We start from the raw sequence: 69,382 nt of genomic DNA on the forward strand, positions 1-69,382 counted from the left end.
CACAACTAAGTCAAAGCATATTATAGAGGGAGTAGTCAATCCTATTTATTATCTTTCACATCATCGTGACAGTTATTATATTTGTTCATTTCTCACACACTACTCATTAAAATCAATACTCGTTCATAATAAGATAATTCATCCATTTCTTTTAAGTTGCAACAATTTAACTTCTTACGCTAATTTAATGTCACGCACCTTTGTGGAACTCCCACCATGGCCGCCCATCGTGCACAATAAGCACAACCTGTGTAAGTGTCACATCTGCACCACTCAAAAGAGCCTCGGGAGTAGCTTTCTTTAGGCACGCCCAAGTGTAAAATACGAGTATAATATAGGAGTATTTAGGGATATCCCCACAGAAAAGAAAAAGAGGTAAAAGAAAATTGACAAAGAGCTGGTACCAAATAAACCAAACACTACTGGATAATTGTTCCATTTCAAGCCAAGAGCTGAAAGGAAAAAAAGAATAAAAAAAAGTTTTAAAAGCTTCTTCAACTCCCTAAAAAGTTTAACATTAACTCTGCTAAACCAACCTACTTATTTTCCTCTCTTAATCTCAAAGTATCCTATTCAACTATAGCAAACAGCATCTGGAACCCATCAAGCAGCCCACGATAATGAAGCAACTGTATCCTCGAACAAATCAGAGCAATCCAATATATGTCTTCTATACACAAACTGAAAACGCTGAATATTTTTAACCACCTGCATAACACAAAGGGCACATGATAAATAAAAGAAAATCCAGAAGCATGAAGGATTTAGAAGGATGAAGAGAGAATACAAATGTATTACCTTATTCTTTCTGACCTAACAATACCAAATATATATGTGCAGTCATTAGACATATAATATAACTCAAACAAACTTCTTTCACTCCCACCACTTTGTACAATTGTTGAAATAGGATGTTGTGACTTCTTTAACTCTAGCATTTTGTTTTTAGGAGCTTTTTATTCTAGTATCTGCTTTGATCACATTGTGAAGGTGAAGGCCTGCAAGGGCTTCGTTCTGCAGAACCAGCAGCTGCGGGAATATAAGGTTGTGTAGCCAGATATTCAAGCGCCACAAGGACATCCTTGATGAAGGGTCGGTGTAAGGGCATTTCCTGAAGACAAATGGCAATTATTGCAATGGCTTGATGGAAACATCGCACAGGATATTGACCCCTCAGTGCTGGGTCAGCCAGCTTGTAAAATTTCGTACGGTCCTTGAAGATACGGAGTGCCTGCAGAGGATAAAGGTATATAGAAGATGGGTTACTGTAACTGGATATGGAAATTTTCTACTTCTATATCTTTGCTGGATATGAATGAAAACTCTTAACATTCAGTTTTTGGCATCACTATTGCTTGAAAATAGCACAGAAAACATACGAAGTATTAGTTATGACTTGTTTCTTGAAGATAGATGAGAAAATGATGCACTGATGCCTTAGAGGCTTAGGATGTAATTATTGGATTCAACTTTTGGGTAAAAATCCCTGAAAGTTAAAAAAACCAAAGCTCATTCTGGGAAAACAAAATGGTTAATGAGATGCAAATTCACAAACAGATTTTCTTTGTTGACATATGAGGAAATAGGCGACAATGTAACTCCTATTAGCCTGAGAGGGGAAGGGGGTACAAATTAAATAAAATGGTGGATTTCTGGAAATATAACCAGTAGATGTATCAAATTTTAATGCTCTGCTATATACCATTAAAGCTGTAATATAGAAGTACGATTTATAAAAGCCAACTTACCCATTCAACTAAGTTTTGCTCTGCACGACCCCTACTTGGGTCAATTGCTTTGCGTCCAGTGATGATTTCTAATAAAACAACACCAAAGCTATAGATATCAGATCTTATGGTCAGTTTACCACTCATGGCATATTCTGGTGCACAATATCCATAAGTTCCCATCACGCGGGTAGAGACATGGGTCTTGTCACCAACAGGTCCCAACTTGGCCAGCCCAAAGTCAGAGAGTTTGGCATTGAAGTCATTGTCCAGTAGTATATTTGCAGGTTTCAAGTCCCGGAAGATAACTGGTGGATCAGCTCTGCAGTGGAGGTACTCCAAACCCTTTGCTGTATCAATAGCAATTTTTATGCGCGTGTTCCAGTCCAAGGGAACCCAATTAGGCATCAAACCTGAAATACACCCCAATAGAGAAACAATATCATAAATATACATACAATGCAAAAAAGAAAAGCATTTAGGTCTAACCAAATATCTTAATCAGGTAACGAAATGAAGGGGATAGGAAAAGGGTGAGAGCGAAATAGGGAAGAAAATTTAAGCATGATCCAAAATAAAATTAGAAGATTTATGTAACAGGCAATATATAGAAAAGCATATTTGTCAATTAACATTTCAAATTAAAAAAAGTGCAGACCAGACAAGATACATGAAACCCAAGCACTACATAGCTCTTTCTATGGCTACTTTTCTACCAAGTGAGAAAGATATACAAACTGAGCAAATAAAACCTATATGCTACAGAGAATTCCAAGGAATATAAGTACTAGGAATGGAATATTAAGTACATTTCTACCAAGTGCACCACAACACAAATAGAAATTCACGTTTCAAATGTCTATACCGTTCCTTGCACTTGCCTGGCTGTTAAATTACCCTAATTTTTTTTATATGTGAAAGAACAACGACTCCTTTGGTACCTCAAGATTGTAGAAATAACAATAATACGGAGCATAGAAAAGAACAGCATTCTTTCTATATCAAAAGAAGTAAAAATATAAAGAAAGATACGCCTGCAGTCAATTTAGATCCGCCTGCAAGCAACAAAATAATTTCCACATATCCTGTGAGGCTGTAAATACAAGGAATGTTCTTTAATATAGTTTAAAAGACACGGTGACTTTTTGTGTTGGTGCATTCTTAATTCAAATAATTAATTATACACTTCAGTTAATGTACTAGACAGTCGAGTTTCCAGTATGCTTACTCTCCCAGAATTACAGCCAATGAACCTATGTTGGCTTCATAACTAAAGCATCCCTTACACCCAAGTTATTGCTACAGAAAGAATTTGCGGTAAAAATGACTATATTAGGTGCATTCCTAAATTGAAGTACTTGGTTAATTCAGCACTTCATTTAATGTATTATATGGTCGCTTCCCATATGGTCATGGACGTGATATAAATTTCATTACTTAAGGTTTCTATCTTACATAAAAGGGATGCATGCCTACTTTTCTAACTTTACAGTCGTTGAACCTTAGTCCATGTAGTTAAGGCATCCCATATACTCACATTCATGCTACAAAGAATGTTCCAAGCAATACAAATTCAATAACTTGCTTCATTTAAACCTTGGGGCAAGGCCAGAATCAAATAAATTATATACTAAATTTTGCAAGGGACGATAGACAAACCATATATTTGTGTAATTGTTTGTGGACAAGTTTTTACTTGAGAGTCAAACTCAATATATTTCAGCCACCATGGATTATTCTAAGATTACCAGTAAACCATCATAATAGCAGAACCTCCTCAAACTAACAAAAACAATTTTCCAGCAACATACAGTACTACAGTGCGAATAATTCAGTAAATCCCTAGATTCATAGCCCTAGATATCATTTGAAAGACTTGCAACGCAAACTTTGAACTATTCAAACCAAATCCTTTCTTTTTACTCCAACATACCTCAATCAGTGGCATCCTATACCCTTTAATGGTGATTCTATAGAAATGACAGGAACACGAAAGTTGGAAGGAAACACAACAAACTGTTTAATACTTCAAAATAATTCTTACGAACATTTTAATTCCAGTGTTCTAGTCAACATACAGTAAGGGATTATTATTGGCAAACAACTCTAGTTTGGTAGTTCTACTTCCTAACACAGCATATATCAGACTTCAACTCTGCTTCAAAACTACAGATGAATACATCAATACCCATTCACGTTTATTTATGGTAAAATTCGATCTACAAATCACATCAATACTCATAGGGTACATTCTAATCACTCTATCTGATTTCATGAGCTATGTAGCCATATTAATAAGCAGACCATAATATAATTCAGCCAGTCATCAGACATCACCTTTTCGGTGCTGATAAGTTTAGCTGATCATAACTGACCGCATCCAATTTTTAAAATTAATTAGATCCCATCTAATAGAATACTACTTAAACACATATGCATAAATAAAAAGGGAAAACAGCCAACCTGACACCATTTTTAATGCTTACAACATGATTAAAAACAAATATGAGCATGATACACAAATAGTCAAAGTAAGCAGACACCAATACCTAGAAACCTTGAGAATTATAAACAGCATTATTATATTTCTACACGGCACTAGATTTGAGCAATATACCATAATTTGAAAACAAAGTACAGATTATCTCTAAATCGTAATGCGCTAAAGTGCTACCAAAACAAGATTAAACTCCAGAACATGATTATAAACTGGGGATCTTCAAACTAGTCATATACACAAGCATAAATCAGAGATCTTTCAGCTTATAGCACATTTATCTGAGTGATCAGAACATACTTGGGTTACCGAACAGGTGGTCCTCCAAGCTACCCTGAGGCATGTACTCATAAACTAAGAGTTTTTCGTCACCATCTGTACAGTAGCCTTTCAAGCCCATAAGATTAGGGTGGTGGAGAAGGCTAAGCATGAGAACTTCGATAATAAATTCCTGACTTCCTTGAATTCCTTCATGATTTAATTGTTTAATTGCTACAATCTACCAACAAATGCAGGATCTCACATTAATAGTAGTTTATAAGTACAAAAGATGTCATAATCCAATATAATAGGCCACAATTATATTCTAACATTTAAATTAAAACTATTCAGACGCAAATGTATGACAAGGTAACCACAGAACAAACAAAGTTGCAAGACTTTTAACCACTAACCTCCCCAGTGTCCAACCTCCCCTTGAAAACCTTCCCAAAACCACCTTCACCAATGATGTTAGCACCATTGAACATTCCAGTGGCGATACAAAGTTCACGATACGTGAAGGCTTTCGCCGGACTTCTCAACTGAGCAGCCGCATTAGCAATCCCTAAGTTTGCATCAACATTAACATTCTCTGCAAAATGATGCACAATTTCTCTGACAATCAAAAACTTTATTCTATGAAAATTCATACTAATATCATTAAAACAATGTCTCACTGTCACAACTCACCATTTTCGTGCACCCTATCTTTTCTCTGCCTACTCACTGCATAAATCAACCATTTTCAGCAGTTACATAAAAGAATCAAGCATAAAACAACAATGTACATCAATAAGGTTGCAAATTATACCTGAAGTACGAGAAGCAGATCGAGCTCGATCAGTATCCTCGACCTTCACAACCTTTTTCCGAAAAGCAAGGCAAGAAAAAAGCCCCATTTTTCTGCTAAAACACAGAATTGAAGTCACCAAATCCAAATTAAAAAGAGGGGGAAATCAAGAACCCTAAGTACCCATTTGCACTAATTCTCCAGCAAAATCAAATTAAACCCAACTCATCTCTTGAAAATTCAACTTAAACATAACCCAATTCTTAAATTTTGAAATTAAACACAGCCATTAACTAAAAACTTGAAATTAAACAAAACCCATTTCTTAAAACCTGAAATTGAACAAACCCCATTTCTTAAAAACTTCAAATTGAACTTATTGAACTTCAAACTCAGTAACCCAGTAAGTAAGACTTCAGAGAAAAAATTGAGGAATGGAAGAAATAAAAGACAACCAGAAAATGATGAACAATAAGCAAAAAAAGATAAGCAGAAGAGTACAAAAACCTTTGAAGCAGATCTTAACGAACTCAAGTAGAGTAGAGAGAATTACTGTATTTTAAAATCTGAATTTTTTTTACTTGCTACACAACAAATCAGCCTACATTTATATTAAAAAGGATGAACTTGGGGTTTTTTACACATTAAATTAAATTTCATCAAAACAATTGTTACAAATTCACTAAAAACCAATTTTTAAGAAAGGAAACAAAAATCAGTGTTGTAAAATAATGTGATATTCTGTGATTTCTTTAAGGGAAAAAGCATGATAATTGACCATTAATAAGGAAATAAATCCCCGAAAAATTTGAAATGCTGATAGTTTCTTAATTTGAAGAGCTGATTCACACTTTAGTAAAAAGTTACAATTAATTTTTTTTTATTTTTAGTACCTAAGTGATTAGTTGACAATTTGACTGTACAAAAATTTTGAGTTTCTAGTACGAGTAGAAATTTAAAAATTAAAATCATCTTTTTATTTTTATAAAATGGATAGATATAAAGAATGTGGGCCTATTGGGTTGAATTACTGCATAAATTGATGATTGTTGCAGGTCGTTCTCCATAATTTTCTCTCTCTTACATTTTCTCACTAAAAAATTGGGTCAATCTTATTTAAAGTTTGCTTACTTTCAACATTTAAACGTTGCGGTGGGGATTTGTCCAGTCTCCTCTATTTTTGGGTGGTTAGATTTTGCATCATGCATCAAATCATCCTAATGTAGTAAGTTTTTTAGGGTCCGATTTCTGAATGAATTTAGAGCGTTACAAAAGACTTCAACAATGAACTTATTATGACTTATTGACTTAGGACTTGTTTTGATTTACTGAATTGAACTGAACTGATTGGAGTTAAACTGAACTGAGCTGAACTGAACTGAACTGAACTGAACTGAACTGAACTAAAATTAAGCTGAAGAGAACATGCCCTTATTGTACATATGCCCTTATTGATAGGTTAATATTTCTTTGCTATTGTATTAGCTAGTACTCTGGCTACTAACGTTCAATTTATGTTTAACTGTCAACAATTGTTGAAACTATTCTCAATGTAATATGCCTCTCCTATGAAAAAAAATGTACTTAATCTGATTATGATCTGACCATACTAGCTAAGCTAGTTTGTTATTACATTTGGCAATACTAGTATATCACTATCAGGTTGTTTGGAAATGGAATCCAGTGTATGTTATTGTGGTTCAATTTATATATAACTTGATCAAACTCATAGTAGAACTAACTATCCTTATTCAGTTTTAATCGACAAACAAATCATCCATTAGTCTAAATATTTAGACAAATAAAGTAATGATTATGTAATGAATTTATGAACTTAATTAGTATATGCTTACCTCATAGAATCCGACTTTCATTAAGTTTATGCATTTACGTATAAAGTTTGATTGGTTTCTATTATTACAGCAAATAGAAAGATAAAATAATTGTAGAAAATAGAGGGCGTATATGTTTATAATCAACTATTTCTTTAAAAGATAAAGAAAAATAAAGATTGGGAGATTTATAATTAGCATTTTTTTGTATAAAATATAATAAGCTATTACTGGACTTATACTCTGTATTGTATGAGAGTTTGCACACCGGGTGCACGGTGAACCTAAATGTATTGTTTGCTCATTATAATGATTATTGCTCATTTAATCATCAAATGATCAAAAAATTCTCTTAGTTGCACCATGTATCTGGTTGTATATAATTATTTACAGTATTCTATTTATGGGTGAGATTGTGTAATATATTGTCTCCTTTTCTTGTAGTTGCACCCAAATTGAGAGTTGAGGTGAATGATGTTTGCACCATTATAGTTAATTTGTTAACATAGAAAACAACCCCTATAGGCAGGAAGTCAAAGGAACCCCCCTAAAATCTCTTTGTTCTCTCTCCTCCTCTCAGAACAAAAACCCATCTGCAACCCCAGAACTCACCGGAGTTCCGGCGCCGCGGCCAGTTCTCCGACGAGTTTCTCTCTCTTCTTTTCTCTATTTTCAAGTTTCTTAAGCCCGTGTTCCGGTGTGGTGAAGTTGAAGTGGAACCAAGCTCCCGAAAAGCTTTTAACTCTGTTTAGTGCTACCCTCTTCTCACCGGAAAGGTTTGTTTTTGTTGGTTTCTCAAGGAGACGAAGAAGCCAAGCGCCACCAAGGTTTTACGCCGCATAGAAGAAGGGTCTAGGTTCAGATCCGTGTGTTCAGGGGACGTAATTGACGTTTATTTTAGGGGTCTTGGGCTAACTCTAACGCCGCCGTCAGGGGGTTGCCGGAAAAAGGACATCGCGACGGTAAAGATGAAGTTAGGGTTAGGGTTTCGTAGATTTCTTGCGTTCGGTTTCGGAATTCTCTGTTTTGGTTTTCTTCTTTGGTTTGGCTAGTTTGATTCGGCTTTTGAAGGTTGGGTGCTTTATTTTGGCTCTGTAAGTCCTCGTTTCCTTAGTTCTTCTTTCTTTGAAGCAAGTATGTTAGTTTTGTGTTTGAGTTTCTGCTTTGTGTTTGGATGTCCTCCCTTTTGGGTTAGTTGGTTTGTTTTTTCCCTTGTATTGTGTTCCTGTTGGGATTCTGGATGGATGGTCATGATGGGCTTCTCCAATCTGGAAGAGTTAAGGGGAAGTATATATTTGGGTTTGACTCTAGGTTTTGGGTGGTCGGAGGAAGTTTTGCCTTGGCCTTAACCTATGTTTCATGTCTGGGATTTGGAGAAGTTGATCTCCTCGTTGTAGTCCTTGGCAGTGGGTTTGTCTTGAAGAACAATTTGGGTGAAAGTCATTTGTTAGTGGCTCTTCGTCTTTTAAGTTTGTGACTGAACGACGGGAAGGTTTGGTGTTTTGTTTCGTTGTCAGTTGGCTCTAATTTTCTTAATTGGAGTTCTTTTAGTTTTAGTTTTTTCAGGTTTGTGATGAGTTTTGTACTCATTATATTCAAAATTTTAAATCTGTGCGCTGCTCCCATATTATTTGGGGTTCATAGTATGCTATCATTTAAGAATTTCTTTCCTTTGAAGGAGAGAAATCAAGTTACTTGTTACCGTGATATTACCTTCCTTTCGTTTCTTGCTTTGGTGTCGTTGTTCAAGCTCCGTAGGTTAATAGATGTTTCTACCATGGTCAATTGCCCAAGTTTCACCCTTGGTGGAAAAAGGACACCGGAATTAACTTGTAATGTAGGCTACAGCTCGCTAGAATCAAAGCGGTGCTATCTACAAAGTGGTTTCAACACTCATGGGATGACTACGATGGCAGTTTCTTTTAAGTTTGTTTGTTTTCTTTTGTTCATAAGAGCAAGTGTTGCTCATAGATTTGTAAAGGTCTTAATAGGCCTATAAACTTTTCAATATTTACAATTGAATCCTTTGTAAAAAAAAAAGAAAGAAAGAAAAAAAGAAAACAACCCCTAATAAATCAATTAATTATTGTGCGAATAACGAATTTGTCAATTTATAGGAGGTGTATATACTAGTATATGTATATACGATGTAATATAATTTGGTAAATTGGTACAGATCCATGTGACGTAGAATTAATAAATATTTCACAAACTGACACATTATTTAAAAATTACAATATTAAAGTACGTAGTAATTCATAGGCTTTAGATATCTGATGAAATATAATTAGTCAACAATTAAATCAATAGATTAAAGTCCACTTAATTTGGAGATCTAGTTTAAAGGTTCTTCATGTGATTGTTAAAATTGGATTTGGTAAGTTTGTACGGATTATTTATAATTTAATACTTATTCCACTTAAACATTATACGGAAATCTAGTAACATTTTGATTTTTACACAATTCAGTATATAATTGTAATTTGTACGGAAATCTAGTAACATTTTGATTTTTACACAATTCAGTATATAATTGTAATTTGTAAACGTTAACATCATTGAAAAATATGTATTAAAACGGATCTAACAATATTTCATGCCATTATAATAAGTTTCCTTAATATATAATAATTCGTCAACTGCAATAAAAGTAGGGTGTTGTACTGGTTGTTAAGTGTAAATTCCTTCTAACTCTTTTTTTTTTTCCTAGTTAAAAAGGGTATTTTTGGTTTAATTAAATAGATTACATTTAATTTTGTTATGTTGTCATTTTATTACAAAAATACTCCAACTGTATGTGGCCCTGTTGGTGATATTTAGAGCAAGTTTCTCTTTTTTTACTGAATTTTGATCTATGTTAAAGCATAATAATAAAGTTAATTAGTTAAACATTTAAGTGTTAACTTGGAAAAAAAAAAATAGCTTAGTTGTTTTTTCTTCCATCTTTTTGTTTGTAATGTTCCACAATAAAATAAATAAATAAATAGAAAAAGCTTGATAGAAATGATGATGGATAAATTGTCAAGGAATTGAAATTTGTATCAATTATAAAAATGAATAAATAAAAAGACAAAAGAACGTACAAGTAGTGGAGATTGCGAGATGACAGTTTAACATTTACAAGGCTGAGATAAAGACTGAAAACCTACTTAATCTAATCTTATCATCATTTTATTAAGACAAAAGCGTATTATTTGAGTTGATATGAAATGGTGTCTCTCTTTTTTTAAACAAAAAGGCATAACTAATTAACGACTTATTAGTTGTACTTTATTGGCTTAATTTATGATTACTTCTTTTATTTTTTTATTTTATACTTGGTACTTGTTACATATTTTATTTTTTATTTTATATATTTTTTTGATTAATTATAACACTAATCATACTATAATATTGATTTATTTGTTATTTTAGCAACACTTTTTAAAGTGTATAGTTGATTGATTTCATACTAAAGGTAACGTTTGTCGCTCAATAAATTATACGAAGTAATAGGGTTTGGGTTAATACTTCGAAAAAATTATGTATGTTACTCTCTATGAAATACTATATTCATTTTTATTTTATTAATTATATTTTTCACTAATATAAAAAATAGTTGAAGTGTAAGCAAACCTCGATCACAAGTGACGTTATAAACACCTAACATGATAACATCTATAATAGCTAACCACTTATGCCAAACATGATTAATGTTCAATCAATGCAATTATAGAATTATTATAATAATCTAATATCACTTCTTCAGTCTGGCCCTTAGCTTGATAGTTGATACGTTGGCATTTCGATATCACTCATATTATTTTAAACCTATGCCGCATATAGCTCATAAAATGCTATAAAATCATGTAATCAAGTTGATATTATACCTAAAATTGTGGTTACATTTTGCATGCATATAAAAGTAGGTTGCAATAAGTCAAGTGATTTGAGCCTTTAATAAAATTGCTATAACCAAGCATTTCAAGTCAATTAAGGCTCAACTTTAGTATCTCGTCCTCATTTATAATTGTATCATTAATATTTCTGGCCTCATACAGTCATAACACATGTTCACACTTGTGGTTACTAATGAGTACCTAGAAATGATATACGACTTTAAATTAATTTAAGTATGTGAGAGCAATATATATATCCCACCAACAATCCTTATCATTAAACTGAGTTTAGATGGGTTAGTTGAAAATAATTGATACGTAACAATATATACTTTTATATAGAAAAATATGAAAAACCTCACATAACGAAAGAACGGGTAGACTAAGATGATATTATGTCACTTTTGGATCAATCATCAAATTAAAGTATGAAAAATGCTAACCATGTAGCGTACAAGCCAGATGTAACAACGTTAAAACAATTGATGCAAACAAGAGGGCTCATCGATTTATAATCATAAAATGCTTATATGCGGAAGTAGTATATCAATATATGTACCTATTGACTGATCATGCATAAAAAATTATACAGTAAATGCTTTTACTAATTTAGAAAAATCAACATTTTATAGATATGCTACTACTACTTCTGGGGATAATATTTTGTGCATTTCTTTAATCCAATAAAATTAAGTATGTACATATTCGATCAAATGTTTTTCTTCCATATTTTACACAGTATATCAAAGTGCAAGTCAATGAAAAGTCAAAACAAAAGAAATAAAAAAAGGGGGGGAAAAAGGCGTACAGTACATACTCCGTATTACTTAGAGTCTTAGGCTCTTAGCTTGAGACAGAATTTGTATTTGTGCTGCATATTTCCAACACAATCTGATAATTATTCCTTAAATCTGTAATAAATAATTAAATAACAATAGTTGGACTTTGATTATGCTTTATGCACATCCAAACAAAGTTGATTATCTGGAACTTGGACCACTTATCCATTCGAAATTTCTAATAATACCTTCTAGCTTCGAATTATTGTACTACGAGTATATTTTTTTTTTTCTTAAATTATTCTTTTTTTTTTTAATATTCATCTATTTATTTATTTTTTAGGAATTTTTTTTTTTAAAATTTATACAGTTCGTATAAATGATGTATTGTACCTTTTTTTTTTAAGAAAAGCAAGCTAATGTAATGTAGTACTTTATTTGCTTTAAATTTAATTTAAGTAAACAAAGATGCACTACAAATGATTTTGTAGCTGATTTGACCGTTAATTGGGTGAATTATTTGAGTAATTAATTTATTTATTTGATTGATTAACTGAGATAATGCATTATTAAGATCAAAGTCCAACTATTATTATCAAAGATCAAAGTCCAAACAAAGTTGATTGTCCGGAACTTGAACATATGGCTTGAACTTTGAGCTGAACCTCCATTAAACAGGCCCAACCAAAGTAATTACTTCGTTTAAAATGGTCCATGGTTGACCCTTCTCACCAAATCCAAGTCCACTTATTACATTGTTGAAAAGTTGTTTTGGGCCAGTTTAATATGGGTTAGATCATATGGTATCAATTTTAATTCAGATGAAATCAAATTAGGATAATGAGAATTATGATATTATACGGACTGTGCTTTCAATAAGTGGGTTTAATACATACTTCGTACTCCCTCCGTCTTTTAATTATGTGCCTATTTCTTTTTATTATGTGAGTAATTAATGAAAAAATAGGCATATAATTAAGGGACGGAGGGAGTAGTAGTTTATTTGTTACGTCTATGTTGATTTTTATAAGCGGATATGAGTTAGTTTAAATAAGAGTCTATAGCCACTTGTTAGAAAATCATTGCAAATTTGCAACTTATGTTCCATAACCGTAAAATAGTTGCTATTTGGTCATTTCATTATTAGGGTTAAACATTAATATGTTTTAATGTGGTTTCGGTCATACCGTATCTATATATTTTATGAAGCACGGTACGTAATAAGTAAGCTATAAAGTTACTACTTACATGGCACATCGTATTTTTTACTCTGTATATATATTGATTCCTTAAAAAACAGAATACGAGCTAGTTAACCGTTATATATCCCTAACCAGTATGCATATCTTCAAATCGTAATATACATAGTTCTACTCCTTTAGTTTCAAAATAATGTTCCACTTTGACCAGCTCATTTGTTATTGGGAAACTTTGACCAATAATAAATTTAATTATCAATAAACATAAATTATACTTTAATTTGTAAAAAGTTGATATTCTAACAGGTTCCCACGTGACTATGTTTAGCTTTATGTATAAATAAAACACCTACCGAAATTAAAGTGGTATTTATAAGTAGTGCAAAATTCAAAATATTTTTTTTTTTTTTTTTTTTTTTTTTTTTTTTTTTAAAAAAAAGAAATTAATAAAAAAACCAGATTAGATCAAATCGAGGGATTATTAAAAGAGGATAGCACTTGGCAGTAGTGATATCTCATTCGATTCCAGAAATCAAAATGATTTTGATGTGAGTTTTTTTTAAACCACCTTATACTATCTATATATACATAACATATGCCACTAATTAACTCTCACATCAAAATCTAAAGCTAATTAATAATAATCCTCAAACAATAAACACTAATATTATAGAAAATGGCAAGAGAAATGGTAGAACAACTAGAATTCGAAAGACAAATCATCTCCTACATCGTTGAAAACATTAACAGTCTTTCTGAAGAATCAATTGCAACCATAATCTCGTTCACCACCCCTCGTGATGCTTGTCGTGTCGCAACTCTCTTTACCAACTTCAACGAAGCGGCCAACTCTAACGTTGTTTGGGATCGTTTTCTGCCGTCCGATTATCGTGAAATGATCTTACGGTCATCCAACATTGATGATGTTCATATGTTGGATAATCTCTCGAAGAAGGACCTCTTTATGTATCTCGCTGATAATTCTCTTCTTATCCACGAAGGATTGATGGTAATTTAATTTTTTTATCGTTTAAATTTGGATTTTGATTTCTGATTTCTTTTTATCATTGAATTATTTAATTTTTTTTTTTCACGTAAATACTTTCGTTTAAAAATAATTGTTACAGTTTATTCATGTTGATGTAGAAATAGGTAGAAATAATGATGAATTGGCTTTCAAAGGAAAAGAAACAATTAAACTTGATAATTTGATATATACCTAATTTTTTAAGCATATACTGCAGGATGAATGTTAATGTTGGTGGCTTACGTAACTCAAAATATTGTACCCTAGGACAGTACAAAATTGTTCATATATTACACTTTTTTTTTTTTAAATATAAGATCTCTCGTCAAAAAAATAAAATAAAAATTTATATCTAGGTAGATCTAGTGAAGGGCTTATTTGTCATATGTCCCACCATTTCTAAAACTAATAAAGGGCTTATTTGTCACATGTTCCACCGTTTCTAAAACAAAAAATATAAGTTAAATGTGACTTACGTACATTGAGTTGTCAATTAAATAATCTCTTATCAATTTAATAATCCTAATTGTGGATATGGAGTATTAATTTTCAAATCCCCATTAATCATTTTTTTCCTTTGTTGTGAAAGGATTTAGATTTCCGGCCTATTGTTTACAACAAGTCCTATTAACTAAGATCGGAATATTCCTAATGTTTTTAAACTCATGTTGTATGTATTGAAAAACGAAAGAAGTATAAGACTTATGAGTTATATATGATGCAATGTTTTCCTATGGTTCACCAGGTGGTGCGCATGAGAATCATCTATCATTATTGTTAAATTTGATAGAAAAATTCGATACATTTTTATCTATTGTAACTAACCTAAAGTCCAAACTCTTGATTAGAGCTTTTCACTGGAGAAATCAAGTGGCAAAAAGTGTTACACACTTGCTGCAAGGATAAAATAATGATGAAATAATGAAATAATGCAGTTTATCTCCAACTCCACCAATGCCGGTGCCTTCTCCTCCTCCAACTCCAAGGTCGATGCCCCCTCCTCCTCCATCGCCAACCATGGAACCTCCTGAAGATGATTCCCCTCCTCCTTTAGAGAATCCATCATCACCAGATGGTATTATCAACGGCAATCCACCTGAAGAGGATTCTCCTCCTTTAGAGGCTCCATCGCCATCAGATGACTCAGATGATAATATCAACGACAATCCACAACCATCTCCGTCCACTCCACCGGATGAGGGGACTGATCCATCGCCAGACCCTATACTCGCTCCTAATCCACCACCATCACCACCACCACCTCCACCACCACCAGTTACTGATCCAGAAGAGGATGCTACACCAAAGCCACCTTCAGAAGAATAGATTCCCACAGCTCTATTTTTTTCCACTCCTTATCTATCTGTATTGCTATTCATCTAGTCATTTTGCTCTGATCACTCGTCATGGTTCATCACAACGTTTCTCTACTATTTGTATTATTTCCCATATGTTACTATGCAGAAAAATATATAAGACGTCGCGTGTACTAGCGACTTAGTTGTTCAACTTCATTATATTTAGTGGTCAGGCATTAAGCAGGGCATTAATTTTCACCAAAGTTAGAGCACGTTACATTACATGCATGGCGAACAAATCAATAATATAGGTGCAACTATTTTATTGGAAATCTATTAAAGTTTAGTATGCCATAAGGAGCCCCATAAAATCCCTCTCAATTATTTAGATGACTATTAGTAGTTGATCACATTTTTAAGCTTGTTTGTTTACAGTAAAATCCTTTCCCATTTTGATCTGCCTAGTTTGTGGATTGGACATAAGGGTTCAATATGTGGTGTGTTTCCTGTTGGTGGTGTTGCTAGGTTTTACGGCATCAGGTCTAATCCCTAAGCCACATTATGTGCCCTGTCCACCACCTTTACCTAGTCCCAACCTGCTCCGTCAAAAATTGATAGGCATAACACCAGAAGATCCACCACCAGCCTAGACAATCTCTCCATATGCAAGAAGAAATGTAACGAGGTGGGTTGGAGGGCCGTGCAGCAGTGCCTATTTATCAGGATCAAGCGGCTTTTACACTTTTAACACATCACACTTACAATTCGAAAGCTTACCTTCCGGAACAGAAGTACTGATGTAAAAGAAAATTATGAGTTCATGAGTTGTTTAACATAATTTTTTGAGGTTAGGGGCATCTTTTTCATCAAACATCTCATTTAGAGATGGGGATTAACAATGTTTCGGTGTCAAATCTATTAAAAAAAAATGTTGAACTGATCGAGTTTACAGCTCTTGGTTAGTATATTCTAAATCAAGTGTGCACTACAAAATCATCTAAATAGACTCCAGGAAAAAATCAATCATATTATACTTGCAAATTGTTAAACGGAAAACTTAAAACAATTGGTAGCTTGTCCTGAAATTCTGATCAAACCTTCCATAACTCCATATTATAATGCCCTCACACACACCTGCTACGAAATTTCCAACCAATTCTGTATCTAAACATAAGTCATTGTTTCTTCAAATTCATAAGATTCGTGGGTTGAAATTAAATGGGGTTCAAATTTGTGGCAAGTCTGCTTTTAGTAGCCATGCTAGCCAGTATAGCCTTGACTACAAAGTTCCAGTACCTCAAGATTGCAAACGGCCGACTAATACTCTCCCTACCAAATGGGTTAGTCCAGGAACCAGCGTCAGAGATCCTCCCTAGGCGATCCACAGGGATGCTAAAGACTGTTGGTAGACGGCTAAGAGCACGAGTGTTCACACCACCAGCACCTAAGCGCGCGCCAGGATACATTCAACGAGCGCCACCAACTCCCCCTCCTATCTACAGGTGACATTATTGGGGATTTTAAGGCTATCATCTTCACGGTAATACAATCTTATCATTGTTTTCTCCTATGATTTTCTGAAATTCAGCATATCTAGTTCAGTACATCTCATATAGTCCTATGTTTTTACTTTTGTCTAAACATTATGTTTTCTAAACGTTTCACAAGCAGGTTCACAGCCAACTCCAAGGGCAGTGCACCCTCCATCAACTCCAGTAGATGATTCTGACATTGAGACGTTCAACCACCATTCCCACCTGAGGATGCCTAGGATCCTACACCAAAGCCTCAACCAGAAGAATAGATTCCCAGCAGGTCAATTTTTTATCGATGACCACTTCACAATTTCTCCTGCAGAAGCACCATTGCTGTCACCTATCATTACTATTTTTTTTTTCCTCTCTAATGCACTACTCATAGTATATTTCCAGTGTTTAAATCAATGTCATTATTTGAATGATTTCCGGCATTTTCCTATGGACCATAAATTGATGTAAAAATTAAAAAAAATACTCCGTAGAAAAATAATGGAGAGGAAATTACGAGTTAATTTTGCGAGTAGGGACATTTAATTTTCCAATTAAACATCTCGCTTAGTGACAGTGATTAAAGTAGTTTGGTGGTCAAATCTATTAAACAAAGAAAACTTAAGTGTTGACATTTCTTACTTATTAAATTAAAAATCAAGTGGGTAAAACGACAATAATAGTTAAATAAAGTCCTAGAAAATCATATTATACGAAGTATATACTTGTACAGTTGTACGTTGTACCCTTGTACTTAGTAACGTGGAAAACTAAACAATGGGTAGCATGTCCTTAAAGTCTGATAAAACCTTGCGTAATTCCGTATTATAATAGCCTCACATACCTGCTATGAAATTTTCAACCAGCTTTGTCTCTTATCAAAAGTCCTTGTTTCTTCATATCATAAGTTTTTGAGAGTTGAAATTAAATGGGGTTCACAAACATGGTAAGTCTGTTGTTAGTAGCCATGCTAGCTAGTATGGTCTTGACTACAAAGTCCCAGTACCTTGAGATTGCAAACGGCCGACTAATACTCTCCCTACCAAATGGGTTAGTCCACCAACCAATTTCAGAGACCCTCCCCAGACGACCAGTAAGGGTGCTAAGGATTCTTGGCAGACGGCGAAGACCACCAGTCCGAGCACCACCAACACCTCAGCGAGCTCCAGTACACACTTTTTTAGCACCACCAACTCCTCCCCCTTCCCTTTCCCCTCCCCCTCCTCCTATCTACAGGTGACATTATTGGGGACCATCATCTTCATGGTAATACAATCTTATCATCATCTTCTCCAAGATTTTCTGAAATTCAGTTTATCTAATTCAGTACATCTCACATACTCATATGTTGCATACCTCCTTTACTTTTGTCTATCACTTTTGATCGATCATTCAAAGCCACACCCATCCTCAAAGATTTTAAGGGAAGAAAAGCTATTGGCAATATTGCCATTCCTAACGGCAAGTGCTCCTTCTGGTGTATGCACATACCTTTGTAACAGGGGTCTGGGGGTAGCCTGTACTATCTCTGAAGTCTGAAAAAGTTTGTCTACTTTTACTATAACTGACATAAATTGTGATTCACATCAGCAACTCATAGTACGAAGTGGACAAAATTTCTAGACCAAAGGAGTATAGGTTTTACATGTAATTCGTGTCTTACCCCCTGATTATTTCAGCAAAGTAACTTCAGTTGTATTCCTATTTTTATTACATCATCGTGTAATTGTGTAATTCTTATTTTGATTATTTTCTTACTGTAAATTTTACATTGCTAAATGTCTGTGATTCTATGTAATCATCAGTTTTGGTGTGAAACAACTTCCCATATTCATAGCAGTATACCACAGCAAAACTAATGAGTTTGATTACTTCAAGTATGCTGTTCCTGAAAATCTCATTGATTTTCATGAAGCCATACTTTCACAGCTCCAAAGATTCCCTCTGTCCCAAGTCCTCAATATAATAGGATAAATCTAACTTTTAAGGTCAAACCTTATCAACTTCATAATATATTCTTTTCATTTAACAACTTCAAGCATTATTGTTGACAATACATATAAACTATTCCAAAATAATTAGGCATAGATTTATTGAGATCAATCTAAAATCTGATGATGTTATAACTCTCTCTTCGTAGGCTTAGCAATTAGGTCAAATGTGAGTCAATCTCATAGGGATGGATCAGTAATTAAAAAAAATTAGGTGAGATTCACTTAGCCTTATTCCCTAAATAATATTACTTCTCAAGTAAAAGCCGGTTTTAGAACTCTATTTGGCTACTCCTTTATCTAAACCCAAGTACTTTTTGATAAAATAGGCAAAGGATGCATGGCATTGGCATTGCCAGGAAATACCTGATTAAATTCATGTTCTTCTCGTCTTCTCTAAGGATTTATCCATAAGTCAAATAGCAAACGTCACACCACCACTTGGTATAAGGTCACAGGGGAGCCATATACAGTTTTAATCTCTTGGAAACTGTAAATGAGAGGTTCTATGTGATTATTTATGATGGATCCACTTCTTAAAATTTTCTTTTTTTCATTATTTTTACTATTCAAGAAGTTTACAAAAGGGAAAAGAAAAATAAACTAAGAAAAACATATCATGAGACTATGAGAGTAAATGTGCCAAGGTTTTACTTTCATAAAAGCCACACCCAACATTCGGATGTAGATTTATTGATTTTGTACATATATTGAGTGTATCAATACAATGGTGAAACAGGTACAAACGTCTATATTTCCCAGACCTTTAAGCAGATAAAGAGAAAGCACGAAAGTTTGTTCATGGCATCCTTTATCTACCAACTCAATCAAAACACTTAGCATTCTAGAAACACCAAAACTCAAAATACATGTGTACAATGCTACACCATGGAAACAAAGGAGAATTTGAGCACTTTTAGAATTCAGGTAAGGTTGGTAACAGCTAACCTGATTCTAAGCAAATCTTGTTGCTGACTGATGAAGACGTGCATGATAGACAAGGAAAGTTTTCACTTCACAAATGGTACTCCAGACGGGACCCTTTGAGCATATTCTTCATACTCATCATCAAAGAACTGTCTCAAGAAAAACTCTTCATAGGGTATGCGGCCAGCAAAGAACTTCCAAACAACCACCGCAAATGCTAGGGTACAAATGGGATTCAACAGCATAATCTGAGTGCCAACTGACCAGATGAAAAAGCCACAATAACCTGGATGTCTCACAAATCTATAAATTCCGTGAGTTACTAGTCTGTGCTGCTCCTCATGATGAATTTTAATCAGATGCGTAAAAGCATGACCAGCTGTTACCATTGCCACTTTTCGTATAATTTCCCCAAAGACAACCATGGCAAGGCCTGAGTTGCTTATCCACCAATACTCTTTCAACCCAGGAAAGAAGGTGATCTCAAGCCAGTACTCAACCAACGAGCATATCATTGCCACGATGTAATTTTTGCTTATCAAAAGAGATTTCAGAGTCACATTTGATCTCCCATGAATGTAAACAGCTAAAAAATACTCTGAAACATGAAAAAAGACTATAGCCACAACAAATTGAGATACTTGTCTGCAAGCAGTATTGCTGAAGAGTTCTGTCATTCCTTGATGAAAAAATGGTGAAGTAATATAAGCCAATGAAGGCCCTTATCAGAAGATTCAGAACTACTTATTCAACCACGTCAACACATTTGCATTGTTGATTGTCTCAGATCTGGGACACACTGGTAGAGCTTTGATAGCAAGACAAAGAGTCGAGTCTGCATTTCATCCCCACCTCATACCTTGAAAACAAAAAAATGATCCTCATTAGGATTCCCACTACATGAGCTCCAAAACACACCTAAGCTCACCAGATGTAGTATACACATAAAGGCAACAATAACATGGATATATAAAAGCCTCCTACTTCAGGTAAAGCTCAAGCATTCATAATCAGCATCACTTTTAGCATAAAATTAAGAGACTGTGTGATTATAAGACTATACATCAATGTACAAAGTAAACAAATGGAGGACAGGAAATGACTATACATAAGACACAATCAAAAGCAACAGATCAGATGCCTACCGCATCTTTCATCAATGTACAAATACTTCCACGACGGGTTTCTAAAAATGGATCAAATCTTTTCTCATTCTACTGAAGAAGGGATTTGTGTAATTCCAAAAGGCAACCATTTACCCTACAATGTAGAATACAACAAAGTCATATAATGGAATGCTCTTATGTTAAGCACAAGCACCAGTCATATACAGATAACAAAACCAAGGGATCCAAGAGTAAAATGCAAATGAAAATTGGTGGTGAATATTTAGTCCTTCATCCCATACAATCTTCAATCACATTTTCCTAACAACATAATGCTAGCTTAAATGCAACACCAACAATATCTCCAATACCAATAGAACATGAACAGTTTCAAATGCGGAATCATGATTCATAGAATCCACTATAACAATTCTTAGTGGACTATGGACGCCAACTAGCTTAGTTGGTTAAATTCTAGGGGTAGTAACCTAAGAGTCTAAGACCTAAAGTTAATACTTGTTTACATCATTTTCCCTTTGTAGCTCACTCCACAACCAAATAATAAATAAAAAAAAAAAAAAAAAAACTAAATTACCAAACTTCATATAAAACTAAATCAAATATCAAATAGAACCAAAATAATGGATCAAAATTCAATTTAACAAACTACTAACCCTTAAAGTTCCATTCTTTCAGTAATTCAATATATACTTTAGAGAATATAACTAATCAATATATGTATTCTTCAATCTAAGTACCCTTCCAATCATAATGAATAAATAAGACAATCTATAAATGCAGATTATAAATAATATTTAAATTGTTATTTTCAAGAATGTAAATTAATCAACAAAAATGAACAACACAATACAGTTTATAAAAAAAAATGATTGTTAGTGAAAGAACCTGAAGAGTGTGATAGCAGAAGATGAATCAGAGGAGAGCCACTGAGTCAAACTCCCGAGTGCTGCCGAGTCGATTTGACTCACTGAAAACCGGCAAAATAATGTTTGGTTTTATTTATTTTATTTCCTTTTTTTCATTAGGATTTGGGACAATAGGCCCATATAAAGAAAAGAGCCAACGGTTCATAAAAAGGCCCATATTGTAATGGCAAGATAAAAAGGGCCATATGTTACATTTCTAGTGTTCTACATTAAAAAATAAATAAATTTAATTTAATTTTTTAATTTTTTTTAATTTTAATTTTTTTTTATTATTTTTTTTAAAAAAAAGACTCCTTAATCTTAGGGTTGAGTTACTCATAGCTTAGAAGCAATAGATTTCTTACATAGTGGCATAATGTTGAAATCTTAAGACAAATTTTGGTTTCTCAAAGTCATAGCTTAGAAGCAAGAAAATTTTTGTTTAAAAGTTCTAGTAAGAGCTATATTTTACAGATTGAATCAAAAGCAATCTAGATATTTCTCAAGGTGAAATTTTGCTTAAAAATAATCGTATGATACAAAATACGGAGTAGTACAAAAGACATGCAATGCTGACAAAATTTAAATCCAAAACAAATTTAATTCATTTACAACGAATTTGCTTCACAAAGATCAACATAATTTAAAGCATGGAATAGTTAATTATTGAAAACAATGGGATATTATTGTAATGAATATTCTGTTAGGCTATTATATATAATATTATGTGCAATGTGCCTTTGATAATTTCAATTTGCTACAATTTGTTGTTAGACTTTTTATCATGTTCAATTTTTTCAATAAAGGGTTCTAGTTTTTCTTCCACGTCTTCAAAGTCATGCTTCATCACGTCCACCTGCACATCATGTAATATACAAAATCAAACTTATTTGCATCAAGGAAGTCAAAATTCATACATTGAAATGGTTGCCATACAGAACACAAAATCCTTTTTAGAGTATCACGGTATCACCCCATGCCAAAACTTAACCAATTAAACTAGTTGGCATTTATAAAAAACAGAAATCATACTTATAAATATGGCCTTAATACCACTACGTAATTACTAAAAATATGGTACGTGTTTACCTTATGTATGATTTCTTCAGCCAAGTGAGCATCCTTAGCAGCCTCCTCTGAAACATGCTCGACGACCAAAGCTGCTTCCTTAAATTTGTTACCATCAGGAAGTTCATTAGCCACCTCCTCCGAAAGCCTCTCCGTCACGATTGCCACCTTCTCTACCACTTCCGCCACTTGTTCAACTTCTTTCAACACTACTTCCGCCTCACCTAATGTATTTAATAATCATATATAATAATATTAAACAACATCAAAACATGAAATAAATAAAGATTGTTATGTAACGTTAAATGTTTATGTACTGTGTTCAGTATATTCATATCAATTACCTCCTATTCTGAGTAGAGTTGTCCATTTAGGTGCCCAAAATGCTAGAAGTAGAGAAAACATAGAGCCCAAAACCATTTTTATCCTGCACACGTACAACAAACTCAGTACTACCTTTGTTCCAGGAAAAAATAAATTTATTTGTCTCACATTTTGTATTGTTATCGTAGAAAACGTGAGAACACTTAAAATGTCAACTACCTAGCTATGTATTGAGATATAAATTAAATGTGTAGTCTGATATGTTATTATAAGAATAATAATATTATATAGACAATAGAAATATCTAACCCTAACATTTCTAAATACGAGTATTTTAATTTTTTTAAATCTATCACGGTAGATATATATATATATATATATATATATATATATATATATATATATATATATATATATATATCTTCACAACATATTCTCTAAAATATTATCACAATAATATCAGTTCTAAGATTTCTAACTATCTCTTAAACTGACTATAATAGAATCATCCATTAAAGATGAAAATTATGATGAAACACATACATACCACGAAACACGCCTAGCTGGTGGTGGCCGTGGTTTAGGAGAAGGTGGTTTAGGTAACGGTGGTGTTAGCTTTCCATCGCCTCCCCTGCATATATTACATTAAGAAGGAATTAAGATCGCGATATAGCTAATAAACATTGCTAGTATAATTATTCGCTCTATACAAAAAAAAAAAAAAAAAAAAAAAAGAAAAAAAAAAACTATAATTATGAAAAAAGTATAATTATTTGCTCTTACGTTCCGCCAGAAGTAGAAGCACCTTCAGCACGAACAATTCTACCACCAGTAGTAGATTGCACATTAACAAGAGAGTGATTATTATCTCCAATTCTTGGCCTAGAATTAGCAAAAACGGCGTTATTAGACAATGCAATGTTTGTTTTCGCTCTATAGAGTTGTATAAGCTCAATCAATCCGCGCATTTTGTATGATCCTAAATTGTTTCTCATCCTTGCACACGATACTAATACAAATATGCCGCGATCCTCTATACCAACTTTGATCTTCTTAGCTAAAACTACGTTGCAATTCGAGTTTGGTACAATTGGAAGAATCATGTAACGCTAGCTCGTCCTATATATATGGTTAACTTTATATGAATATTGCGTGATAATATAATGTTTGAGTTTGTAAAAGCATTTATATAAGTAATGGCGTGTTAATTTGGGTGATGTATTAAAACAGTTTATATATATAATCAATTATTTGACGGGTTGCTTTAAGGATATGCATGGCTTATGCGAAAAATTAAGCAATTAAACTCGTGGCTTGAAATATAAATCATGTTACTTGCAAGTCATGTATTGCCCAATTTGTATCATACATTAATAATCTTCCTTGCAATCTTTGTATTTCATACGTAAAATTTTACTAGAATGGATTTTTTATTTTTTTATTTTTAAAGTTGATATACTTCATGTAATCATGTTCTATCATACGGCTCATTTCTTTGTCACGTCGTTAGGAGTTCTTGCGTATACATTTTTTTGCTCTCTTCTTTGAATTTTTTTTAATTAGATCTATCTCTAAAAATGTGATAAGAACAAAAATTTTTGGAGGAAAGGAGGGAGAAAGAGAAAATGGATAATCTCTTGTTTAGATAGATAACAATACATATGATAGGAATGAGAAGAAACATTATTATCCTCCTCTCCTCTCCTCTCCTCCCGTTATTTCTTTTTTCTTTCTTCCGAAATTTCCTACTTTAAACACATGAAATCCACAACACTACACAACAAGTAATTATCCGAATTTCCATCATACAACACTAGCTAACAATGGATTAGGTTGGGTTAGGGGTTCTGTTAAGTCAGGTCGAGTTGATATAAATGGTTTGAGAATCTTTCAACCCAACTTCATAGGCGGATCTAGAGGAGGCCTACCCCCCATGCCCAGATTTTGATACATATAAATAAAAAATCTTATGCAAAATATATAAGTTTTATGGTTGGTTAGTTACTTGATACATAGATTTGGAAGGTCAAGGGTTCAATTCCCCTTATTTACACATTTCTTTTTTTTTCGTGTGGACTTCTTAAACTCATACTCGTATTTCTTTATGGCTTTATTAATTGAAATACTTTATAATTTCGGCCCGATCTATAAATAAATTCTGGATCCACCCTTGCCCAACTTGGCATGATAGTTTAAACAAGTGTACTTGAAGCTCGACCAATTTTAAGTGGAAGTATAAGAAGATAATGCATTGTGCGACTCTTCCTGTTGACTGATAAATTTTTGTTACTCTTTGTTTGCATATTATCAACCCAACACTACAACAGTGCAACCATTCATTTAATTTACTTATTATGAAGAACAAAGTATAAGATCTATAAGTTTTTGCTTGATAAAAGGTGATCTGAATGGTGGGTAAACTCTAAACTCTGGATAAAAACATGCTATGCATTTAAAATCCGAATCTCTAATATAATAGCAAACTTCGGGGCGATGATATATCTTAAGATTTCACATACGTAGTAGATTAATGCGAGTTGGGAGAATGGGACAAATGCTTGTTTACACATTATACTAGTATATGTATGCAAGACCACAACCTTTTTGAGTGGAGAGCCAAGACTACTTAAGAGTGTCTTTATCTTCTTATTTTACTACCCGTTTTCTAAGCATTTTCTCAGCTTCTCCTTTTGCTAATTGCCTTTTTTTTTTTTTTTTGGACTAGCTTTTAGAATTTGATATATTTTTTTTACAAATCTTACCTCGACAACATAATTCAAGTCAAGGCAAAATGGATGGAAAATAAAACTATTATCATATAATTCAAAACATGACAACTTTTTTTCGGGGTGTGGGTGTACTAATGTTGTATACTTTAAACATAAAGTAAGGAAAACATCTTACAGAATATTAATACAATAGCTTATTCACAAAGGTAGAAGCGATTTAAGCTCCAACAATCAGTTAGTCACTGATTCAACTTTGTCTTCCCAAAATCTTACTAGATTTAGATTTGTTGCTTTCTTGTAGCAGTAAGTAGTCTCAGGATAAATGATGGATAACCAACAGATTCCCAAAAAGGGGTCTGATTCAGCTTCACCTGCAGAATCTGAAACTAAAAAAATTCAAGAGATTCAACCTGAAAACCCAACTCCCACAAAGCAGTCTGATTCGGCTTCACCTGCAGAATCTGAAACTACTAAAATTCAAGATATTCAACCTGAAAACCCAACTCCCACATGCCGCCGCCAAACTTCTCATACCTCTGTAAACATTTCTGATGATGTTTCAGCTGTTTCTTCAGCATCTGCACAACAGAGAGAATGTTCATGCTTTGAGGTACTATGTAAGATAATATTTATACTTTTGCTACCAGTTATATGTGCTTGTTATTTGTGTGTTGCTGCTATGATTATACCAGTTTTTTTAGGCCTCATTATTACTTGCTCAGTTATTGCTGCCACAGTCGCGTTACCACTGCTATTGGTGTCATTTTTAGTTATACGGTTACTTCAGTTCTTTAGTCACGGTGATGCCTATGACAAAGCGGTTCAACTTATGCTTTTCATCCGTGCTTGGATACTCATAGATATGGTGGTGTTTCTGATTATATTATGGATTTTCTTCTGGGTACCTAAAAACATCTCAGGGTTAAAGCATGTTCTGTTGTTAGGATTGACTTTAGCAGATTGGGTAAACCTATATTATGTGATCTTTGGCATCTACATTTTGAGCTGTTTTGTTTCAGTAGTGACAATTAATTTATTACCACTGGTCCCCTTGGATCACACAGAAAGTGGCCTTATATTACCCGAAGCAGTGCTTGAAATAATCGACTGTCTCATTTTCTGGTTGGCAGAATCCGAGGTTATGAAACGTGTTTCCACCTTTAAGCACCACAAGATACTTGGACTGAACACTCAAAAATGGATTGAGGTATCCATATTCGTCCTCGTTGCCTACAATGTCATCACCTTGTGTACTTATATGATAGTGTGGTTGCTAAGGAAGTTAGTTTGTCACAAAATACTTAAACCAGGGATTAATACAAAATCACGACAATACTTAATTATAGAAAAGTTCCTGCGAGGGAAATATCTAATGTATTGGGCCAATGGAATGAAACGCAGCATCAACTTCATATTAAGATCATTGCTGCTTTTAATTACTTGGGTGTCGTATTTTGGCTCCAAGCTAAACAAAACACCCCAGGCCAAATACATTTTGGATTTCGGAACCTGGACTTGTCTGAGTCTTTTAATTTGCTCCTTTCTTTGGCTGGTCAAAACTTGTGTCTTGCTATCATGGGAGGCTTGTTCTGTTTATAACAGATTGAACTCTAAAATCTTGGAAGGTGGGAAGCAATTGTATTTCCTTGGCATCATAGGTCGCCACAACTACGACATCTTAAACCTTCTGTATGAGTGCAAAGATGATGAAACTTTGTGGACCTATGACATCTTAAACTATGACTCGGATGACCAGAGATTAAGACAGTTTGTCTCACATCTATCTAAAACCTTGTTTCCTACTAGGGTAATGAATTTACACGCTCATTACCTAAGTAAATTGGACGATGTGGATGAGTGGGGAGATAATCAAGTTAATGCGAAGAAATTATTGAGAAAGAAGCAGAAAAGAGTCAAGCATGACTTATTGATACAGGAGGGACGGACTCCTACTCTGTATTGCATACAGCAAGCTGCTGGTTACTTTTTGACAGCGAAACAGACATTGTTAAAGGAGAAGTATTCTTGTGAGATCCTTGAAAATTTGAAGAGCCATAGTCAAGATGATGATCATGGGTAAGGGTCATTTCTTCCTCTAATCTACCTGCGATAGCTGTTATATTGTCCTATGCCTCAACCCTTGAAATTCAGGATGCAAAATGATTTTACACTAATACCTTTGTTACAATTTTATCAAGCCTATCATCTCCTTATGTAACAATATCTTCCAAACATCCTACAACTAATACATACGAGCCCTTTATTCCACAATGGTCTTTTGTTCTTCTCTGTACATAACCTTTTACTTAAGATTATGGAACTTATTCAGAATATTGTTCATGTTTTTAACTGATAAAACTGATAAGCAGGAGTATCAAAGAAAATCTGAAGCGACTTATTCAAGTTGGAAACTATACAAATGATGAAACCAAAAAATCATCCGAGGATGCTCTAGTGAAGAAGGATGATTGGGGCTATTTTGAAGATCAACTTCATGAATATGTGGGTTCCTCACAAGAAATATCAGCTGAAATTTTTCGTATTTGGATGGTATGTACTTACTTCACCAGTCTTCTTTAGTTATCTATTTGGGAATTTAAATTAAGTACTTAGCTTATGGGGTTTTACAATAAGTACTCCTAGAGTTTATTAGACACTTTATAGGGGAATTTATCTTTGGTGACCTCGATTTGGGATATTAATCAGATAGCTTCATTTTGGTAATCTCAAAAATTAGACAGAGTGAAAACCTCTGTTAAATTACTCCGGAGGACAATTCTTTGACCAGGACAAATTTATTTATTTATTTTTTTTTTTTTATGCCATTTCATATTTGTTAGGGTTTAATTGATTGACAGCTTGATTTATGTACATTGATCAGGAAAGGGCACGCAACAATTGTTTGTTCCTCGCGAATACATTAAGTAGTGCCAAGGAGGTTGTTGATTGTTTAAACAAGATAATCAGTTGGCTTTTGATTGTTGCTACTTTCATAATGTGGTTGCTTCTAACTGGGTTGGCTTCCACAAAGGTACTAGTCATCATAGCATCCCCGTTGTTGGCTGCAACTTTTATATTTGGAGATGCTTGCAAGACCCTATTTCAAGGGATCATGTTTGCCTACGTTATACACCCTTTCGATGTTGGTGATTTATGTGTCATTGATGGAAACATGGTAAGTTATTCAACTTTTAATAAAAACTTCTGATTTGTTTAGCAACAAATCTTTTCTTATATGATTACGGGATGTTATGATTTGCTATTGTATTCCATAGGTAGAGGTCAAAACAATTGGCGTTTGGAAATCAACCTTCTCAAAAGTTGGGATGCAAGAGGAAGTGTTATATCCAAATTCAGAGTTATGCAACAAAAATATAATCAACTACAAGACAGAATTTGATTGGAATGATTATCTAGAGCTTGATACAGTCTCATTAGACGAGGAAAAAATCAAGATTTTGAAACAAGAAATAGAAAAGTAAGGGTTTTTAAATGCCTCCTCACATATTTTTGTGTCTCTGATTGTATTTTATGCAATACCATCAAATTATTCACAGTTGGTGTATATTTTTGTTTCATCAGATACCTTGATGATGGTGAGAACGGTAAATTTACACCGGGTTATAATTGTGTGGAAGTGGTGATAACTGAAGAAAACATCAAGATAGCTATTAACTTTAGACACAATGTAAACCTCAAGAATAACACTTACTTTGAATGCCTCAAGGAAAAGCGCAAGCGGCGATCAGAGTTCATTCTCCATGCACAATGCCTTGTAAATCACATGAAAAATGGAAACACAAAAACCTCAGGTTAGCTTCTGTCCATCATTGTTAAGATTCAAACTTTAAAGACAAAAGCAAAAAATTGAAGAAAGAATGAATCAATGTCATGTACTGTATTCATCCTACGTCTTAGTGTAACTTTAACTCTCTTACATTCTCCCCCTTCTCCCTAGTCCCTACGACGTTACATGTATGCTTAGTACGATGTTTCATACTTTACAGTTAACCTTTAGTGTATTCACCTTCATTGCAGAGAGTTATGAAGCTAAGGTAGAAAGTAAAAATGGCAGCTTGATGAATATTCCCGATTCAGGTGATGAAGATGACACTTTTGTAGCAGGAAAGGTAGAGGGAGTCTATGGAGGATAAGTAATTCTGTAAACATGTTTGACTACACTTTACTCCTTTTGTGCAATTTTGCAATAAAGACAATCTTGCTACAAAATCATTAAAGCTAGGACTGGATCAACGTTGCACGGAACGTGGAACGTTTTGGAACGTGGTACGGGGACGGGAACGCGGAACGTGAGGTCTAAAGTTCCTGGAACGTTGGGCTATTTTTGGGGAACTATTTTAGGTAGATTATTTCAGCATGAATGTTCTGTTTTTTTTTTTTTTTTTTTTTTTTTCTGAAATAACACTCTGATTCTATTAACAATAGCAACCAAGAATGAAAATTAAAGGTTCAAACATCAAACTTCAAACTTAAATTAAAAACAACACTACAGCAGTACAGCAATCTAATATTTCTAGACTCTAAAGAGTCTAAACTCCAAATTGCATAAAAAAAACTACATTTAACAAAAAAAAAAAAAAAAAAAAAAAAAAAAAAAAAACCCAAAGAACAGAACTACAGAAGATAAACTGATTAAGTATGACTAGCAGCTATGTCAACTTCTTTTTCTCTTATTAGTTGCATTATCCTCAATGAGCACCCACCTTATGTCATCCATTCTTAAGGTTGAATCTTCAATATAAGAGCTCTCGGGGTCGATATCCCACATCCTATAAGGGCCATTTGTGTAGCTTTTTGTGAAGCGTGAGATAAGTCTCAAGTTAGAGTGGATAAACACCAACTTATCGGCACGGAGAGCATTGAGTCTATTTCTCTTAATATTGTGGATGTAAGAATAGGTACTCCAAACTCTTTCGGCGGAAGAACTTGTAATTGGCTATGATAAAACTTTAACAGCTATCTCTGCCAACTCCGGAGTTTCGGACCCATATGTAGACCACCATGAGATTGGTGACATAGTCACAGCATCTATCTTAGATGCATTTGTCCCAAAAATTCCTTCTTTTTGCTGAAATTTGGCCATCTGTTCACGCAATAATTTTTTTTCATGCACATCCTCTCCGATTTTATCAAATGCTTCAAGAACACCCGAAACCACTTCTCTATCAAGATTAGGAGCCCTTCTCTCAACTCCACCAGGGGCAGCAGAAGTCAAATAATTTGAATCATAATAGAAAGGATTGAGGGCAAAACCTAAGCAATGCATAGGAATGTTCATTTTTTTCCCAACGAGCAATCAAAATTTCTTGCATTTTATCTCTATATTCTACATGTTTATTATTTTTCATGATATCACCAATTTCCCCTATCATACAATCCATTTTTTCATAAACTTCACCCATTTTTTGTCCCTCACCATCAGCAAATTTTATCATTAAATAAATAGGCTTAGTAATAGCAAGAATATTATCAACCTCATCCCAAAATTCCTCATCAGCTATTGTCAAAGCAACTTCTGCCCCTAAATTCCTTATACGTTCATCTCATTTCCCTACCCAATCTTTCCAACTCCTAAGGACAGTAGTGGTTGCTAGGGCTTCCCTACATTCTCGTAATCGACTCAACAAAATATAATGTGAGGCAAATCGTGTTTTAGCAACTTTTAATAACTCAAGTCCGGATTGGGCTCTAAAAATAGCATGTGCTTGATCATGATTTAGAAAGAATTTTACTATGTTTTTCCCCTTTTTATAAGTGTTCAACATCCATGGGAAAACATTAGCAAAATCTTTAAATATAAGATTCAAAGTATGCACAGTACATGGATTCCAAAATATATGCTTGTGTACCTTCTCAATTTCCTTCCCTGCTGCTTTACAATTTGCTGCATTATCGGTGACTACTTGAAGGACATTTGAAGGCCCAACTTCATCAATTGATTTGAGAAGATAGTCTGCAATTTCCTTCCTCGTCTTTTCTACGCCTGAAAAATTATCAGCATATATAAACATGGAGCCCCTGCTATTGGATGCCACAACATTAATGAGAGGTTGATGCTTAACATTTGTCCACCCATCGGATATTATAGAAGTCCCTTGACTGGTCCAAGTATCCTTCACCGGAGCCAATTCCTTTTCAACTTCCCGGTAACAATCATCCAATAAAGTAGTCCTTGCTCTGTCATACGGAGGTGGAGAATAGTCACTTGGAGCATGATTAATTGCCTTCACCATGGCAATGAAATCTGGGTTTCTCAACACATTGAATGGAATTCCATTTGAACACAAAGCTTTAGTAATTGCAAGATCAACTTGATGTGTCTCTCCATAGTACCAAAAGCTTCCACTATGGGCTTAACGGTTGCTGCTGCACCTTTATTACTAATAGTGGATTTAGTAATTGATGGTGATAAACCTGCTTTCTCATCATCTTCTATTCTCTTTCTCAATTTTTGAAGTTTTTCCCGGCTTGATGAAATCACTGGGCATCGAGTGATTCCTGCTGGTTTTCCAGGTGGAGGGCCAAAAAAATGGTTGAAAATTCTAGTATATGAACCAGAAAATGATTTTTTGCAATGGTTGCATTGGAATTGCTTTGTTCCTCCTGGATTTCTTCCTTTCCCTGAACCTAAGAAAGTAACTTCCTTTAGTAGGGGCTTTGTGTTTTTTCTTGAATGATCTTCCCCTGATAACTCTTCATTATCACCACCACCACTAAGCTCTTCACCACTAATCGGATCTTGTGGTTCAGGGCTAGGACTTCTCTGGGAAATCATTGCTTTTTTTTTTTCCAAAAGCCATTTTTTATTCTTTTGATTTTTTTGTTTTTTTTTTTTTTAATTGGTAGTGATGGAGATGGGTATTATAATTATTCTTCTGTAAAAACATGATTTTATAGGAAGCAAGAGGAAGGAATTGATTGAATTTGGATGGATTTTGTGAGGTGTTGTGACTCTTCGTTTCTTTACATTGAAAGAGATGAACTGATGAATGTTTACTTGTAAATGATGAATATTGAATACATGAGTGATATGTACGATGTATATTTTAATAAACAAATAAAAATAATAATGGGATAATGGAGAGTAAGTAACGGCTTCTAACTTTCAATGATGATGTACATGCACTTTCAATCTATTTTTTTTTTTTTTTTTTTTTTTTTTTTTTTTTTTTTTTTTTTACAAGTATCTCTAATAAGAATAATAAAAAATAAAATAATGGGTAATAATATAATGATGTACAATTATCATAATAGTTTATTGTATCACTTTATAGTTTATACTTGGATAGCTAAATGTTATAATTTTAATTAATCACTAGATCATATTTTAGTACACGGGTCTATTTATCTATCAATCGTACTACATCATAATAATCTCGTAAATAGGTCGTCTATTGATTAATCAATTATAGAATACTTAATATGATCTTATTTTTTATATGGATAATACTTTCGTACATAGATCGTCTATTGACCAATCAATCATAGAATAGTTAATTTGATTTTATTCTTTAGGGATAATATTGTCGTACATAGGTCGTATAATGAACAATCATTCATAGAATTGTTAATTTGAAGCTATTACTTAGAGATTATACTTTATTATCGTATGGAGGTAATCTATTAATCAATCAATCATATAATATATAGTTAATTTGATTTTATTCTTTAGGGATAATATTTTCGTACATAAGTCGTATAATGAACAATCATTCATAGAATAGTTAATTTGAAGCTATTACTTAGAGATTATACTTTATTATCGTACGGAGGTCATCTATTAATCAATCAATCATATAATGTAAGTTGATTTGATTTTTATTCTTTATGGATAATATTATCGTACATAGATCTTATAATGAACAATCATTCATAGAATAGTTAATTTGATCTAATTCCTTAGAGATTATACTTTATTATCGTACGGAGGTCATCTATTAATCAATCAATCATATAATGTAAGTTGATTTGATTTTTATTCTTTATGGATAATAATTTGGTACATAAGTCATCAATTGATCAATCAATCATAAAATAGTTAATTTGATCTTTTTCTTTAGAGATAACACTCAACTTTCGTACATAGTTCGTCTAGTGATCAATCAACGACAGAATAGTTAATTTGATCTTATTCTGCATAATACTTTACTATCGTATGGAGGTCATCTATTAATCAATCAATCATATAATATATAGTTGGTTTAGGATATCAATTTAACTTCGTACATAGTTTGATTTAGAGTTTAGGGTTTGGGGTATAAGATTTCTAATTTAATTCTTTACTAGATGTAAGCCCGTGCGTTGCACGGTTCTACAAAATCATTTTTTTTATTTAAAAATTTGTATATTTATGAAGATCATTTATTAGATATATAATAAAATTTCTAATATCATAAGATAATTTTTTAATTTTAACACTCAAATTATCTTTTGTTGTTTTATTTATTTTACGTGACGCTTGAATTAAAATCCCAAACTAACCTTATTCATTAATTTTTCTTATGCGACAATTTAAATTTTTAATTAAAAAAAAAGTGATAAATCTCGTTTTTTTATTAATCAAAATAAGTCTTTTGCCTATGCGTTTATTTAATAAACTCGTTCTGTTTAAATGTTAGTCTCATTTATAATTTTTTAATTATTAAAAATTATGGGGAATTAGTCATATGAGGTTTAGTTTTATTAATCAAACTTTTATAATATTTGATTGGGAGGGATTAAAGATATTTGCGATCAAAAATTTGCATCCATATATGTAAAAAAAAGATAATTATTACTTAGTTTTTTTTTAAAAAATAATTTAAATTATAATTATTCACTATTCGTTGTTTTTACCTATGTGTCAAAATTCTTAAATCTTATTTGTCACTTTTGCTTTGGTGGCAAGTAAAATTTTTAATTCTAAAATAAATTATTAATCTAATTTTTCATTAGACAAAATAATACCTTTTCTTATGTACTATACTCCCATATTGTGATACTAGTTTATTATAATATTTGATATTTCGATAAGTGTGCTTATGTTTATATTTTGATTAATTATTAATTCATCTTCATGCAAAATTAATTAATAGAGAAAATTGATCAATAATTCTTTATTAAGTATTATTATAGTAGTATCGGTTAAAAAAAAAGTATTATTACATTAGTATGTATTTTATCTTCGTAATATTTACTACTGTAGTATTAGCTTTAATTTGTATATTCCTAAAAACATAATAATTTGTAAGACTACATAATTATCCATGACTTCTTTCCCAATGAGACAACCAAATATAAAAAAGTAAAGTTATAAATACATTGAACAAAGCCAATTTATGTACGATGTTTGGTATTCGACTATTCAATAGTACAAGTTACAATACTAAAGCATAGACTACTCCGTAAACTCTTAAAAAAAGTAGTACCACTTGCTGTCAAAAAATAAAATAAAATAAAATAAAGTAGTACCACTACTACCATTACATAACATTAAACAATTAAAAATAACAAGAAAAGATAATAAGGTGGTTTCAAAAAAAAAGAAAAGATTATAGGGTAGGGTCCACAACTTTTTAGCAGTGCATGTGACTTTTCAGCTACATCTTCTTCCTTCTACCCTTTCTTATCTTCTTCCATTAATGTAAATCTTAAAAGCTCCGATTAAACCTGAAATTTTAGACAAAATACAGTTGCTAGTCCTTGCTACTCAAGAAAATTGAAGGTTCTTGCACCCACAAATGGGTACTCCATCAACGACGTTCCAAATCGCGCACCACAACGAACCGGGACGAGTCCGTACCGCGTTTTGGGACATACGACCCAGTACGGGGAACGCGCTGCCGTCCCGCGTTCCGTGCAACGTTGGACTGGATCTTATTAGCAATAATGCTATAGTTAACTAGTTGACAGTTACTCGGGTTCAATTCAAACAGAACTCAAAGCACTTATAGGAGCTTAAATCTCAACTCAAATTCAATTCGAGACCTTAATAAGTCTTGAAATCCAGAATTTGTCTAGAAAAGTTCATCAGCTACGAGCCTAGGATTTTATTAAATGCATAATTAAGCAGACCAAAATCTGAATGTGACAGTATCTGATTAACTATTAGCTAATAAGCTTACTTAATACTAGTATTATCTTATGCTAAGATATATTCATAAAGGTATCATCATAACGTCATTGTATAATGTCATAAAGTGAAAATTCCAACAAGAACTAGTTGCTATAAAATATTCAAAAGCATTGAAAATCTTCATTGCAAACGCAAGCAAGACAATAACAAACAAAAACAAGACATATATAAAGTAATAAAGATACTATTCCTAATTAACTACTCTAAATAATTTTCCACAAAATAATTTTCATGACCAAATCTCTGATATCATTCACTATTACACTAATTATTTTTATTATGAACATAATGCACCTTGATATGAATGATTCTATAAGATGGTGTATTTAAAAATTTTAATTTTAATTTTAAATTTTTGTGTTCTTCTAATTGCTCTGTTTGTTAATTGTCTCTGTCTTCTTCTCCTATGACGGTACATACAATATTGGATTAGGTTAAGTAAAACCATCACAAATTTGCATGCCAAAAGCAATACGTACAACCTAATAATATTAACAAAAAAGCAAGAACTTGTCTAAGAAAGATACAATATAAAGCAGCTTTTGAGGTAGTTATAATCCTATGCAAGATATAAAGTAGGTTATTTTGTTTGTAGTTTATCAACTTTTCATAATCAGTACTAATAAAAATCAATTATCAAATATGTATGAAACTATAAAAATATCTTACTATATTTGAAAAATAAATGGTAATATGATTATGAAGTCAAACATACTAGTATAAAATCATAAATATATGTATACATAAACATAGTATCTGGTTGCCGTGAATAAGCAGCCAAATTGACTTAACCTCTGTCTCTCATTCAAAGTCTCCTACCCAATTTTTCCCTATATTTAGTTTCCCCCCACAAAAATTTTCCAACACCTCAAACTCCTATCAAAAATTCTTACCCCTTTCTTACTCTTCCAAATTCCCATGGCTTCTCTGCATGGTCACAGAAAACTCACAAACTCAAACTCAAACTCCGACACTACCACTGATACCACAGTCAAAACATGCCTACAATTTTGCCACTCCGAAAAAAATACAACCTCATCACTATACTCTGGTTTCTGCCCTGAGGTCTGTTTGGCAATTTGCCCTTCTCTTTGCATATACCCCCTCATAAATCTCCCCTTACCTCAAGACTATAACCCTTCGAAACTTAACAAGTCCCATAATCTTTCGCCTCTCCTAATCTGCATGCTTATACTTTTAGCCACAACTTTCCTCTTGATCATCTTCTATGTTCTTTACACCAAACTCTACTTCCACTTCTACGCTCCCAATAGTCGTTCTTTTCTCCAAACAAGGCCTAGAAGTAGACGAGGAGGAAGGGTGGGGAGTGATTCTCAGGATGAAGAACACGTGAGTAGGGTGGTCTTCAACCCCTTCTGGTGCATCCCTACCGTAGGACTCCCTGCTACGGTGATCAACTCCATCGCCGTCCACAAGTATGAAAAGGAGATGGAGGAAACAGACTGTGCAGTGTGTTTGGCAGAGTTTGAAGAAGATGATGTACTGAGAGTTTTGCCTAAGTGTAGTCATGCCTTTCATGTACCTTGTATTGATACTTGGCTTTCTTCACACACTACTTGTCCACTTTGCCGTGCTCCTATTATTCCACCTGATCAACAAAATCACGATCACGGTCATGAGCACAAGGCTGAGGATACATCAGCCTCGTTGTCACCAACAGTGGAGGAAGCAACAGAGGATAATTCCTCTGACGAGGTTCTGAGAATTAGTATTGTAAGTGGGGAAGAGGGAGTTGATGGGAATAATTTGGAAGAATCCATGGAAAATAATACTTCAGATAAAGATCAAGAAAATTTGGAGGAAATTAGTAAAGGGAGTTGTTCCCAAAGATGGTCTTTAGAAAGAGGGGCAGCTAATTTGGTGACTAGATCACTTTCTTGCAGTGGAAAGATTTTTTCATCGCGTTCTAATATTAGACCAAGTCCAAATTCATGATTTTGGTACGAGTAATTCTTACCAGAACACAATACATGGAAGTATACATGAATACATACCCTTGCATCGTGATGGGTTAATCATACATACTTGTCTCAAAATCTGGTGGAGTGGGGCGAAATATCTTTCTGTCTTGACAAGTAGTACCGTTTAGTTGGGAATTTTCGCGATCTTTTGAGATGGGACATGGAATAAGATATGAAGGGTAGGAAACATCCAAGGAGAATGCAGGACTTTGATGTTAACGTCCTGGTTGGTGGATGAAACAAGAGTACAAATTCATTTTTGTTACTTTTAAGTATGAACTATGAAGCTAGAAAACAGGTAGAATAGTTCTGTCCTATGATTTTGTCATTTGAGTATGATTTTTGAGCTAGCTTTAATTAAATTAGTGTTCTAAATCAATGAGAATGAGAATAAGAATGTGAAGCAACAGCATAACTACTTTTACTAGTTTAGCTGTCGCATTTTAAATCTATTTTAAGCATTGGTTTAACGACTTAACGAGATCTACTTCCTCTAAATTACTACGCTTACCTTAACACTTAAACCTTTGTATGAGTACTTATTTCGGGGTATGTAATAAGAAGTCTTTCAATCCCACAACATAGTATGAAATTTCCAATATGCAATGCATATAGAGGTCGCACAGGCAGTGTGCACAAAGCAGGTGCATCGACACAGATGCGTGCACATCATGCAACGGCCTTACATGCATAGTTGCTTATAGTGTACACTCCAGCAGGGGCACCATACTCGGTGCTAAAAGAAGCATGAGATTTTTGTCCTCAACATGTTATTGAACTCATACCACCTTGTCAATCAAAAGTCCATTTATAGGAAAACAAATTTAACTGTTCATATTTTGATGCTGTTAAAATACATCAATGCATGGATACATTTGGCCAATCAATAGTTTGAAAGATAGACCATATAGTTCAACCTAGGAGTAAAATCCTTGTGATGTCGGAAGAATTCAGACCTACCACTAAACGCATCTATGTACAACATGTAACCAACACTCGATGCAAGAAAGACATAAAAATGTGTTGAACTAACCAAAATAAATAAAATAAAAATCAGACAAAGTTTAACAAAACAGGGTGATAGAGACGTTGAGTGCTTGGCATTATCAAACCCCGGTCAGATTACACTGATTTCAGATTACAGACATAAACTAAGGTTCTTCATATTGTTCCAATGACTGCCTGACTGCCCTAAGTTTTCCGAAATATAATGGAACCCATAATTAGTGCCCTTTATTATTTCCTGCTTAAAGAGGTGAGGTGTCTCACAATATTCCCCACAAATTTAATGTTTGGGCATCCTTAAGAGTTTTCATACAAGTGAGTCAAATAATGAGAAGCTTTAATGTTTTAGAAAAGTTGCAAAAATTAAGAAGGTAAAAATGAAATGGAAAGTAAAGACAGTAAAGGTAGATGGGGATCCATACAGTATCAAGAGGATGTCTTCCAATCAAGCATTTGCCCAGCAAACATAGGAACAATTTCTCCGAATGGGAAAGATATACACTCTGGGACCTTCCATGGTTCTTTTAGCAACTTAATCTTCGAAGTGTTCCTTGGAAGACCGTAGAAATCGGGACCACTGAAGCTTGTAAATGCCTCTAACTTGTCAAGTGCATTAGCCTGAATGAGCAAAGAAAGCAGAAAATGAACTGCCAGAAACTTCTTCCAGCAAATATGAGTACTATAAAATTGAACATCATGCAGGCAGGAAGAGCATGCCACTGCTACCTAATTTGTCACTTTGAAAAAGAAAAAATTAACTAATCATTCATCAAACTTGTTGGTACAGAGAATTCAATCTCATGAGGAGACTCATCTAGCATAGCCTAGCCCTCTCTGAAAGGAGCCACCTTCTACTTCTATTATGAATGCATACCTCTTCAAATATTTTGGCATATAGTGATAGAGCAACAGGTGCATTAAAGATTCCAGCACATCCACAAGAACATTCTTTCTTCCACCTCTCATGAGGCGCACTGTCAGTCCCAAGAAAATATTTTTTACTCCCGCTAGTTACTGCTGAAACAAGTGCCTGCCCTGCATGTACAACGAAAAGGTGCAATCAGAGCATGCAGAGACCAGAGAAAATGACAGAAATTCATGTCAAAGACACAAAAAGAGCAAATGTCATGGCTTTTCTTCGCTTGATCAGTTGTAGCAAACTACACACCCTATCTAAAATCTCAAAATAATAATATAAAAAAAAAAAGATATTTCTTTTTGATTCATTACTAATCTGAAAGCACATACTATGGATTTCCCTTTTGAGCACTGGAAGACAGTAGTTATGTGGCTGCAAGCCTCCTTGGAAGAGAGACTTCCTATTCAGAACAAGGTGCTGTGGAGTCACAGTGGCTGCTACAGTCCCTGATAATTGTAAAAGGAGCAAGATTAATACACGGGTTGATCTCAGCACTAAAAGAAAATTAGTTTAATTACTGAAAAGGATAAACTTACCTTCATCGCATGATTCAACAAACTTGACAGCATCAGCCGTAGTGATATGTTCCATCACAACTTTTAGCTGAGGAAGTCTCTGTAGTAAAGGTCTTAAAACTGTCTCAATAAATAACATTTCCCGATCAAAAATATCCACATCAGGATCTGTAACCTCCCCATGGACCTGTTAATAAACACAACTCTCAGTAAACAGTCACCGACTACAAAATCATCATGAATTTATTTGTCATACAGTAATGCAAGTAGCTCCAGGAATGTTGAACTAAAGCACACCAAAAGCATTTTCAGATTTCAAGACTGTCATGAATTGAAAAGGTACAAACTCATAGCTTCATCTTATATTATTCGTATCATACAATGTGAAGCATGTTTATTAATTCAGTATGTTTGATCCTGCACTTGAGAGAGTGGCAAGACGTTTTGCTTGGACTGGGGGAGAACGGGGTTGATTTGCTTTAGTACTTTAGTTTCTCAACTTATGAAAAACTATCTCTCTCCCTTAAGAATCATGGTTCATACCAGGAGGTGAAAGAAAACTTTAAAATATGAGCAGGTGGATAATCAACAAATTTTCATGGTTAACATAGAATTTCTTCATTTGCTTGATGGGTGATATCAAGAAAGACAACACCAATCCCTGCGCTGCATTTATTCGTGACAGACAACTTACCAAGAGAGGCATATTTTGCTCAGCCATCTCTTGGAGCACAGGCAAACACTTTCCAAAAAGATCAGTAACACCATCCTGTGAGTTAGTTGTTGCGCCAGCTGGGTACAATTTAACAGCATAAACCACCCCACTTTCTCCTGTCAAAATAATTACAGTGCCAATCAAAAACAACTTAGATTTGACAATTATTCATCACCCAACCGATGACTTTGGGAAGGCAAACATACTATTACACGAACAAGATCCCAGTTAAACACCATTGTTCACTTTCAAGTTTCAAGTGAATAACAAATGCTAAACAAAATCTTCTATAAACACCAAGAACCAAATCAAACAAACTCTATGACTAAGAAAGCACAAAATGGACATGAAATGACAGAAATACAAATGTAGGGATCATGAAGCCATAAAGGTAGGAAAGCAATAGATAATTTTATTAGAAAATACAGCTCTATGACTAAGGACTTCTTCGGTTATAACTTATAAGTTTGAAAAGACTCGTGTCAATGTCCACGATAATGCTTGTCCGCCACAAATATCACTTTTTCCTCATTAAATTCCCACTACCCACTTCTAAAATTGATTGAAGTGTGTTGCCTTAGCTTCTTTACACAAGGTTATATCGTTTGTTGTTCGAGTTAGTTTGTTTTTGGTTTCTTTTAATTCTCTTAGGTTGTAATAATGCTTTTATTTATGAAGTTCTCTTTGTAAAAAAAAAAAAAAAAAAAATCACTAATGAATGAAGAAAAAAAATGTTTGCTAATGACTCTTCAAACCATGGATATTGACATGGGATTTTCCGTACAAAATAACACTTAAATCCATTACCATTTGTCTATTCCTATCATTTATTAATATCATTACCGCCTACCAAACGAGCCGTTAATATATAACAAACAAACCCAATAACAACAACATCAATTTCACCTAAACCAAAAGTTTAGACTTACTAGCAAGCTTGATCTCATTAGGGGTAGTAGTATCAGTCAAATAGAGTGTCATAAGAGGATCAAATTCGTTATCCGAAGGCAAAACCTTCAAAATCGAGTCACGGTAGGCAACAGCAGCAGCTGTAGTAGTAATTGGAGGCCTTAGATTTGGCATTACAATTGCCCTCCCAAAATGTGTAGCACTGAATTACATAACAATATATTACAATTTATTAAACGCCTTAAAATGAAAAGTGAGTCGAACTTTCAGTAACGGATAAAGTATTTAAATAAATGAATAGGGTGTGTACCTGAAAGGTGCAACGGCAGCGAGAAGGTTGCCGTCACGGAGATGAAGGTGCCAATCATCAGGGCGTGTTAGCGTTAATTCCATCTTATGCTGAAATAATCAAGCAAAATTAATCAAATTTAATTTAATTTGGGCTGTAATTTTTAGCTAATTATGAGAATAACTAAAGCAATTAGAGTAATAATGAACACTTAATTGGTGAAGGTGGGAGTTTGAAATTTGTAGGATGTGATTGGATCTTACGTTAGTTAAGAAAGTGATGACTTATGAGTTCATCAGTTGAGACTTGAGACGGTGAATTTGAGGAAGATAAAAGGAGGGGGTTGAAAACAAGGGCAGTTATGTCTTTTCATATATGAAGTATTTTTATTGAGATTGTTTGACCATAATTCTATTGACCCAATTCACCCAAATCGGAGAGTGAGGGATAACTCTAACTTTTGGTTTGAGCTTTCCTTTCTGGTTCCTCGAGATCTTGATATCGATTCTCTCTCTGAACGCAAAAACAGAAAAAATAAATAAAAAAATAAATTCACCCAAATCTAACTTGGCCTCATTTTCATTTGAGAAAACGAAGTGAGGAAACAAAGAATTGGAAAAGCAGAGCAGCGAGCAGTGGCACCACCGCAGCAGGTGGTTGCGGCAGAGGAAGCAGTCACAGCACCAGAAAATGCGCAGGGTTGCGCTTTCTTCTTCTTCTTCTTCTTCTTCAATCTTCTTCCTAATCAGGCGTTTTTCTCTCAACCCTTTATTTCCCAACTCCCCTTTTCTCCATACACCCTGGTACTCTCTCTCTCTCTCTCCTTTCACTCTCTTGCGCTTTCTTGCTGTTTATTAATCCTTTTCTTAATTAATTCTACAAATTTAATTAGCATTTGATTATACTAATTACTTTAGTTCTCTCTGTTTGAGGGATTTTAATTTTGGGTTTTACTTATGTTTTGATTTGCTTAAGGTTATTTGCTATGATGGGTTAATTTTTGTTATTGATATGATTTATGTTATCATTTTTTGTGATTGTATTGGGTACATTGGATTAATTTTAACATGTGAATTGGGAAGGATTTTGGGATTAAGATTGAGATTGCTTATTTAGGTAGAAATTTAATTGGAAAATTTGACTCCTGGGTTCTGAAGCTTGTGTTGCAGCATTGTAGTTATGTTTCACACAAATTACACACTCCCTCGGTCCGAAAGTAATGGTCACAAAGTATGAAAGTATTCTATTTTAAAATGTTTTGAGAAAGTTGTCATGTTTTATAAATTTGGGCTAATGATTTACTACAATTGTATTGTTACTATGTGCTTCTGTCTAAATTATATGGTGAAAGAGCTGCAAGTTTAATTTTACTTCTATATAGTGATATTTTTCTATCCTAACTTATGAGGGGTTGAGATAATGTGACACCAAAGGGTCATTGTTGTCTATGTTTGGAAAGTGGGTTAGGATCTTCCCTATTGTTGCTGTCTGTATCACTGCTAAAAGGTTGTTACTTCATACTGTGAAATGGATCAGGATTTCAGGACGATAATATTGGGTGCGGTTTTATAAGATAACTCTCAAACTTATAACACACCATATGTTTTTATTTTTGTGGGGTTGGGATGTGTTGAACTTGATAGGTTGCTTTCGTGGTTATGCTAATGATATCATTTTTATACTAGCTTGCCTATAGTGCTATCCAAGTATTTCATCCAAGATCCTCCTTTAGGACCACTCCTTCGAGTTTCCTCTATTTCAGGCTACCGAGGCTTCCACAGTAGTCTGTTTTTGGACAGCGCTAGTACTGATGCAGATACCTTAAAGAAATCTGAGAGAAGCTCTACTTCACAGGATGCCTCTACAAAGGTAAAGAGGAAAAAACTAAAAGGAAAGAGGGCAGGTGTAAGGTGGCTAAAGCACTTTAGGTGGAAGAAGAAGAAGGAGCATCAGAGGATGACTGCTGAAGAAAAGCTCTTATACAAGCTAAATAGGGTCAGCTGCTACATTCTTCCATTCTTTTCCTCCTTTCTGCTGTTCTGCATTTGAACATTTTGCTTGTTATTTCAATGTTTTATTAATTTTATACAAAAAGAACGAAAAGTGCTTAAACAGGAAGATGTTTCTGCGTCATGTGACATTTACTAATCCCAATACAGGATGTTGGAATTTGCCTCTATCTTAAGAGTGATGTTCTTACAACTTTTGCATCTCATAATCTTATTCTTATACTGTTTTCCTGTGCAATGTAACATCCTTTATAATGCGTGTGTATTGACTTCCAAGTATGGCACATTGCATTATTTTTTTTATAATTCTGTCCTCTCATGACAAACGTAGTTTAAGAGAGGGAAGGAGTGGGGATGGAAGGGTTTGACATATGTATTTCTATTAAGGGTGAAGCAACTGCTTATTTTTGTTCTGTGCCGACTTCATCTTCAAACATTATGCTTTCATCTAGCTGTTACATGTTTTCTGTTTAATCTCAAAAGGGAAATTTGTCGCTCGTAAGCTTGCTTGAGTATATAAATTAGACTTACTGTTATTCTTTGCCCTTGCTCATGCTCCTTCACAGCCCCCCTTCCCCAAAACTAAAACAAATGAGCTGTCTCTGACTTGGCTTCAGTACAGGCTAGGAAAAAAGAAGAAAGACTTGTTGAGGCACTGAAGAAGTTAGAGCCGAAAGAGTGGTCAGAAGCAACTCATGATCCCGAGGTGTTGACGCCAGAAGAGCATTTTTACTTTTTGAAGATGGGCCTCAAGTGCAAGAACTATGTTCCTGTTGGTAGAAGAGGGATATACCAAGGTGTAATCCTCAACATGCATTTACATTGGAAGAAACACCAAACATTACAAGTAATTGTAAAGACATTCACTCCTCAAGAAGTTAAGGAGATAGCTACTGAATTAGCAAGATTGACTGGTGGAATCGTACTAGACATTCAAGAAGAGAACACGATAATCATGTACAGGGGAAAGAACTATTCACAACCTCCAGCAGAAATAATGTCACCACGTGTGACCCTTCCTAGGAAGAAGGTAATATATGTTATTGTAATGTTCTCATGTTTGATCATTTCATATCATGAATCAGGTTTTTGGCACAAAAAAAAAAAAAAAAACCTAAGATATGTTTGTTATTTTTCTTTTCCTGATGACAAAGATGGTGTTTTTTTTTTGTTTCTTTTTTTTTAGGGCTCCTTGCTTGTTTGTCCGTTTCTACATCAAAATAATATTTTAGTTCATAATATCAGGCTGTAGAGTGTATAATAAAATTTCAATTTGCCTCATATTATGCTAGCAAATTGTTGGTAGTGTCAAAGATTCTACGGGTACATTTACGTACATAGTGAAACTTTTATTCCTAGGAAAATTTAAAGTACGGAGTATAACAATCAAAGCTGTTGGGTACCTCATAAAGGTCAAACCAAAGCTCAGGATACCAGTGAAAATTTACACAAGGGCGTTAAGCATCTCTTAGTAATCCTCATATATACTTCATTCATTCGTACATGACTTTTATGCCTTTTCATTGAACAGTTTGACGCAATACGTGTTGTTTGCTTTCTTGAAGAACTTGGTATTGTGTTAAATTATTCTATTGCTCTACAATGACCTGTTGTGTAGAAATTCCTTGAAAATCTTTAATTTTCATATCTTTACACCAGACTTTTTAAATATTGAAATATTCTTCTTGAACATTGAGTTACTCTATAGCCTTATTTGACCAACTCAGAATCAGAAGTAAAATTTTGTTGAAATGCTGCTGGGCATAATTTTATGGACAGATCAGGGAGAGTGCCTCTTAGCTCACTAATAGATGAATGTTTAATTCTTTGTAGGCGTTGGATAAATCTCAATATAGAGATTCTTTGAGGGCTGTTAGAAAATATATTCCGAGGCTTGAGCAGGAACTTGAGCTGCTCCGCGCACAGGCTCGAAACAAAGAGAATCATGCTTCCGAGCTAGCTGAAAATCCTACAAATATATCACCTGATACGCATGATATTTCTTCTGCTCCCTTACCAAGCTTGGAGTCGCCCCCTTCAGACAAACTTAGAGAATTGATGGATCAATATGATAAAACTGTGGAAAATGATGATCCATTCACAGATGAAAGCGTGAGCTCAGATTCAGAAGATTTATCTGACATTTTTGAGACAGATTCAGATAGTGCAGAAAATGTAGAGCAGCCTCTATACTTACACGAGTTTGATAAATTACCTGCCAAGATTACTGACACAGAAACATTTGCGAAAGATCTCTGTCAGATGTCAGTAGACTCAAAAAAGAGCGAGCTGTCAAGTGAGAACGTTGACCTAGCTGATTTTGATGAGGTTGACCAGGTCTTTTTGCGAGCAGCTGAACTTTTGAAAAAGAAGAGACGATGAAGGTAAGACTATCACATAACAAGGCTGTTGGGAAATTCTCTTTTCTGCTGTATTGACACATGAAATCATTTTGATCTACATTTAGGGATATAGGTCATTGTAGCTATGCATGATGTGTGTCAGTGTGTGTATAAAGATGCCCAACAACGCAACATTAACTTGCTAATCCTCTGATTCTCTCAACATTTGATTAATTGGAAGCAGGCAATTTCTTGAACATATTTACATTTTTTTTTGTAGTATAATACAGTAGTTGGTTTAAAAATCACACCCCATATTATTGATCCAATTTTCAAATAAAGTGCTCCTCTTCCTTTCTGTATAGCTGTTTTGAGGAGTATTTAGTAAATTGAAATGTAATCTTTTCCCACTGAGCTTTTTGATCTCCTGCTTTTGTTTTTACTATGAAGGGCAAATGGAGGCCTCATTTATGGTAGATTGTTGCTGAAACTTTTTACTTATTACTTGTCAAGTGCATGTAGCACTAGATAGAAGTGGATGGAGGAAGGGGATCTTTGTGGATGACCCCCAGAGATAAATTCTAGGTTCATGCAGTCGACCCCACCTTTTTAGGGATTAAACTTTGCTGTTCATTTTATGGTCTTTGATGGAGTATTTCATGAAGTTGCTTTTCTGTAAGTTTGAATTTCTTAACCAATGGCTAGTGCTCTAACTCCTAATGCTTTGACACTTTCAGATTACAGAGTGGATGGCCATGATAATATCAAAGTTGATGAATTCTTTCAGCAAATCAAGGATTCTGTTTGTCCTTCAGTGCCAAGGCCTTCAGTGAAGTGATGACTCGGTATGTCTGTGGGGCAAATGGTGAAGGTTTCTGCAGTTAGTGAAGATCTGAAGTTCCAAAAGGTTGGCCAGATCTGTTAACGTATAAACCTTTGGAGAAGTTCTTGTGCAGTAACTCTCAACAGCAATGTTGTACGAAGAAGCAATATTATTGAGTTGGGCTGGGATCCATAATTTGATGAAGGTTGGATGGTATCCAAACCATGCTAATTATATCCGTGACAACAGGACACCTTACCTATCTTTTAGAAGCTGAAATAGTGTTACTCGGATAATGACGTACTTCTAATTCCCTCGTCTTATTGCATGCTGGATTGGAAAACAAGGATGCAGTTGACTAAATATGTAGATCTCTGAGGGTAACTGAGCTAACGTGGTTAAAATGTGCCTATTGTTTCAACATACATGATGTGGGGGAATACTGAAGATGCTGCTGAAGTCATGGGTCAGCAGGGGAAGACCTCAACAACCCTAATTTTTGCAATTTCCTCTGTGAACTGTACTTTGACAACCTTAATATTGGCGAATACTCCTGCTGAAGCTGGATTTGCAGAAAGTGTTCAAAGTTTCAATCTGAAACAGGAATTCTGATATCATCGATGAACGTAAACAGTCATGTTAGTTAAGAGGTTTTACTTAGACTACCTGGGGTCTTGAGAAGAGCATAGATGGATGAATCCTCCATCTTTAGTGGTATTGAGATGTAGCTTAATAGCCTGCCTAATGACAGTTTTTGACTTCTGATAACAACCATCAGACTTATTTCGGAATAATATTTTGAAAAATTCTCTTGAAGTGGTAATATGTGTATCTTTGATGGAAAAATCACTCTCACAATCAGTTAGGTTAATCCACACTACCAAAATTAGAGTTGACTTAGTGAAAATGAGTTAATTTGTAAAATTCAGTTTCAATAAAGATAACTTTTAATGAGCACAATATTTTTCATTCCAATACAAATGAGGTAAAAACAATGGAACTTACAAAAGTGATATTATTTTACACCTATCAATCTAAGCTTTCTTTAACCAATGAGGTCTTGACCTATAAAATGCTCGTATGTGGTTTAGAACTCTACCTTGAGCCAAAAATAACACCTTGTTTGACTGCTTCAATACCCATGCCATTTAAACTGTCATGATTTATATCATATTTAATACTCGTAATAGTCATATGAGATCTTGTTGGCTCGGAATCGCAAAGTCCAAACGAGAACTACTCTAGCAAGCTAGCAGCAGGCCAACAATAGTCACACCGTGCAGCATCAACCCACGCCATGGCAGGTCGCTGTCTCCTCCTCCATCTCAGACGGTAATTCTTTCTCTCTCTCTCATCTTCCATTTTCAGTATTAAGCTCACTTTCTCAAACTTTTCTCTCAATTTTGCAGAAAAATCATCACAATTACAAATAGCAGTAACACCAAAATCAATGTGAAATTTCTGAGTTCCAATTCAACTTCCGACGCTTTAACAACCGAAACCCTGGAATTTGAAGATTCTTCTTCTCTAATTTCCGACGATTTGAAGAGTCGGATCTTCCGTCTTCGACTTCCTAAACGAAGCGCCACTAATATTATTCAGAAATGGATCAATGAGGGCAATTCCGTTACTCTCCCTCAACTCCGTCAAATTTCTCGAGACCTTCGTAAATCTAATCGTTATAAGCACGCTCTTGAGGTATTTTTCCTACATTTTGTTGAATTTTTGGTGTATTCAGCTTATCATTTATATGTATAATTAGGGTTATGGCATTGAATCATAAAGAACTAGAATTTCAAGCTATTTTGTAAGTAGTATAATTAAGTAAATGAAGGGAAAATATCTAAGTGAATTGCACCCAATGATATAGATTATAGACTAGTCACATTGTTATTGAATGTGAGGTCGTTTTGAGATGTTCGGAGAAAGTTGTTACCTTTTGGAGTTGATTAATGGATTGGGTTTTGATAGCTAGATTTCATATTATATAGTGTGTTTGGTGAAGGGGTACCAATTTGGTTGATTACTATGCTGGAACATAGAGCTTCTACAATTGGGATATTTAATTAGAGTACTAACTTTATGTCATTGGGTCTGTTAGATGAGGTGTACAAGAATTGATTTAGATCTAAACTTTTTGGAATCTTGGTGTCTCCTTTCTTGTTTTAAATATTACTTCATACAATGTAAAGGGTTGAGTACAGAAAACTTGTGATGTTGCAAGTGGTAGTCTCTGATGTTGAGCGAATTCTATAATGTCTATGGTAGAGACAACAGACTAAAGAAGGCAAGAGAGGGCTTCTAACTTGCTAATTTGCTATCGTGTCATGAACTCATGATACTCAAGAAATTTTAGTCTTGATTCCAAAACCGAATGAAGTTATAGTAGTTCTTTGAATATGGCTGTGATTTGGGTTCTAACAAGGAGAGGTTCTACTATGATGTCCATGTGTGGTCTGTGAGTTAGATGGTGTGCTTGTTTTGTATTGCTCTCAATTTTGTAACCTTGCTGAAATGAGGAATATGTTATAATTTTTATGAGTCTTGTGACATTTGAAGCTTCATGGTGTTTCTGGCTTTCTGCTGTGAATAATAAATACTCTGAATATCACTTCTTTATTTGGGGAAATAGTTTCAGGGGAGTACTGAGTAGAAACATAAGCTGCTTAATTTTGGCACAGAAGTTGAAGTATACACTCGTATGCTTTATGATTTTAAGCCTGTATTACTTAAAGATGGCCATATGAGTGTGTTGTTTGATTTAAGCATCAGCAGCTTCAACTATTTTTGTAAAATTTTCAGAATTAACCTGGTTTGAAGAGTTGAAGTTTTTGAGTTTCTTGACCTTGTCTTTGTTATCATACAATGTAAGTATTTGTGTTAAAATATAAAAGTTCCCAGTAAGCTGGTTTAAGAATACAATTGTCTCAGGGATAAAGAAACCAGAAATCACCCATAGTTTCCGTTAGATAGTGCCTTTTTATTGGGGATTATATCTTAAAACCTGCTAATGGATGTACTGCTGCTGTGGAATGTGCCGAATTCACATTTCTGTCCTGACTTTAGTATCAAAACATGTTGTAGCTCTTTCTTTGGACGTGCTCAACTTTATCATTGTCTCTCAGAGTCCCAGCTTTTATTTTATTTATTTTGGGAAGAATATTAATGATGGCAAATGCCTTGCAGTTATGCTTAGATATTTGAGTCAGAGAGCCTATATGTCTGCACTGTACCATCTTATTGACTTGGAGTGGTATGGAGGCTTCTTTTATTAGACTTCCATGAATCTAGAATGGGTTATTATTGATAGTAATGTTAGGATATCAAGAATTGTTATATAACTGAGATGAGCAAGGTAGATAGGCCTGATACAGTGATACTGAAGAAATCAGAAGAGTTGACCTTTAACTTGTGTGAGCTACTTTAAAATGACTTATGGCAATTTCCCTTGACTACGTCTGATGAGAATAGGTCTAGAAATTTTTGTTTTAAGATTGAAGAAAGAGAATTTATGGTTGATTCTGCCATTGTGGTCTAGTGTGTGGTCATCAGGGCAACACAAAATAAGTTGTAAGAATGATGTTATATGAGTACTTGTTTCGTTATGGCTACTATGAAAATAAGTAGTCCCGAGATGCGAACTAGCTTCATTTTTTTTTTTTTTTTTTTGTAGGAATTCTGTGCTGCAAAGATGTTAGTTAATTCTGAATTTTAGTATTGCTATATTTGCTAACCATCTGCTCCTAAACCTCATACTTCTCTATGAATGGCATAATGTGTTATAATTTTTCACAGTTAACTGTTATAATGTGTTATGTCCTTTTCTTTATATATCGCACAATTCCTTATGACGATTCATGTTAGCCGACCCCAAACCATTTTGGGACTAAGGCTTTGTTGTTGTTGTTGTAACTGTTGTCACAATGAGTGAAAAAAGTTCATTGCCAATATTATTAGGCATATAAGAGAGGGCCAAAAATCCCAATCTGTTTTCATACCCCCCATGTATTCTGTGCCAAATCTTTCTGTTAAAATACAGTGGCTAGCCTTCAATTATGCTGTGAAATATCCAATGATTGTCATTGTTTCCGTTGCCTTTTCATGTGAATGTTGGCTTCAATTTATGGGAGAGAGCACACTTTTCTTTCTTTTTTCTTCACCTTCTTCTGTTTTTATGTTGCTAATTGAGATTGTTCTGACCTTTTCTGACTAATATACATGGTAGGATTATTTTACTTAAGTGCTTTGTGATGCTCGAGTTAATGGTCAGTTAACTAATGGTTTGTTACCATACAGATAACAGAATGGATGGTTTCTCATAATGAATTCAAGTTATCTGATTCTGACTATGCTGTTCGCCTTGATTTGATGACAAAAGTTTTTGGGGTTGATGCTGCTGAAAGATATTTTGAAGGTCTTCCACATGATGCTAAAACAAATGAAACATACACAGCTCTCCTCCACTCCTATGCATGTGCTAAATTAACTGATAAAGCCGAGGAGCTTTTTCAGCGTATGATGGAGTCAGGTCTATCCTTCCATGCCATTACCTACAATGAGATGATGACTTTGTACATGTCTGTGGGTCAAATGGAGAAGGTTTCTTCAGTTATTGAAGAGCTGAAACGCCATAAGGTGGCACCAGATCTCTTTACTTATAACCTTTGGATAAGCTCTTGTGCTGCAACTCTCGACATTGATGGTGTCAGAAGCGTTCTATCTGAGATGAGCCAAGATCCTCACTCTGATGATGGTTGGGTGAGTTACCGAAACCTTACTAACATTTATGTTACAACGGGCCAACTTTCCAGTTCTGGGGGTAGCTCTCTTGTAGAAGCTGAAAAGACCGTTACTCAGAGAGAATGGATTACCTATGATTTCCTCATCTTACTTCATGCTGGCTTTGGAAACAAGGATATGATTGACCAGATATGGAAATCCTTAAGAATGACTAAGCAAAAAATGATTGGTCGCAATTATGTGCCCATCTTGTCTTCATATTTGATGCTAGGCCACATTGAAGAAGTAGAAGAAATAATAGATCAATGGAAGAACTCCACTTCTTCAGTTTTTGATAGATCCCTCTGTGATAGATTGGCGAATGCTTTTGTAGAAGCTGGATTTATAGAAAGAGCTGAAACTTTCCGTTCCCTTTTGAATAAGAAAGATGATGCTATCAGTGAATTGGAATAGGCACAAAGCAGCTATGGTGGGTGAAAAGTAGGCAGATGAGTCCTGCTACTCAGGTGTGGCGTTTTTGAAGCCCGCTTGATGACAGTTTTGATAAAAGCCAGCAGATAAATGAATTTTTTGAAAGAATCTCCATTCAATGTATTTGTCATCGATCATGTACAACTCTTGTTTCGAATCTTCCATCTTTGGTAAATGAAACTGTTTATCATTATTGGCTAGTAATAATGAGCAAAAAATGTAGGAGTACAACGACGATCATGCTTTGCTCTATCATACTGTCGTATTGTGATTTTATGTGTAAGAAAGTGTGGTTGGTCATATGAGGTTTTGTCTTTCAAAAAATAAAATATGAGGTCTTGTATTTATCTTTGGTATATATATTCACAATATAATTGTTTATAATTTTTATCTCTATTATATAAGTGAGGGCTTTGGTAGTTTGGTCATTTGGTGTCCACCTAAATATACAATAATACCTTTCATTTTTTGAAACCTATAATACCTTTCATAGCTCAATGTGAATGTTGAAAAAAAAAAAAAAAAAAAAAGCAATTGGCTTGAATGGAACGATAAATAATCGATGGTGATAATTACAATTAAAATGAAAAGTACTGTAATCATTTACAAATCAATCATAATTGACAAGTTAAAATTTGACATTAATTCTTCAAATAATTGTCACCAACTAAGGAATAATAAATTGTGGCACTATTATGATGAAATTTTCTTTGTGGAGGCGAATGCACAATGCTTGGTACATCCGATTTTCTTTAAAAAAAAAGGCGGAATGAACATTTAGTTGTTCAGTAAAGAACATATAGTTGTTTTGTAAAGAACATATAGCTATTTTATAAAGAACATCCAGTTTTATATGTTTTTTTTTTGTAAATCTAAAGAACATTTGTAATATTAGTAAAGAACATGATAATATTAAGGAACATTATTCATATAGTAAATGTACATTTTGTATAAATGATCATGTATGTATATGAAAAAGTACATTTTACTGTATTATAATGTACATTGTATTATATTCTAATAAACATATATGTTATAATGTTGGTTACATGTTTAATGTACATTATATTATTTGGATCATGTAAGTATATGAAAAAAGAAAATTTTACTGTATTTTAATGTACATTGTATTATTTTAATCTACAACTTTTTCTAAATTTGTCTAATTGCTTGCTTTCTTCTTTCAAAATGTATTAATCGGTCGATCTTCTTCAAGAACTTCATTTTATTTCTCATTGCAACAACAAAATTACATCAAAATCGCAATTAATTCCCAATAAAATATTCTAAAAACATTTCATTTTCCAAAACCAGTTATATGCAAAGTCATAATATGTCAATCGTCCACTCATTAAATTGTATGCTAATCAAATCCACTAATGGAAAAATCCAATTTGATACAACTCAATCCAATTTGATACAACTCAATCCGATTTGATATAATTCAACCCCTTATACTCAGCCCTAATCTTCTCCTTGAGAAGAAATTCTTACAAAGCAAATGAAAAATTAAACGTTAAGCCCCACCATAGACATACACTAATGTTCCCTCTCACGGGCTCCTCGAAGTCCCACAATTTTCCATACTAAAGAAGACTACTGTACTCCCTGAATACAGTATTCCCAGTAATTATTAGCACCTCTCATACTCCTTTTTCTCACTCTTTTCTTCTCTTCTACACTCTTCATTTCACTTACCTTTCTTTTCACTCTTCTTCTATCAAAGGTATTCTCTTTCCTGCTTTTCTTTTCTTTTTGATTTTTGGTTCATTTGATTGATCTTTGATGTTATAATCTTGTTTTTGTTTCTGGGTTTGTTGATTTTTTGGTTGTTTGATTGTATAGGTTTGTGGAAGAATTACTGAGTTGGTGATCTGAAATGGGTGTTACTAAGAGAATTAAAAAGTTATCTGATTTTCAAGGTAGGCTAATACCCTTCCTTTTGTTTTCAATTTAATTTCTTTTTTTGTGGGATTTATTGTTGATTTATTATGGTAGTTTCGTATTTTGATTTGGGTCTTTTTTTTACCCTGGGTTTTCTTCAGAATTTGATCAACAATGGAGGGGTTTGATGCGTTGGCTTTGGGTTGGTGGCGGGTTCTTGCTCCAATGATAGAGAAAGAATTTGGTTTCTGAACTTTTGCTTTTCAGAAAATTATGTCCATTTTATTGATGAATTAGTTATAGCATTAGTTTGATTTAATTTGTAGTTTGATGTAATTTGCTAATTGTTATTAGTGCAACAATGTTCAGTTGAGTAGTGATTACTGATTAGTTAGGGTGAGTGTAGGGAGTAATTGACAATGTGGACTGATGAATGATTTTTAGTAATTTAGGATTTAGATGAAGTCACCGAGTAAGAAAAGGAAGGGAGTTGAGGAGCTATTGAATCGTGGGAGATATACTTCGTCAATAGCATATTATAGGTCTCATGTATCGTTGGAAGATTACTCTAGGCTAAGAAAAAGGGGAAAGGAAGATGTAGTTAGAGATGATTGTAGATTGTCCGAGAGTAGAGTGAGTGGTGTCGTTACTGCTCCACCTTATGGTAGCTTGCCTTCTGGGTCACCTACGAGAGGTATTAAAAGGAAAATAGGTTGTATAGATGCAGCTACCAGAACAGGAAGGAAGAAAAAAATTGAGCAGGATTATTATTTGGGTGCTACGATTGGGAAAGGGAAATTCGGGTCTGTGAGAATGTGCTGGAGCAAAGCAAGTGGTGAGGTGTTTGCGTGTAAAACTTTAGCCAAAGGGGAAGAACCTGTGCATCGAGAGGTGGAGATTATGCAACATTTGTCTGGACATGTGGGCATTGTTACACTCAAGGCAGTGTATGAGGATGTTGAATCTTTCTATCTTGTGATGGAATTTTGCTCTGGCGGGAGATTGCTTGACCAAATGGCAAGGGAAAGGCGATATTGTGAGCAGCAGGCTGCTAACATACTAAGAGAACTTGTTATGGTCATCAAATACTGTCATGATATGGGTGTTGTTCATCGTGATATAAAGCCAGAGAATGTTCTTCTTACATCCTCAGGGGGCTTGAAGCTTGCAGATTTTGGCTTGGCAGTTAGGATTGTTAATGGTAAGTGGGCTCATAAATTATTATGCTTGATGCTGCATTTAAGAGCTTGCCATGTTAGGTCTTCTTCATTGCAATTTATGGTCATCAGTTTATAAGCATCACTTTCGATTCGTATGATTTGTGCTTTTAAATACTTAGTATATTTTATGTAAATTTCTATAAAGGTATGAAGTCTGAGGTCATATTGTTGTGACTCGAAGAAGTGGCAATCCTGGATTTTGTTCATGTCGTGTATGTCTTTGTTTATGTGGTATGTTTGTCAATTATCTGCTGTTCACATGATCACATCTCTCTCCAATCAACAGACATACACTAGGGGGGAATGGGGATAGTGACTGGATAGAGGGAGGAGAGAAAAAAAATGCAATATATAATTTTTTTACTCTTTGATGTCTCCTTTCAGGTCAGAGCTTGTCTGGTGTGGTTGGAACTCCGGCTTATGTTGCTCCTGAAATTTTGGCGGGTGAATATTCAGAAAAGGTGGATATCTGGAGTGCTGGGGTGCTTCTTCATGCACTTTTGATTGGTGTTTTACCCTTTCAAGGAAGCTCTTTAGAAGCTTGTTTCGAGTCCATCAAGAGTGTGGATCTTAATTTTGATAGTGGCTTATGGATAACAGTTTCACAGCCTGCTAAGGATTTAATTGCTCGTATGCTAACAAGAGATGTTTCAACAAGACTATCTGCCGATGAAGTACTAAGTAAGTTCCAGTCTTTCTTATTGGTCTTTCCACTGCAAAGTCTAGAACCCTCTTCTGCTTGTTTCACAGGTTGCTTCTTGCATCCAAAATGTGTTCGGCTGTTCGCCCTAAAATTGGTCATGTGATGATGTTTTAAGCAATTGCACTCATTTCCACATATATCTTAATTATTAATTTATTTCTAGGCTTTTAGATTGACAATAGTCACAGATATTTGATGCGAAAAAATGACAAACTAGAAATTGGAGGATCTTATGTTTAGAGTTACAGTGGATTTCTCCTTTTTCTTTCTTGTTCAATTTGTAGATTTGATGGCAGATCTATTCGAGTACATATACGTATAGCAGAGTTATCAGTGGTAAAGTAAAAAAAAAAAGGGACCCTTGAAAGATACTAAATCTTTTCTTAGTATTATCCTCAAATATTTGTAACCCTTCCCCTCACCTTGATCATCTGATCTTTAATGAGTTTCTGTTTCTATATCTGTTCCCATTTTATATTTGTTTCTCTGCCATGTAGGTTAAGACCGAATTTTATGTTTCCATATCCTTTCCCATTTTCATATCTGCTTGTGTGCTACAGAAATTGTGACCGAATCCTATGTTTCCATTTCTAATTCATATTTATGAGTTGTTTGAGTGGGACTCGGGAGGGGAGGTTTTTGAGAGGAAGCCGTCAACAGAGGCAGTTAGCACCTCCTTGTTTAGTATCGAATCACTATATCTATATTTATGAGTGTTTAGGTTATCATTGTAGTTGGTTAGACTGATAGTTCAAGCTTGTAAAATCAAGTTAACTAGCTACGGAGCATGTTTGCAGTGGAGATGGTGACAGTCTATGAGAGGTGAACTGGAGGCAGCTAAACTTTTTGCAGATTTAAAGCTGAGTTAGTTGTGATGCTTACATACGAATCTAGGGTATTGGGCCTATTGGCTAGTTGGGAGGATGGTAAATCTATCTATGATGCTAAAGTTGTTTTCACTCTTGGAATTTATGCATGCTTGGTCATTTTTGGTTGCCGGTGTAGAAGAATTGCTGATGTTGGTACTGTAGCAAATGAGATATATTTGGGGTTGATATTAATTGTGCTTATGTATGCTTGTTAACTAGAATAATGAAGATTGCAACCATTATGGTTGCTGCGAGTCGAGTAATTCAACTTTAGAGTGTTTCTTTTGACAGTGAGATTGCACAAGTCAATAAGATTTAGCACATTTTCTTATTTTCCAGAAAGTTAAGAAATGAGGAAAAAAGTTGTTTGTAGGCTTGCTTGGAATGCGATTAATCATGATGGGCAGAAGGGAGGTAATAAAGAGGCTGAGAATGGGTGGAGGTGGTTAGTAATTTTGGTGAAAAAGAGAGAGGAAGAGAAGGTAATAGATTACCCCCAATTCAGGGTTTTCAAGTACACCCCTGCTTATGGGGCCTAGGTATAAGAATTACCCCCCAAATAAGGGTAATAATCTACCATCACGGCCTCTTCCTTCAAGCATTACTACCCCCACTCGATTATTTATCACTTCTTATTGCCTGTCCTAGAGGAAACATCTTTACTCCTCAACAACACCCACCCACCCCCCCCCCCCCCCCCTCCCTCTCTCACCCCAGCTTCTTAATGTTAGGTAGGGTAAAATCCATTAACTGCTGGTCATGTTTTGATTGTTTATTTCCATCTCTTTTATCTTCAGTTATTTGTGCTATTTGACAATATAAGTGTGATGGTACGAAAAGCCATTATCAACTGAATTGGTAAATTTGCTTGTGTGTGCTCATGTTATGGTGCTCTAATACAATGTTCTATTTGTGACAGAACATCCATGGCTTTTGTTCTACGCTGATCCACCTTTGAAGACACTGACCCTTAAGTTAACACCGAGCAAAAGTAGGAGAATGACTTCACGTGACGTGACTGTAAAAAAAAGGAATGAATCAGAAAATAAACAGGATAAGCCAGCTTATTCACACAGAGTTGACTCAGACAATGACTCGTCGACAAGCAGGTCGACAAGTTCTTCGTGCAAGTTGGAAGAGGACAGTGGATTAGTGGATGCTCTTGCAGTTGCAGTTTCCTGCATGAACATCACTGAAACTAAGAGGATTAGGTTATGCAACCCACCGAGTACTATTTCTATTTCACACGAGTGTTCATCTAATATAAAAACTAATCTCTGTACAGCTTTCTGATTATTTCTGAAGTGTTGATAAACAGTTTTAAGCTACTGGGGTTAACTTAAGGTAATGTTAGCCACCTCAGAGCTTAAATCAGAACTTAGGACTGCCCTTATGGTATTAATCTTACCTGTTAATGCTTTTATTATTCGATAAGCGGGTTTTGACTATTCTGTAATGTGTGCATATTTTCGTACCAGTATGTGACTAGCTGAAGGACAGTTACCAATAGGATGTTATAATGCAACTTAAAGTTAATATTACACGACTGTTTTTCCTTGGGTGCATCTTTTCTCTCTTTTGTGCATTATAGTCCCCTTTTCCATATGCTGTCATTTTCGCAGCTGTTTATATCCTGAGAAAGATTGAAGGATAGGACTTTAGAAAAATGAAACAATGTCTGCTCATGTAGTTTGAGTGCTTGGTCATCTTTACTGCCATTAATCCGATGACCTTTCCTAAACCTCTTTCATTCGCCTCAACCTGCCCGTAGTTGCGAATGAGTCCAGTCCTTTCACCGATTAACTTCACCGATAGTGTGCAGTGCAGTCCCTTAACCACATCAACTTTGTCGCTACCTTTACCGAACCTTGATTTTATATATGACAGATATCAGAAACACTCAAATAATTTGATCTCTCTACCACATATTTATAAAAGATTACTGAATTGCTGATACATAAGGGTGTCAAATAGTCAGAGCCGTCAAAAATTGACCCGACCTAATCTTAAGTGTCCTGGAGTCCTAAATTAGAATTCTATCTGAATGGATTTATTGCTTTAACATGACTATATTTGAAATGGCCAACCCAACAGGACCTTCTCCACACATCCATTATGACTGCTATCTCTATTTTTGGTCTTTTACTGATGTTAATCTCCATTTCTACCACTACTACCATTAGGTCCTCACTCCACAGTAATCCAATGGAACACCCTGAATTTCAAAACTCCGAGCTCTTTTCTCCTTTAAATCATACTAGTAATTCAGTAAACACTAGATTCCTCGTCTCTTCTAAGGAAAAGCTCCCTAATTATTAGAATAAGTAATAGGGGTAACCTTTAATGACCAGGTAACATCCAAATCCGAAAATTTGAATAATTCACCAACGAATTCCTAACACCATGTGTCTTCATAACCCATACATTAACATTATCCGAATACCTTCTATACATACGTATAATATATAGTCCGTGGAAACATTGAAAAGGGGTAATATAAAAGAGTGGAGGCCAAACGACTAAACCATGATAGAGCCATATAGCTGAAAGTTTTTCCCTGCAGGCGAATGCATCTGGTTTTTTTATAAAAAAAAAGCGGAATGAACATATAGTTGTTTTGGAAAAAAACATACAGCTATTTTATAAAGAACATCACATATAATTGTTTTGTAAAGAATATATATCTATTTTATAAAAAAACATCCAGCTTTATGTTTTTATATATATATCTAAAGAACATTCGTATTATTAATAAAGAAATGGTAATATGAACATTATTTTTATTCAACCACTATAATCTAAACACAAAATTCAAAGAACATTTCAAAATAAACAATTAACATTATGTCACAAATAAATATACATTTTGACAATCAAAGAACATGGAGATAAATAACATTATTTAACAGCATGTTCTTTTCACTCTAGGTATACGTTCATTACATGTTAATAGTATATTCTTTTCATTGTAACTATATATATATATATATATATATATATATATATATATATATATATATGTTCATTATATTTCTATAATATGTTCATTCCGCTTTATAGAATAGGTAAAATACACTTTAATAATCCCAACTATGATATGTGTTTGCCTCCAATGGCCCCAATGACTGGTGACCTGCTGAAAGTTTTTTTTTTTTTTTTTTGTTTTAATTGCCACGTGTCAACATGTGAATGGTCCAAAATAAAGAATTGAAAAAACATAAAAAAAAATTTAAAAACAAAACAAAAGTTCCAGCCACCCTTCCCCAGGCCCATCCCTTAGCCTCTCCAGAACCCTAACCTTACCCCTAAACTTGCCGAAACCCGGTTGTCCAACCCCCTTAACTACCGAAAATGGCCGACCGGCCTCTACCACCCATCCCCGACCCCCGAAACCATCCACCCACCCCTGTTCGATCCCTAAAACCACCTTGAAAACCCCCTTAACCTCATTGAGTCTGATTGCTACATCTATTGTTGCTTGGATGAGAGGTGGAAATGGTTGGTTGTGCAATTTGTGGCTGGAGTTGCGCAAATTGGTGGCGATAGGTAGAGATGGCTGGTTGCGCGATTTGTGGCGAGAGGGAGGAGGAATGTTGGTGATGTTTGGTGGCGGTGGACTGTGAAAGTGATGAGTGGTGAGCAGAAGGCTGGTAAGGATGTTTTGGGTCGGGAATGGGTGGTAAAGGATACGGCCGGCTATTTTTGGTGGTTAAGGGGGGTTAGCCGACCGTTTTCCGCAAGGTTAGGGGGTGGAGTTAGGGTTCCGGCGAGGTTAGGCTGCTACTGGGATTTGGTGGGAGCATGGGATGTGATGTTGGTTAGTTGGTGCAGTGTAGGTTAAGAGTTGGAGTGGTGGAGGATAAGGCAGACAACTTTTTTTTTAATGTTTTTTTTTAAAAAAAAAATTTGGACCAATCACGTGACACGTGTCATGGTAACCTGTTATAACAGGTCGTTGATTTAGTGTTGATCGGTTGGGACTATAGTAGACAAACACATAGCATAGTTGGGATTATTAGATAATAAACCTTAGTTAGAATTATTAAAAGTAAATCGCTCATACTTGGAATTATTAAAGTGTATTTTTCCTATATATAGATTATGAAAAAGAACATTTTATTGTATTATGTACATTGTATTATTTAAATCTACAACTTTTTCTGAATTTGTTTATTTGCTTGCTTTCTTTTTTCAAAATGTAATAATTGGTCTGTCTTCTTCAAGAACTTCATATTGTTTTTCATTGCAACACCAAAACCACATAAATCACAAATTAATTCCCAAATATATATATATATATATATATATATATATATATATATATATATATATATATATATATATATATATATATATAAAACCAAAAATTTCAATTTTCAACCAAATTTATAAAAAACAAACACTTGAACTCAAAATAAGCAAGTATGAATGTCGAATCTGATCTTACCTTTCGTTTTTGTCTGTCATCTTGAACAAATTCAGACTCCACATTTTGAGTTTCTTGAAGTTTTGCTTAGGATTTGAGGAATTTAAATGAGTTTGAAGTTTTTTTTGGAGAGAGAAACTGAACTTTTTGTAAAATAAATAAACTGAAATGTGTTATAATTAATGTATGGTAAAAGAATAATTACTACTTATCTATTCCTTTTTTTACAAAACTGATGCACAAAAAACTCGCGTACATTAGAAATGAACACTATGTTCTTTTCTATAGCCATGCATGTACATTAGGATACAACGTGATGTACGTTCCGCCTTTTTTTAAATCGTCATTTTGGAGCGTATGCACCATGAGAATAGTGCATCCGCCTGCAGGAATCACACGTTGCCATATAGCCGTATCACATCTCTTTTTTAATTGTCGTATTTGTTACTTAACTACGTACTCCTGTACTCTGTTTTGTTTTTTTGAAAGACTCATACTCTGTATTTTAACCAACAATGGTTTCTGCTAAAGATAATCAATAAAAGTTTCGGCGAAAAAGTCTCCCTATCGCACCTTAACTTCATCATTAATATAATATATAAGAAAAATTGTCCGGAATAATCCGACCTTTAATTTGCCTTATCCGCCCAAAATAATCCCACCTTTCGATTATTTTTTTTAATAATTTGACCTTTATTCCTAATCCGCTCTCAATTGTCCCAAGTGACGTGAAACCGACTAAACCGGTTACTATTTATAACTTGGGATTGTTTGCACATATGTCACCGCGCAATTAGTCTAAAATAATAATCAAAAAAATATATTGAAACATTATTTAAAAAAATAAATAAATAAATAAAAAACCAATGGTCGTCCTCTCTTCGGCAGCCCCACCACCGAAACCACCTCCTCTACCCAACCTACCCACCAAAATCACCTCCTCTACCCATCCCGCCCACGGAAACTGTCCCTCTTCCCTAGGAATGACGGTTGTGATGGTTTTAATTTGCGATTTTGGGGTAGATTTATGGGCGTTCGAAGCGGCTGCTCTTGTTGTCTACCGGTAGTTGTTGGTGCGCTTGCGAGGGAGTAGTAGTTACAATAGGTGTGGCGGGTTTGTGGGTGGCGAGTTTGCGAAGGTGAAGCAGCACAACAACAGTAGTAGGTGTTGTGGATGGCTAGTGGTGGTTTGCAAAGAAGCAGCAGCAGTAGATGTTGTGGGCTGGGGTTGGGTCGACCGGAAACGGGAGGGGGAGTTAGGGGGTAGATGGAATCGGGAAGGGGAAAGGAGTTGGTGGTCGGAGTCGGGGAGGGGAAGTGAAATGGTGGCAGAAATCTGGGTTTGGGGCTGGTGGCTGGCTGTTGGAATCTGGATTTTTTTTTTTTTTTTTTTTTTTTTTTTTTTTTTACAAAGTATTTTTTTATGTTATTTATTTATCTATTATTTATTTTATTTTGTAAAAAAAATATTTTTTTATATTTTTGACCAATCATTAGCTGACACGTGTCTAGGAACTTGTAATATCATGTTATATAACTGATTGAGACCATTTAAAGCGGAAGAGGTGCAAAGGTCAGATTATTAAAAATTAATTGAAAGGTGGGATTATTTTGCACTAGTAGAAAAAATGTAATTTGTAACTGTAATCCTCGTATTTTTATACGTATTTTAATTAAAATAAGTATTTTGATAAGTATTTAATTAAATGGAATTGTTTTATTTAAAGTATTTTAATTATTTATTTTAAATAAGTTTGGAAATATTTATAAAAGGAAAGTTTATTTAATTAATTATTATTTAATTAATTAATTTAATTAAGTTGGGGTTTAATTTAAAAAAAGTTTTATTTTAGTAAAGTTTTATTAGGTATGGGATTAGGAAAATTAAAAGAGGAAAGTTAGGAAAAAAGGGTTTGTAGAGAAGGGGTATAAATATTCCACATATGAGGCAAATCAACTTTGCCCAGAGTGGAGAAAACCTAAGGTAAACTTCTCTCTCCTTTCCCCTTATTTTCTTTCCTTTTCTTTCTCTTTTTTTTCCCTTCCCCTTTTCTTTTTTTCGACTGCCCCCTCCACCACCACTACCGACCACCGGCAGTAGGTGGTCGCCGCCGGCGGCAGGCAGCCACCGGCACTAGCAACCGGCGTGGTGGTTGCCGCTGCTTTCTCTCTCCCCCTTTTTCGAACATACATATAATAAATAAATAAATTTAATCTTTAATGTTAAAAACTAATTTTTGCCTAAATCTAATTGTTAATTATGAGTTTTGGGATTTGATTTTGATGTTTGATTATAAGTATTATGTTAATTAATTTTCAGATTATGTTTTTAATTAAAAAGCCCCAATTTTTAAAACCCTAAGTTCTTGATTTGTATTATTGAAGGGTTATGATGTATAATGGTTTAGACCTTTGATTAAAGTGTTTTAAGGCTTAATTACAGCAAGTTTTAATTAAAATATAGTGCTGGAATTTTTGGTAGAGTATTTAAAATCAAGTTTTTTTAAGGAATTTTAGTTACCCATTAATTGGGATTAAAGTATGATGTTTTAAATATAATTTCAGCTTATTTTAATTAAATTATGAGGGGTTTTATAATAGTATATATTGCTGGAAATTTGTGTAGAGTGGATTTTAATACTCTTCTATGATTTTAAATTGTAGGAAACTTTGAAATGAGCAATTTTTATTAGTCGTGGCGATTTTAAGATCGTATACAAAGCACGTTCGCGTACTTAGCATAATTATGTTGATATAGTAGCATGCTAAATGTGTTTGGTTGATTACAATTAGTATCATGTTAGGTTTGGATTGGAAATTTATGATTTGGGTGTTATTGGTGATTGGATTATGAAACATGATTTATTTGTGATGGACTATTGAATGGAAAATAATAGTTTGGAATATTATTTATGAACAACATATTTATTTGTGGCATGTTAGAGAGCATGTTTGATTAAACTAAATGTTTAATTTGGTTTGGAATATTAAAAAGGAATTTTTTTTATGGTTCCTATAATTTTTATTGATGCTTTAAGCATGAGAAAGGAGCTATATAAGTGTCTATGTACACGAGGAATAAATTGTATGTTGGTGCCTTAGCGCACTTAAGGTGTTTTTAACACCGAGGGATAGGATCTTTGGCGCTTTATGCGTTTAAGGTGTCATTGGCACCGAGGTAGAATTAAAAAGGATTCAACATTAAATATTATGTGGTCACTAATTATTCAAGAATTAAATTGGTATAATTGACTGATTGAATAATTATTGTTGATTGAATGATTGTGGTTTGAGAGCCATCACCAAGTCTAATAATATGTAAATAACGTAAAGTGAAAGAGATTACGCACCAAAACTCTTGGAACGTTTATACCTTGAGTATGAACATATGGGGGGCGTTATGTGACTTTATATTTGATCATAACTTCTACTGGAGTATAGGACGCTGTACATTCTTTTTATTATTAATGTGCGAAGGAATTCCGCCACCTATGAGTGGTTATTGATGCTGGCACGGTTAGCTCCCGTGTCAGTAACCTCAATTTATTTGGGGAAGGTTGAGTGGGAAACCCGTTCGATGCGTAGTCAGCATTAAATAAATTATGTAGTGTCTAGTGAGGAATTTTATTGAATGTTGTATGCTTAAAAAAAAAAAACAGGTGTAACAAGGTAAGTTATGTGTTGATAGGAAATTATATGTTAGTGTGTTAATTACGCTTATGTACTCAGTTTTGCTGATTGTGTGTTTTGTGTGTTTGTTGGCCTTGTCTTTATTTTGGCCCTATGATGACCCATTTTTAATGGAGAATAGTGGAAATAGGTAGAGATAAGTTTTTCAGGTAATGAAGCGTATCCATGAATGGGCATGAGTGAAGAGTGAATCATGCTAGTTTCTATAAGTATATGACGTGTTTATTGCTTTAATTATTTATGACTTGATTATTATGCGTGACTAACGAAAAGAGTTTGAGTTCAATTTTGTTTTAATAAGGGTCTACAATGGTTCCAAGTTGTAGGTCGATTTTATTTTACTTTATTTGATTTTGGTTTGACTTTACTTTCGTTGATTGACTTTTCAAGTTGACTTGTTTGAATAGTTTTGAAATTAGTCTTCCGCTGTGTGTCTTTGATAGTTGCCTTAGCCGTTTTCACGGTGGCGGTAATGTCTTAGATACTTCTATTTAAAGTTTTAAACAGGACAAAACAGGTATTTCAAAAGAAAGGAATTTCTAGGGTGTTACAGTAACGCCCTACTAGTAACTGGCATAAATTATATTAGTTACAATTAGCGTATTAGTAACTGACATAGATAGTGCGGATTACAAATAAATTAGTTGTAGTAACTGGCATAACCAAGGTCAGTTACAAATAGTAGGTCAATGATAGAGGAGCCAACTATTAGTAATGGACACAGAAAGGCCAGTTACAAATAATAAGTCAAACTTTATTGACCTTATTAATTGTAACGGGCTTTATTTAGGTTAGTTACTAATGCTAGGCTGCTAGCACAATACCACCCACGACTCACACTTCACTCTTTTTTTTTTCCGAGAAATTTATGTGCTTCCTCAGTTCCCCTTACCTTCACTATTTTTCTTTTTTCCCATTTTTTCACATAAACCCACAACTTTTCTCTCTCCTCTGAAACTACTCTAAAACTCCTGCGAAACTCCTCTAAAGCTTCTCCAAAATTCATTCATCAAGAATATCATTAAGGTATGCTCTCGATCTCCACCTAATTTATGAATTTTTAATTAATTATAAGCGATTATTTGATTAAAAGGACTCAAAAGAATTCCAGGGTTTTGTTAGTTAAATTTCATGGAAGTATTGGGGTTTTGCATCTGCTCTTAGTTTGTTAGTAGTTTACACTATCCAATTTGCATGAATTTATATCTAATTTAGGTATGAGATAGCCGAATCGGATGAATTTCTAGTTGAGTTTGTTAATTGTTGTGTTAAGATTCATTATCCAGTAATATGGAAGTAAATTTTGATTTGTTTGAGTTTTATTTTCAATTATGCCTTTTATGTATAATTTTATGGAAAATTATTTTGTTGTTGGAGAGTTGATAAATTGATAATCAATCTTATAATGGGCAATATGTAGATTCTTTAAATGTAAAGCCACACTCCTAAAACCTTATTTTTCCATGGGGAGAGTATTAAGCCGAATTAAACTCAAATTGAATTAGAACAACAAAGTTGAATGTCTCATTTCAATCTGCCTCTTTATTTGTTTTCACAACTTGTTAAGTAAAATACTATCTCGCTTTAAATTCAGTCCAAACATGCAAAATTTAGCTGTTTGCGACATGCTGTGATAAAATAAACAAAGGAAATTTTGCAATTCAAACTTGAACAATGGAACCTGTGATTAAGATGATGATATCGATGATTCCAAGAAAAAATAAAACAAATTTGAGTACTATCCTACATGCTGATGATGAGCCCTTAAATCTAAAACAGGTGAAGCACATTCTTTGAAAGTGGAGAAATTCTATTTAAGAAAAAGTTAAAGTATGATGTCATAGGCCCTGTTTGGTGAAAAGCTTAAAGCTGAAGCGGATTGTGTTAGCTGATTTTGACTAGCTGATTGTATTAACTGATTTGACTAACTTATTTTATTAGCCGATTGTATAAAAGTGTTTGGTAAATAGCTGGTTGTTTAAAGCTGATTGAGTATGTGAAATGACCAATAAGCTAATTGTGGGGTAGGTAGTTCATAAAGGATTTTAAAGTAAATGAGGGTATAAGTGTCATTTTATCATAATAATTGAATAAGCTATTTGAAAAAGCTCATTTTAGGAGCTTTTTGTAAAAGAGCTTATTTAGTGGAATAAGCTCTTTAAATAAGCTTTCCACCAAACACTTAATGTTAGCTTATTTAATAGTCAACAAGTTAATATTGGTCAAATAAGCTAATTTTGCTCAAATAAGCTGGTTACCAAATACAGCCATAGTCTTTAACATATTCTAAATATATGACTTAATATAAGCTCTTAGTTTATAAAATTTGTAAGTTATTTTATTGATTTAGTTGTGTCTTTGTTACAGCCATCAACATATAACCTATGAAAAAGTTCTTGTTCTAGATGAGTAATTCAACTCATTGAGAGAGATGAGTGCTTACCAAGAGATGATGAGTCATCTCCCACTTTGCTTTATTCTTAGTGCTGATACGTTTCGTGTTGGTTTGCAGGAGCTGGTAAGTCAAAGGCACTTCAAAAAATACTTAAGCTAAGCTAGGTGGAAAACGTGAAAGCACTATCCAAAAGTTGAAAGCAGCCGAGGATAGAAGTAGAGAAAGCCGGTGAGACCCTTTCTCAAAGAATGATTGGCTAAGTTGCATTGATTGCAAATCAATCCCTAGCCTTCTCCTATTTTTCTAGGCTGATTCAACTATCATGTGATGCTAGCAATGTACTAATGTTGACTAATAAAGGTCAACTCAATATTCTAATGTAACACCCCAATAATTCTCTCTTTAAACCTATGAGTACCCTGAACAATATCCAAGTGAATTGCTGACGTGCTACCGCCACGTGTTCAAACGTTAAGGCTATATCAGAAATTAGCAGCGGAAAAACTAATTCAGTTATAAATAAGTTTCAAAACCAACAAATAAAACCAAATTAAGTCTTACAACTTGGAACCCTTAAGGCCCTTATTCAAAACCCAATCTAGTAAAAGTAGTATAAAAATGAAACCGAGTTTAAATAAGTTCAAAAGTAAGTAGCAAATTAAGTTGTGAAAGTAACCAACACTCTACTTAAAATCCCACCACCTAGATGCGAATGCTGCATGTGTAAGAACCTGTGGTTAATCTGCTCCCCAATATTATAAGTGTAAAAATTGGATCGTCGCAGGGTCATTGAAAAGCGAAGGCCATGACCAAAGAAAGACACACAAAGCACGCAATCAGCAAAGCCAAGTACATACAAGCTGCGAAATATAATGAGGAGTCCCTAACATGCTACTAATATTCAATCATCACACACAATTAAATCATAGACTCAACACATGACTCCACTGTCAATTTTACTAAGACTTCACTAGTTAATAGTAGTTAAATCATTTCATTTTATTCATCGGATTAAGCAATAGATAAGGTTGTCCATCCCATGCTCCATTTGGAACATCAATAAAAGAAAAACCCCATGCCTCCTTTCGGAAACATCAATAAAACATCTAATGGCCACGGGCGCGACTCCGTGACCATAGCTAGTATGAGATCTCATCTAACTCCTAGTTTTTGAAAAGTATTTGAAACAAGAGACTCGTAGATCAGACGGCCTCTAGAAAAGCGCACGACTAATACCCCTTGTATCCCAACCCCTGATTGTCATTACTCTAAATGTGCACAAATCCAGAGTTTTATTGCTCATCTATCTTGCACTTTACGTGATATACAAGTTTAGACTTGGTGATGACTCATATACAAAACAATACAATCAATCCAATATCAATTCAATCAAGTAAAGCAAGTTTCCAATTCAATTCTTGATTTATTATTGACAAGCAATATTTATTATTGATTC

The 69,382-nt window shown here is 34.2% G+C and overlaps 10 protein-coding genes and 1 long non-coding RNA gene across 15 annotated transcripts; 6 read left to right on the forward strand and 5 right to left on the reverse strand.

Moving 5' to 3' along the window:
* Positions 1–398: 398 nt before the first annotated feature.
* LOC145588421 (putative serine/threonine-protein kinase PBL21) lies at positions 399–6,157 on the reverse strand. Of its 2 annotated transcripts, XM_081645066.1 has the most exons (8): positions 5,783–6,157; positions 5,297–5,388; positions 5,176–5,211; positions 4,899–5,077; positions 4,525–4,723; positions 1,749–2,140; positions 799–1,231; positions 399–708 (listed from the first exon to the last, which is right to left on the reverse strand). In XM_081645066.1, the coding sequence occupies exons 2-7, from the start codon at positions 5,382–5,384 to the stop codon at positions 962–964; spliced, it is 1,164 nt and encodes a 387-aa protein (XP_081501192.1). In that variant the 5' UTR covers positions 5,385–5,388; positions 5,783–6,157; the 3' UTR covers positions 399–708; positions 799–961. The 2 variants fall into 2 exon arrangements, with proteins under 2 accessions (XP_081501192.1, XP_081501191.1); XM_081645065.1 differs by having other exon boundaries at positions 5,297–6,157.
* Positions 6,158–13,639: 7,482 nt separating this feature from the next.
* On the forward strand, positions 13,640–14,186 carry LOC145589258 (F-box protein PP2-B1-like). The gene is made up of 2 exons (XM_081645788.1): positions 13,640–13,972; positions 14,091–14,186. The coding sequence occupies exons 1-2, from the start codon at positions 13,640–13,642 to the stop codon at positions 14,184–14,186; spliced, it is 429 nt and encodes a 142-aa protein (XP_081501914.1).
* A 5,268-nt stretch (positions 14,187–19,454) lies between these two features.
* Positions 19,455–21,869, reverse strand: LOC145588423 (protein-S-isoprenylcysteine O-methyltransferase A-like). 2 transcript variants are annotated; one of them, XM_081645069.1, is made up of 3 exons: positions 21,745–21,847; positions 20,878–20,992; positions 19,455–20,591 (listed from the first exon to the last, which is right to left on the reverse strand). In XM_081645069.1, the coding sequence occupies exon 3, from the start codon at positions 20,407–20,409 to the stop codon at positions 19,816–19,818; it is 594 nt and encodes a 197-aa protein (XP_081501195.1). In that variant the 5' UTR covers positions 20,410–20,591; positions 20,878–20,992; positions 21,745–21,847; the 3' UTR covers positions 19,455–19,815. The 2 variants fall into 2 exon arrangements, with proteins under 2 accessions (XP_081501195.1, XP_081501194.1); XM_081645068.1 differs by lacking the exon at positions 20,878–20,992 and having other exon boundaries at positions 21,745–21,869.
* A 387-nt stretch (positions 21,870–22,256) lies between these two features.
* On the reverse strand, positions 22,257–24,341 carry LOC145588422 (uncharacterized). The gene is made up of 5 exons (XM_081645067.1): positions 23,940–24,341; positions 23,704–23,787; positions 23,177–23,259; positions 22,854–23,056; positions 22,257–22,620 (listed from the first exon to the last, which is right to left on the reverse strand). The coding sequence occupies exons 1-5, from the start codon at positions 24,257–24,259 to the stop codon at positions 22,522–22,524; spliced, it is 789 nt and encodes a 262-aa protein (XP_081501193.1). The 5' UTR covers positions 24,260–24,341; the 3' UTR covers positions 22,257–22,521.
* A 5,237-nt stretch (positions 24,342–29,578) lies between these two features.
* LOC145588425 (dihydroorotase, mitochondrial-like) lies at positions 29,579–42,680 on the reverse strand. 3 transcript variants are annotated; one of them, XM_081645073.1, is made up of 9 exons: positions 42,618–42,680; positions 42,376–42,464; positions 42,086–42,267; positions 41,136–41,272; positions 40,463–40,628; positions 40,256–40,372; positions 39,882–40,042; positions 39,430–39,625; positions 29,579–29,657 (listed from the first exon to the last, which is right to left on the reverse strand). In XM_081645073.1, exons 2-8 carry the CDS (start codon positions 42,456–42,458, stop codon positions 39,434–39,436), a joined length of 1,038 nt encoding a protein of 345 aa, XP_081501199.1. In that variant the 5' UTR covers positions 42,459–42,464; positions 42,618–42,680; the 3' UTR covers positions 29,579–29,657; positions 39,430–39,433. The 3 variants fall into 3 exon arrangements, with proteins under 3 accessions (XP_081501199.1, XP_081501200.1, XP_081501197.1); XM_081645071.1 differs by lacking the exon at positions 29,579–29,657 and having other exon boundaries at positions 39,013–39,625; XM_081645074.1 differs by lacking the exons at positions 29,579–29,657; positions 42,618–42,680 and having other exon boundaries at positions 39,012–39,625; positions 42,376–42,537.
* On the reverse strand, positions 31,450–32,681 carry LOC145589259 (uncharacterized). Its single transcript, XM_081645789.1, has 2 exons — positions 32,240–32,681; positions 31,450–32,150 (listed from the first exon to the last, which is right to left on the reverse strand). Exons 1-2 carry the CDS (start codon positions 32,679–32,681, stop codon positions 31,450–31,452), a joined length of 1,143 nt encoding a protein of 380 aa, XP_081501915.1.
* LOC145588424 (putative RING-H2 finger protein ATL53) lies at positions 36,907–38,558 on the forward strand. The gene has a single exon (XM_081645070.1). It carries the CDS (start codon positions 36,939–36,941, stop codon positions 37,974–37,976), a length of 1,038 nt encoding a protein of 345 aa, XP_081501196.1. The 5' UTR covers positions 36,907–36,938; the 3' UTR covers positions 37,977–38,558.
* A 152-nt stretch (positions 42,681–42,832) lies between the features above and the next one.
* LOC145588426 (putative CRM domain-containing protein At3g25440, chloroplastic) lies at positions 42,833–48,344 on the forward strand. Its single transcript, XM_081645075.1, has 5 exons — positions 42,833–43,157; positions 44,040–44,349; positions 44,986–45,393; positions 46,197–46,747; positions 47,443–48,344. The coding sequence occupies exons 1-4, from the start codon at positions 43,045–43,047 to the stop codon at positions 46,743–46,745; spliced, it is 1,380 nt and encodes a 459-aa protein (XP_081501201.1). The 5' UTR covers positions 42,833–43,044; the 3' UTR covers positions 46,746–46,747; positions 47,443–48,344.
* A 363-nt stretch (positions 48,345–48,707) lies between these two features.
* LOC145588427 (pentatricopeptide repeat-containing protein At5g09450, mitochondrial-like) lies at positions 48,708–53,086 on the forward strand. Its single transcript, XM_081645076.1, has 3 exons — positions 48,708–48,860; positions 48,938–49,226; positions 51,825–53,086. The coding sequence occupies exons 1-3, from the start codon at positions 48,826–48,828 to the stop codon at positions 52,719–52,721; spliced, it is 1,221 nt and encodes a 406-aa protein (XP_081501202.1). The 5' UTR covers positions 48,708–48,825; the 3' UTR covers positions 52,722–53,086.
* A 1,184-nt stretch (positions 53,087–54,270) lies between these two features.
* Positions 54,271–58,972, forward strand: LOC145588428 (serine/threonine-protein kinase PEPKR2-like). The gene is made up of 5 exons (XM_081645077.1): positions 54,271–54,465; positions 54,585–54,661; positions 54,785–55,824; positions 56,228–56,524; positions 58,335–58,972. The coding sequence occupies exons 3-5, from the start codon at positions 55,083–55,085 to the stop codon at positions 58,706–58,708; spliced, it is 1,413 nt and encodes a 470-aa protein (XP_081501203.1). The 5' UTR covers positions 54,271–54,465; positions 54,585–54,661; positions 54,785–55,082; the 3' UTR covers positions 58,709–58,972.
* A 7,398-nt stretch (positions 58,973–66,370) lies between these two features.
* LOC145588429 (uncharacterized) lies at positions 66,371–68,365 on the forward strand. The gene is made up of 2 exons (XR_014101589.1): positions 66,371–66,557; positions 68,044–68,365. It is a non-coding gene; the product is annotated as an uncharacterized LOC145588429 (long non-coding RNA).
* Positions 68,366–69,382: the final 1,017 nt, after the last annotated feature.

Source organism: Chenopodium album, chromosome 17 (genome assembly GCF_948465745.1).
Source record: "Chenopodium album chromosome 17, dcCheAlbu1.1, whole genome shotgun sequence".
NCBI lineage: Eukaryota > Viridiplantae > Streptophyta > Magnoliopsida > Caryophyllales > Amaranthaceae > Chenopodium > Chenopodium album.

Coding starts and splice junctions, on each gene's coding strand:
- LOC145588427 (XM_081645076.1), top strand. CDS start 48,826: ATGGCAGGTCGCTGTCTCCTCCTCCATCTCAGACG. Junction 48,861..48,937: donor CTCCTCCTCCATCTCAGACG/GTAATTCTTTCT, acceptor TCAATTTTGCAG/AAAAATCATCACAATTACAA. Junction 49,227..51,824: donor GTTATAAGCACGCTCTTGAG/GTATTTTTCCTA, acceptor GTTACCATACAG/ATAACAGAATGGATGGTTTC.
- LOC145589259 (XM_081645789.1), bottom strand. CDS start 32,681: ATGATTTCCCAGAGAAGTCCTAGCCCTGAACCACAAGATCCGATTAGT. Junction 32,151..32,239: donor GCCCATAGTGGAAGCTTTTG/GTACTATGGAGA, acceptor TGAGAAACCCAG/ATTTCATTGCCATGGTGAAG.
- LOC145588425 (XM_081645073.1), bottom strand. CDS start 42,458: ATGGAATTAACGCTAACACGCCCTGATGATTGGCACCTTCATCTCCGT. Junction 42,268..42,375: donor GCTGCCGTTGCACCTTTCAG/GTACACACCCTA, acceptor TATGTAATTCAG/TGCTACACATTTTGGGAGGG. Junction 39,626..39,881: donor ATGCCAAAATATTTGAAGAG/GTATGCATTCAT, acceptor TTGCTCATTCAG/GCTAATGCACTTGACAAGTT.
- LOC145588426 (XM_081645075.1), top strand. CDS start 43,045: ATGCGCAGGGTTGCGCTTTCTTCTTCTTCTTCTTCTTCTTCAATCTTC. Junction 43,158..44,039: donor CCTTTTCTCCATACACCCTG/GTACTCTCTCTC, acceptor TTTTTATACTAG/CTTGCCTATAGTGCTATCCA. Junction 45,394..46,196: donor TGACCCTTCCTAGGAAGAAG/GTAATATATGTT, acceptor AATTCTTTGTAG/GCGTTGGATAAATCTCAATA.
- LOC145588424 (XM_081645070.1), top strand. CDS start 36,939: ATGGCTTCTCTGCATGGTCACAGAAAACTCACAAACTCAAACTCAAAC.
- LOC145588423 (XM_081645068.1), bottom strand. CDS start 20,409: ATGACAGAACTCTTCAGCAATACTGCTTGCAGACAAGTATCTCAATTT.
- LOC145588422 (XM_081645067.1), bottom strand. CDS start 24,259: ATGATTCTTCCAATTGTACCAAACTCGAATTGCAACGTAGTTTTAGCT. Junction 23,057..23,176: donor AACTCTACTCAGAATAGGAG/GTAATTGATATG, acceptor TAAATACATTAG/GTGAGGCGGAAGTAGTGTTG. Junction 22,621..22,853: donor CTGAAGAAATCATACATAAG/GTAAACACGTAC, acceptor CATGATGTGCAG/GTGGACGTGATGAAGCATGA.
- LOC145588421 (XM_081645066.1), bottom strand. CDS start 5,384: ATGGGGCTTTTTTCTTGCCTTGCTTTTCGGAAAAAGGTTGTGAAGGTC. Junction 5,078..5,175: donor AGATAGGGTGCACGAAAATG/GTGAGTTGTGAC, acceptor ATCATTTTGCAG/AGAATGTTAATGTTGATGCA. Junction 2,141..4,524: donor CCACCTGTTCGGTAACCCAA/GTATGTTCTGAT, acceptor GGTGTATTTCAG/GTTTGATGCCTAATTGGGTT.
- LOC145589258 (XM_081645788.1), top strand. CDS start 13,640: ATGGCAAGAGAAATGGTAGAACAACTAGAATTCGAAAGACAAATCATC. Junction 13,973..14,090: donor TTATCCACGAAGGATTGATG/GTAATTTAATTT, acceptor TAATTGTTACAG/TTTATTCATGTTGATGTAGA.
- LOC145588428 (XM_081645077.1), top strand. CDS start 55,083: ATGAAGTCACCGAGTAAGAAAAGGAAGGGAGTTGAGGAGCTATTGAAT. Junction 55,825..56,227: donor GGCAGTTAGGATTGTTAATG/GTAAGTGGGCTC, acceptor GTCTCCTTTCAG/GTCAGAGCTTGTCTGGTGTG. Junction 56,525..58,334: donor ATCTGCCGATGAAGTACTAA/GTAAGTTCCAGT, acceptor TATTTGTGACAG/AACATCCATGGCTTTTGTTC.